Raw genomic sequence first — 72,089 nt, 5'->3', positions numbered from 1 at the left:
ACGCACAGGTGATTGTTTCACGCAATCAATTCTCAACCTGTTGTTTCAGGGTGCGCTGGTTTCAGCACACCCCAACCCCCTCTTGTGTGTTGGCTAGTGAGGCGCGTCCTAGCGAGACCTGACAGAATGGGTTTCATTAAGAGCATACTGGTTGCACGCATACTGGTTCTTATCAGTGTGACGTCGTCTGTTAAGGGGTCTATAATATCACACAAACCATGGCGTCACCCTAGGGCGATACTCCCCCTGGTGGTGTGACTAAGTAACTACTATTACTATCATTTGAACACAAAACACATTATGGATTTGGACTCTCAATGCAAATACATCAAATAAAATAAATAACATCACAATTGTACACTTTTGGGTGTCACATCTGCGCCTTTATTGCAATTTGCAGATAGATTATAGATGGATGGTTCTTTTTTTTTCCATACAGATGGTTCTTTTTTTTCCATACATATGGATGGTTCTTTTTTTCCCAACAACATACTTACAGTACCTATCACAGGTAGCTACACATTAGGCTACACATATTTGTATAGTAGCCCTGTTATTTTTTTCCCCACCAACAAACAACATATCACATAGTTAGCTTGCTGTTTATACATTTGACTATTTCAACAGTCCAGCAGGTTTACATTTTTCCTCTCACTCCCACCGACATCAATGACACAGGTGACTACAGTCGAGTTAAAATTATAAATAAAATTACAACCCAAAAAAAAACATGTGTGCAGCATAGCTCTGGTCCAGCTATGCAGGCTATGCAGCACGCATTTCTGACACCCAGAGAGCTAGGGCATTGCTGACTGGCCAAGGATTCATTCTCAATCAGAGGAATGTTTTCTTTCTAGTTTTTCGCAATGAGAAGTCTGCAATTATGTCATTGTAATTAAGTTTTCTTAACACATCACTCTCTGTCGACATGCGAGTCAGACTATTCAATCGGAGTTGACCCATGTTTGATCTGAATCGGTTTTTGATTAATGCCAATGTTGAAAAAGAACACTCCCCAGATGCATTAGTCACTGGCAAAGTAAGGAATATTCTCAAGGCAATGTCGACATTGGGAAAAGCGTGCGTTATGTTCCTTTTTCTCAACAGCTGTAATTGTTCAAGTGCAGATAAATATTATTTTTTGGTCATTTTTTATGAATTGCTTAAAATGGATAACTTCATGTGGGAAGTCTAACTCCAAGTCTTTTGTGTATTTCTTTTGCAACTCTGTTGCTGAGACCAGAATTTCACTCTCTGGGAGGGATTGCATTTGGCTAAGGAATCCAAAACAGTGGTCAATTTCCTTATATGCTTGATATCGTCTTTCTGACAGTAATCTGTCAATAATTATAGTGAACACATTAACAGAAAATGTTTGTTTTCCTGACATATTTTGTTGACTATCAGGCAGGTCAGATTTGTCTGCTTTCCTCGGGCGCCTCCCAGCTCTCTGGGTGTCAGACCTGTATGTTTTAGAGACATTTGGTGACATACTTTTCGCTATGGTTTGAAACCTGTCATATTGATCACGCTGCAAGGCAACATAATTTCTGAGCGAGGCCACTAAGTCCACAGCAGTAGACAGGTCAAGATCAACTTGTTGCACCATTAAACTGCAGCAGAATAGGACTCCAAAGACCGCTCAGGACAGCAGTCTCTAGACGCGTCATTATTTCAATCAATGTTGTAGCCTCCTTGCGCGTTTGCCAGGTTTGTATACCATCCTCACTAATCCTGTAGAGTGCCTGGATGATGTTGTTATAATTAAGGCATACAGCCTTGACTGCGGACGCATGGGCAGACCACCTTGTGTCTGAGAGAGACTTGAGGGTCTCTATGCGCCTTTTGTCATTTGGCTGAAGATGTTTTAACATAACCGCCCACCGCCATGTGGATCTAGAGAAAAAAATGTACAGGGACTGAATAAAAGAAAAAAAATCTTCTGTCTCCAAGCAACAGTTAACTGAATTCACGCCAACTAAATGTAATGTATGGGCAGAGCAGGGCACCCATTCTGCAAGCGGGTTTATCTCACGTATGTGAGATTGAACTCCTTTATAAGCTCCAGACATGTTACTCGCATTGTCGTGCTGTACAACAATACCCAACCTTTGCAATACTGACATAACAATCCTGTACATCAATACCCAACCTTTGCAATACTGACATAACAGTGTTAAACAGTGTCTCACCTGCATGACCTGTAATTGAAATAAATTCCATGAAACGCTCCTCAATGGCACCTTCAGGGGAGACATATCTCATAATCACAGTTAGCTGGTCTGTGTGTGTGTATTGTCAGGTGTTGAGTCAACACTGATAGAGAAATATTTAGCCAATTTGATGTGGTTAATGATCTCAGATAATACCTTATCTCCCATCAAATTAAGAAACTCTTCACAAATAGTGCTCGATAGGTAAGATGGCTTGCATTACCAAATCGAGCAATATGATCCCTGAGAAAAGGATCAAATTGACTCAATACTTCAAGAAAACCCATGTAGTTGCCATTGTGGACAGAACCAAAAAGTTCATCATGCCCTCTGAAAGCCATGCCACACTCAGATAAAAACTTTACCACAGCAACTACTCTCTTCAAAACATGTTGCCAATATTTGCATTCCTGTGAAAACTGTTCCCTCAGTTCACTGTCAATATGAGCTGTCTCTGCTGTTCTCGTGATCCAAGTTCGCATGCGCTTTCTATGGTCATCAGAGGATTCATGTTGTTCAGCACGGGTTTCGCCATGACTCCAATCACTGAACATTCTTTAGAAAACATTGTGCGGTTTTCTTGTTTCCCCTGAAATAAAAGGCACACAAAACAGAACACTGATCTCTTGGAAGGGGAATAAAGCAACCACTCCCTGGGTACTTTCTCACCATTAGCAAGCTTTTTCGTAAAGAGTGTTCTTGAGAATCTTTTTTGGTGTTTGTATTGTTTTTCCGAAGCATCAAAATTGGCACACTGACTTTGACATGGCACTGGTCCTTTATTTATCCAGTACTCCCTAGCTTCCTCTGTAATATCACCCCAGCATCCCGCATCATCACTGGTGTAGCCATGTTGAGTAGGTGTACCTAAGGATTGGAATATGAATGAATATAAATAGCTGTTGACTGACTGACTGACTGCTAACCAATATGCAGAATGTGCATTGTATAGAACACAATTCTATGGAGCTTTATTGACATGAGAAAACATACGTTTACATTGCCAACACTATAGCACTCACTCGTAGTAGTCTGTGGCACTCCTGAGAGTGGTGGCGGTGGAACTAGATCTTCCCCAGTGGTGCTGCTATATCAGTGTTGTAGGCAGGTTTACCTAATGATTGGAATAGCAATATAATAGCTGTTGACTGACTGACTCTGCACCATTCATCAATATGCTTGTATAGAACACAATTTTATGTAGCTTTATTGACATGAGAAAACATACGTTTACATTTTCAACACTATAGCACTCAATTGTAGTCTGTGGCACTTGTGAGCGTGGTGTGACTGGTGTCGGTGGAACCAGATCTTCCCCAGTGCTGCTATCAGTGTTGTTGACAGGCTTAACTAAGGGTTGGAATACCAATATAATAGCTGTTGACTGACTCCTCAAAAAATATACACACATTATAGCCATTTTTCCAGGTTTAATGGGATAGGACTCACATGATGGGATAGGACTCACACAGTGGCACTCGTGGTGGGCATAATGGCACAATATCTTCCTCAGTGCTGCTATCAGAATTGTAGACAGGTTTACCTAAGGGTTGGAATAGCAATATTAATAGCTGTTGACTGACTCCGTACATAGGCGGCGGGTAATGAAGGCTAGGGTAGGCTAAGCCTTCCCAAATGTTATGCTGGGAAATTCTGGGAATTAATAATAAATCAGTAAAATCAGGCAAAAACATGAATTAAAAAACCTAGCCCTAATCTAACCCTAACCCTAATCCTATAACAGAAATAAAGTAACCAAAAACCCAACAGAAACTAACAGAATCCAACCAGAAACCGCAATTGTTTTCGTGCGCGCCCGATCCCCAGCCTTCCCAAATGTCAAGCTCACCCGCCACCTATGACTCTGTACCAATATGCAGTAAGTACATTGTATAGAACACAATTCTATGTAGCTTTATTGACATGAGAAAACATACGTTTACATTTTCAACACTATAGCACTCACTTGTAGTAGTCTGTGGCACTCGTGAGCGTGGTGTGACTGGTGTCGGTGGAACCAGTTGTGTTGTTGGCAGGCTTACCTAAGGGTTGGAATAGCAATACGATAGCTGTTGACTGACTCCTCAAAAAATATACACACATTTATAGCCATTTTTCCAGGTTTAATGGGTTAGGACTCACATGTTGTTGTCAGTGGCACTCGTGGCGGGCATGATGGCACAATATCTTCCTCAGTGCTGCTATCAGTGTTGTAGGCAGGTTTACCTAAGGATTGGAATAGCAATATAATAGCTGTTGACTGACTGACTCACTCCTCGCCATTCATCAATATGCTTGTATAGAACACAATTCTATGGAGCTTTATTGACATGAGAAAACATACGTTTATATTTTCAACACTAGCACTCACTTGTAGTCTGTGGCACTCGCCATGGGCGTGGTGTGACTGTAACCACATCTTCCCCAGTGCTGCAATCAGTGTGGTAGATTCGATTTGATTGATTGAATACTTTATTTAGAAAGAGATGGAAAAAGCACATGAAAGTACAGTTTAGAATTCAAATTTCTTCTAAAATGGATTGCCCATAAAAGCCAACGGCTTGTTTCAAATGAGATTCCCACATACTCAAATCATGGTGACATTAAAAAACAGACAGATATACACTACTATGCAGAACATCATACAAATACCTTGAAAGTTCAAGGTATGAAAAACAAAAAATATGTACAGTAAACCATTGGTTCTCAAATTGGGGTCCGGGGACTCCTTGGGGAGGTTCCAGGGCGTTCCAGCAAAATGTGTTAATATAGCATCACAATCATTTTGACTACTTTGGCTGTTCAAAAATAGAAGATCTACAAGCTCACAGCGTGACACTTGTGAGCTTGTAGATCTGCTATTTTTGTAAAATCTTTAACATTAGTGAACATTTTAGATTTTTTTTTTAAAGCATGCGTTTTAACACAAATCTTTGCTTCTGGGGGTCCCTGGCACAACATTATTCCGCGGCAAAATATATATCAATTTGGGGGTCCTCAACTTAAGGATTGGAATATGATATCAATATAAAACAGCTGCTGACCCTGACTGACTCGTCAACGTTTTGGTAAAATAATGCATTTGATTTATTTTAAAGAACTCAAATTGACTGAGTTGCGGTGGCCACCACTCATTGTGGTCAAGAGGAGGACTGAAACATGACTGACAGTCATGCAGCTTAAACGTGTTTTTAGCACTTTCTCCATTTACCCATACATACATAAACGTTCAGATTTCAAATATAAAGTGCTAAACCCATGGCCACGGATGTTACAATTTGAATCGGGCGGGTCTAAGTGGGAGGCATGCGTTAATCCGACAGACCTTTTCTCCGACTATGTGGCATCCGCGTGCGGTTAGGGTTAGGGTGCGGGTTTGGTTCGGGTTTACTATTGAAACGTCGGAGCGCTGCGCTGTCGGAGGAATGCGCTGTCGGACTAACGTACTGCACCCGTCTAAGTAACCGTATGTTCCGTATTGTTCAATAAAACACATTTTAATCCGATCGGTGGCCATTCTCTCCGTATTTCCTCCGTGTTTTTAACGCGACCCTATCGGTTGGGAGGTGTATTGCACTCTGGTGATACATTATAACTCTGAGAAAATGGCCACCAATTGGATTAAAATTAGTTTTATTGAACAATACGGAAGATACAGGTATTTATACCCACCTGATTCAAATTGTAACATCCGTGGCCATGGGGCAAGGAGTCTGTACTGAAATCATCTCAACCTCGCCTCTCTTGCTTTATCCCCAAACCTTCTTTTTTTTTTTCTTTTCACGATTTTGTAACTCAGTGTCAATTGCCTAAGCTTGTAATCCTGGGCGCTACTCTCCCTTTGCCAGCCTGGGGAGAGCCCTGAACTGAGCTCATGCTTCCTTCAATGCATTAGGAGTGAGCAAGCCGCTTCTTATCTCTCTTCACCTCCCTTCCACACTCCCCATTGCTGTGGATAGTTGACCCTATGTTCATCTTCACCACCTCTACTCCTTGCATCCTCGCCGCTCCGCTGTCCTCCCTCTCGCACACATATCCTGTCTTACACCTGGTGACTTTCATTCCTCTTCTCTCCAGTTCATACCTCCACCTTTCCAGGCTCTCTTCAACCTGTTTCCTCATCTCACTACATATCACAATGTCATTCGCAAACATCATAGTCCACTCAGCCTCCTGCCTGACTTCATCTGTCAACCTGTCCATTACTAATAATGAAGAAGAAAGAGACGATCCTTGGTGTGAGCCCACCCCCACCTTGAACCCGTCCATCACTCCTACAGCTCCCCGTCCTCATAGATATTCAGCACCATTCTGACATACTTCTCTGCCACTCCTGACTTATTCATGCATTATCACATTTCCTCTCTCGGCACTGTCATATGCTTTCTCTAGGTCCACAAAAACACAGTGTAACTTCTTCTGACCTCCTCTATACTTGGCATGAACCCATATTGCTATTCGTTAAATGTCACATCTCCCCTTACACTATCTTCCACAAATTGACTTGAATTAACGCACGCACGCACGCACGCACGCACGCACGCACGCACGCACGCACGGACACAGACACACACACACACACACACACACACACACACACACACACACACACACACACACTCACTAAGGCTGTCCCCTAAAAGTCGACGCGTCGGGCGAGGAGCGTACAAGTAAGACGCGCGAACGCTGGAAGCGAACGCAGCTCGAAAATATTGTGTATTTACGGACTTTGTGTGTGTGTGTGTGTGTGTGTGTGTGTGTGTGTGTGTGTGTGTTTGTTTGTGTTTGTGTTTTGACTGTAGCTGCACTCTGGCGCACTCTGTTGGCCGCACCCAGGCAGTGCACTGCACACAGACACACACACACACACACACACACACACACACACACACACACACACACACACACACACACACACACACAAGCCGAGCAGACTGTCATAGTAAGCAATTAGAGCTTTAATCAGCCCTAAATATTTGAGCCCGGCTCGACCCAGCCCGACAGAATGTCAAGTCCAGCCCGACCCAAAGCCCAATACAGAATTGACAAATTGGGCCCAGCCCAGCCCGAAACCCGTCATTTTTCTAAACAAGCTTAATTGCTGCATGCAGCCTTTTTTCTCATTAAATCTTGGTAATTTGTCATTCTTAGTCATTCTACACTTTTCCAACTGTCAAAAAAACAGCTTGGAGCAAATAGGGCTATATAAATATTTACAATTAGGTAGAGGTGTGCGTGGATATTCAGTTAAACAGGGCTGCCTCTACTAACCATTTTCAAAATGATATTCGGTTATTCTATGAAATATATTTTTAATTGAGATATTTTCGGGGGGTTTTCATATTGCTGTCATGTCTTAATAAAATTATGCTTTTAACAAGCAAAATAAGCAGTACAAAATAGTTTGAATTACTTTGTTTGATGGGAAAGAGTTGCAATGGAGAAATCACATCCAATATAAAGACCTGGATGTGAAAAAGACAGCTGATTGATTTGACCTACTTTTGCGCTGGTGATGTAATTAATTATTTGGGAGCAGCTGTGTGTATCCAATAGTATAAATATTTTAAATGACTTTCATATACTCTTCCGGATCTGACTAATACAACATGTTGCTTATTGTGAACACAATACGCTACAAATTAATTAATATACACATTTATTTGGATTATTATTATTATTATTTTTTTTTACTTTTTATATAAAACGACTCCGTTGATTCTGCATTAAGCCCGCAACTCTGAGTCGACTCAATAAATCCTGAGTTGGGGACAGCCCTAACACACACACACAAACACACACGCACGCACGCACACATGCATGCATGCACACACGCACGCACACACAGACAGACACGCACTCACACATACCCCTGCATTGTTTGCATAGGCAGTGTGTGAGTTCCTCTGCTATGAAGTCATGTGGTTGTTGTAGAGATTATGATCCCTACAGGCCTCCACTAACATTACACACAGTTTGAGCCCAGCGTCTGACTTCCTAAAGCCTCATTTACACTCCATCCTACAATGGGGTCGTGTGGTGAAAACAGCCGATATACAAGCTCACAACACATTGCATCAGTGATGTGGTGTGAGCTTGTATATCGGCTATTTTCAAAGCACAACACCATTTTACGATGAAGTTAAGTATAAATCGGGCTTCAGGCTGTCAGGGTTTTGTCAGCGTGATAAAGCCAAGAAAACAGAGGGCTGTGGGTTCTGGAGTGACACAAGGGAATAACAACATATAGGAAATAAGATATAATAGGTTTAAATAGTGTTCTCTGTCTTCATAGTGTGACTTATTTATCTCTGGGTGAATATTATCTTTACCTTTGGTGTAATTACCTTAGCTTTGATTGTTGTTATTGTTATTTTATCAATTAGGCAATAAGTAACTAATACTGTAATCTTACTTATGGAGCGTATTTCAAAGCAGCCAGTTGTAAAAAAGAAAGAAACAAAAAGAAGAAGGCAGAGAGAAAAATATTATTGTCTGATCTGATAAATTCGTTTAGTTCTCAGAAAGCTTGCAATTCCCCCCTCTCCTCTCCAAGCTGCAGTGGTTAGTGCCTTAATTGGAGACTAAAAGACGTGTCCCGTATTGAACTGACTAGAAGTTCGGCCGGCTGCGCCGGCCTCACATCTAGCGCCCACGCCCACGTAGCGTCCACGCCCACGTAGCGCCCACGCCCACGTAGAGACCACTTGGCAGCGCCGATCACTGGCGTAGCGCCATGAGGGCTAGTGGGGCCATGGCCCGGTCACTGAAGATTTGCCAGGAAAATGAATTCTGCTCCGACAACAATAGACACAGCCGCCGGCCGCCAGTGACGTTACTGAAGTGATACATTGGCTGGCCCATTCACACCTTTTACAAAGCTAAAGCTGCCTACTCCTGCCTATCAATGGTCCAAGTGTGACCTGTAAAGTAGCCTATCGTAGTCTGTAGGAGACATAAGCATGTCCTAAGAGGAGTCCAAAAGAGAATGGATCCTGGGAGTCATGAATTAAATTACAGAGGTGAGTAAATAACTACATGTGCTCAAGTACTGCACTTTACTGGATATCTATCTATCTATCTATCTATCTATCTATCTATCTATCTATCTATCTATCTATCTATCTGTCTATCTCTCTATCTCTATCTCTATCTATCTCTCTCTCTATATATATATACATATCTAAATGGCGAAATGGCTGGGGGGAAATGGGCAATATATTGTTATTTAATATTGTTATTTTATTATGAGTATTAATAAGTTATGATGATTAATTATATCATATGATTATAATATTTGATTAAGATATATGATCTTATAATAATCATGGGGCATGTATAATCATTATCTAATAATCAAATAATAATACAATGAGTCATCATACATCTTTTCGGTGGCGGGTGTTATACGGAAATGTGTGACCCTGTACAATCTGGTCAAAATGGCGGCCGTTTGTGTGTTGTTGCGCGCGTACACACACACACACACACACACACACACACACACACACACACAAGGAATGTGTGTGGAGATGGCGGCTGTTTTTGTGTGTTTGCACAACAGTGCATGTGGACACACGAATGGTGAGTTGGATGCGTCTTTTAATAATCAGAAGACGCACAGTACTGCACACACACACACACACACACACACACACACACACACACACACACACACACACACACACGCGCGTTGAAGTAATTTCCGTGTGCGCGCGCACACACACACACCTACAAACGGAGACGGCGTGTATTGAAATGGGGGCAGAGGTTCTGAATTGGCATCCAGGGAGTGTGTGCACAGTTTCGCTGCGAGCAAGCCAACGATGCGGGAGATTAGCTATCCACAGACGGACGGACAGGGGGTAAAACATACTCTGGCGCCATGGCTTTCGGCCTGGCGGAGACAATGAAAAAGCTAAAGTAAAGGAAAAGACCATTACTGCAACAAAAGTAGTCAACAAACTATACTATAAAACATTGGGCACATTGTCAAATAATATAAGAAAGAGGCAAACATGTTGAAAATAGCCGATCTGCAAGCTCACAACGCCTCTCAACGTGAGGGTTGTGAGCTTGTAGATCTGCTATTTTCACAATATTGACTTGTGGAACGTTGTCAAACAAAATGGGGGGGTCCCCAGTTCAAATATGATGTAGGGGGGGGGGGGGGGGGGGGGCGGGGGATAGCCACTGCCCTAATCGGACCGAAATTATCTGAAATTACAACATAATGCAGCCTAAATGTGCGTTGCACGGGGCGGTCCTGCCATTACGTTACATACCACAACATACATCATCTACAATGGACTAACGGAGCAGCAATAATAACATTCACCACACGAATATTGTTGACAAAGTGATTGCACAGCCGCTGCAGGTATGACAACCACGTTAGCGTTAGCTACATGGCAACTATCACAGCGCCCTGTCCGTCGTCGCTGCGACTGACTGATGGCTACAGCCATAGATATATGTAAACACTACAGCAAGCTCTCTGCGATGCCATTGTCTGGAAACTGCTCTTAGCGTGACAGGACCAATGAGAGTGAGCGCTTTCGTTGTTGCTAAGATACGGTGCATGGCACACGGCGTCTCTACCCCATAGCTTGTAGATCTCTCACACATGATTGGCGTAGGCTGCGTTGCCAGGTCTGACTTTGTGTCTAAGCAATGGTCGGCTTATTTTTGCGCGCCTTTGGGCTCGTTCGCATAGTGCGCACGGCAGCGCTTGTTTAGCGTACGTCAGCGCGACGTGGCAACGGACGTGGCAACGTGAAAGGGTGGTCACTTGTGGATTTGCAAGGCAACAACACGTAGACGCGCAAGGCGTTGTTAGCTTGTAGATCTGTTGTGTCGTTCTTTGTGCTGTGTGGGGGAGGTGCGCTGTTGGGGCTCGGCAACGAAGGTGCATGATGATTGGCTGGTGAAAAGAAACACCCGGACGTGAATTTTGAGTTGGCGAAGTGATTTGCATAAGTATTGGAGCATAATGCGTTTGATATTAATTGTACATCCTGCAAGTACAGTGATGGGATGCGAAGCAGCTGGTTTGACAGGCATAATATTGAGGAATTTTGGGGGAAAATGTGGAGTTAGTTGGGCCATGTGTCTGCTTGGCCATTGAGCACATACACTCGTGTACACTCCATGACTGCGGCCGTCAATTATGTTAGCAAGATACAGGACACACTTTGTATTTTAAGGTTGGGATTTATTTGAGATATTGTGGTAATTCTGCTGTCCTGCTCCATTCCTGCCCTTCTCTCGTTGCTGTGTGACTGCCTGTGAGCCGTGCCAGTGTAAGATTATTTTATTGTATTGAATTTTTTTTCATTTTCCCAAAAAATTATTAAAAATAAATGAAAAAGTAATCAAAAAAACACGGCCCCCTCGCGTATTAGGAGGGCAGGGTGAGTCACCAGAAGCAAGCAGTAGCGATGTTTTTGATGAATTTAACATGTTAAAAATTGGGGGTGTGTCTGATAAAATGAATATCAAATATCTAAATACTGAATCAAGCAACTTAAAAACGGTCTGGGGGCCTCTCAAAAGCCTGAGTAGACGATAAAATGACCCAAAGTTTTTTTGAAAGTGAAATACCCCTTTAACGTGGGAACAATGGCTTCCATTATAGCATGCTAACTTTCCAGCAATAGAAAGCCTGTAGTTTCTATTAGCTTGGATTCCCCATCGATGATGTCACTGGTAGATGGGTTTCTGAACTGTCCACAGCCCTCCTCTGAGACACAGACTGAGTTGACAAAAATGTTGCCATATTATCATGAGCATTAGGTACAGTGGTTTGTGAAATTAGCACCAGACACACAGACAGATTCACAGACTAATTTCTAGACATACTGTACAGGGCCTGGTCATGAAAATAAGTGTACATACAGTACATTTTAAACTACGACCCATTAACTTTCACCAGACATGTCAAGCTTTTGTGTTTGGAGGTGCTTCTGGTTCATAACGTCATGCACTTAGTGGCATGAGCTATGATTGGTCTACTTTGGAGGTAACATACATACTGTACATACAGTACAGACACATCCAGTTGTATATAGCTTGGCCTACAGCCTCACTTACTACAAATCAGAGCTCACATATTGATTGATTGATTGATTGATTTAATACTTTATCAGTCAAACAAGGTAAACAGCATGGAGGTACAGTAAAACATTTAGGCTAAAAGGATAACACAAAAAACACGTTTTAATAATTCAAATTAAATATTTGTTCTATCACCGTAATTCATTTGTTGGGTAATATAACTAAATATATAGATTCAGGTTACTTTTTAAAATATGTATTTTTCTATAATCTTGCTAACACTTTCGAGCCTGCTTTAGAGTTTCCAGAACCACCTGTAACAACCTGTACTTATTTAGTAACTGTTTTGTCAGTCTTAGTAGCTAATAGCTATGTACATGGAATATAGAACAATAGATATACATTTTAGGAATCCGGTGTTCACTATCATGTTATTTTCCTGCTCCTAGCCATCCTTCACATGGTTGTGTGTAAAGAGGAGGATTCTCCTGAACAGAAGAGGAGCCCCAGTCTGCTCCAGGAGGAACCAGAGCCTCCACACATTAAAGAGGAACAGGAGGTGATACTTCAAAGACCAGTGGAGCCTGATGGATCAATGTTGACATTATTAGCAGTGAAAAGTGATGATGATGAAGACAACTCTTCACACTGCCCTGAAGTTGAAGTCAAGCTTGAATCTGACACCGAAGTCACTGAAGACAGTGATGATTGGGAGGAGGCAAGTGGATGTGTCCACACTGGAGAAAAACCTTTCCAGTGTAAACTGTGTAACAAGAGTTTCAGCCGTTTATATCATCTCAAGATACACCAGCGTGTCCACAACGAGAAAAACCTTTCCACTGTGAACATTGTGACAAGAGTTTCATTGAGTCAGGTTATCTGAAGAGACACCAGCGTGTCCACACTGGAGAAAAACCTTTCCACTGTGAACTTTGCGACAAGAGTTTCATTCAGTCATCTGACCTGAAGACACATCAGCGTATCCACACAGAAGAAAAACCTTTCCACTGTGAACATTGTGATAAAAGGTTCATTCAGTCATCTGGACTGAAGAGACACCAGCGTATCCACACAGGAGAAAAACCTTTCCAGTGTAAATATTGTGACAAGAGTTTCAGACAGTTAAGTGACATGAAGAGACATCAGCGCATCCACTCTGTAGAAAAACCTTTCCTCTGTCAACATTGTGACAAGAGCTTCCGTGAGTCACGCCACCTGAAGACACACCAGCGTATCCACGCTAGAATAAACTCTTGTCACAGTGTTAACAGTGCGAGAAGAGTTTCAGTCAGTTAAGTGCTTTAAAAAGATATCAGTGCATTCACACCAAGGGGGAGGAAAAACACTTTCCTCTATAAATCAGCTCACTGGGAGGATCAACTTAAACAGCTGTATGTTGTCAGGGTGTTGCATAGACGAGCAAAAATATCATGAGGATTTATAATGCTCCTGTCAATATAAGTGACAACATCAGTCCTATGTCTGTGTCGTGTAAGACATGTGAAAATAGCTGATCTACAAGCTCAAAATGCATGGCACTGTGACGTGTTGTGAGCTTGTAGATCTGCTATTTTCAATATTTTTGTATTTTAAATTTGTAATCGGTTTATTTATCAAATTAATGATTAACAATTATTATTTTTATAATCATTTAATTTGATTAGTTGCATTAACTGCTTTACTCCTAGATGCATGTTCTCTTGTTTACAGGTCTGAAAGGTCACATAGTACTCTACTGTTACTGTATATAAACAATGGACAGTACCCGAGACCAACAGCAGGGGGCAGCTATACACCAACATTGCAGTAGTGAAAACAACATGGTGTGTTGACTGACTGTTGTTGACACTTTAAAATACCATAGATTTATATAAAAGTAACATACAAAGAAAACTTAAATGTGTCGTTTGTTTCTAAATAGTGTCGTCATTAAGCAGCAGGAGGACGTTTGTTAGCACCTCAACCACTGAAACACAGCAGGTAAAGATCAACTCATTCATGTTGGGTTTCATTTGTATTTATTGACTCAATATGGAACATAAATCTAATTGCTGTTACTTGCTAGATTATAATTCATGTGATCAGAAAAACACAACAACCAGTACTTAAAGCAATGAGGTGCAAACGTAGCTTGTACATGAGTAGACATGGTTCACATGACGCTCGTCTGTCACTATAGCGTCATGACGGATCTTCAACCTGGTTTTGGCACTTTCTCCATTTACAACCCGTACATCTATATAAACGTTCAGGTTTCAAATATAAAGTTCTTACCTCATGGCCACGGATGTTACAATACTGTACGGGCCCTCAGAAGGGGTGAAATTGCGCGCCACATGAACAATAGGAAAGCAACAACTCCGGTGATTCCCACCCTGTGCGCTAAGGACCACTGATGGGCTGTGAGGATATTGCAAGTGGGCCCTCAAATAATATTTGAATGAGAATATAACATGTAAAAATTGTAATGTTAAAAAAAGAAAAAGTCATGGCATGTTTTTCTTTAAAACCTTACCTTAAAAAATTGTTCGTGATACCAATAAATATGAACTGAAAGTATACTAGGTTAGTTCTATTGATTCATCATTAGCTCATTGACTGCCAGAGTTAAAACATTGTCTGACAAAAAACAGCTGCCCTTGCCATACTGAGGGTATTCACTAACCTTTGAAAAATCATAGAATATTATTCTTCACAACGATCCACCCGTCGATCGCTTTATAAGACGTAGGGGTGTCTCGTAGAATCAGGGAAAGAACATTGTGCCACCGCCAATGAGTTTAAATAAACATGCTCTGAAAATGCACACGGCCCACAAACGCTTTTGAGATTTCCAAGTGGGCCCTGATGCAGAAAAGGTTGAGAACCACTGGACTACTCGACTAACAAAACCTTAGTCAACCATGAGTCCAAACAATGATTTGTTGACTAGGAGGGCTCAGCAGACTCCCCTGTGTGAGTCCTTACGTGCGCTTTAAGAGTTCCACTTTGACCAAAGGTTTTGCCACAAACCGTGCAACTAAAGGGTCTCTCCCCTGTATGCGTCCTCATGTGCGCCTTCAGGTGCGCACTCTGATTAAAGGTCCGGCCACATATTGTACAACGAAAGGGCTTCTCTCCTGTATGAGTCCTCATGTGGCCTTTCAGTGTTCCACTCTGACTAAAGGTTTTACCGCAAACTGCACAGTTAAAGGGTTTTTCCCCCGTATGATTCCTCACATGCGCCTCCAGGTGAGCCGTTTGCGTAAACCTTGTGGAACAAAAGGGACAACTAAAGGGTTTTTCCCCCGTATGGGTCCTCATGTGTTTCCTCAGACGCGCATTGTCGCCGAAGCTTTTGCCACAAACAGTACAAAGAGACGGTTTTAGAGTTATGTGTTTTTTCACAGGAGCAAGGGTATCTGTCTCTCCGTTTCTATTGTTATGTTCACTTTTCTCTGCCGATGTCAACGTCAACCGATGAGCCTCCTCTGGTCTTTGAAGTAGCTCCTCATGCTCCTCTTTAATCTGTGGAGGAACTGGTTTCTCCAGCACCATACTGGGGCACCTCTTCTCTTGCTGTTCAGGGGAAACGTCCTTTTTACACACAGGGAGGTGTGGCCGATCTAGAGGGAGGAGACAGGAGCAAACAACTCAACTCAAAGGTGCCTTCTGATAAGTTAAGAGATCAGTGTTTGGACTACTGTACTGTAACGCAACTACTTTTTGGAGTAAACTAATAACGTAACTAGTTACCTTTTCCCATTCAGTAACGCTGTTATAGTTACTGTGATTTAAATGGGTGCGTTACCTGCGTTATGTGATGCAACTGAACTGATGCCCGCCGCAGAGTCTATCTGTCATCTAATTTACAGGCGATGTACTCTCATCGTAACATGAGCCAAAGCATGTCGGACAGTAGAAAGTGAAAGTGGCAGAGATGAGTGATGATTGATTAACGTAAGGTAAAATGTCAGGGTAAGCCAATCAGAGAGTTGGGCAGGTCTTGCCTTAAGGGGAAAATACACACAAAAACACTTGCAATCACACACACAAACACGGCAACACGCCCACTACCACCACACACAATGGCAAATGCAAGTCTGAGCAGCTGCTTTGCAATTTTGAAATGTAACCATCATTTTGAATTTGTGGAGATAAAGGACGCAAAACATTTTGTGGTCAAATGTAAACTAACATTGAGTAACAGCAATGCTAATCTCAAGCACCTTACAAAAGTACATGGGGCTATAAAACTAGTCACACACACTGTGACTGGCAAGCGACATTTTGAAAACTACAGATTTTAAAAAGTTTAAACCCAAAAAATCACAACTTTTCATCAATTAAAAACAACTCCAACATAAGTATTTCATGAATAAAATCACAACATTTCCATAAATAAATAAATGAATAAAAAGCTTAAGAAGTAGCGCAAATAGCAGATCCACAAGCTCACAACGTGGCGCGAGGTGACTCGTTGTGAGCTTGTAGATCTGCAATTTTCACTAGTGTGGGTCCCGGGCTCTTTTGGGTCTCGAGCTAAAAGGTTTGGGAACCACTGTGCTTAAGTGTACTTGCACTGATGACAGGCTTCCAACATACCACCGGATCCTTTAGGTGCAGACAGCAGGGGCTCACTAGTGTCTTCATCATGGGTGTCGTCCTCTTCATCCTCGTCTGTGCTTTCAACAGATGCATCTACCACATGAAAACACATTTGAGTCATTCCACGAATTCGGTACACTTTGCAGTCCCCTCTGACCTTTTTAAGTGTATTGTATCCATCGGGTCACCAAAATCAAATTTTAAAAGCTTTTTAGAATCAATTGACATGTTCCCTTTACTATTGTGTAAAAATATTATATATTTTATCTTTATATCTGAAATTATCTGCCTTTTCTACAGTAGACACCTCCTAAATTTGGCCATTTTTCATGTCCCCAATGGCCGATAGAGAGATTGGCCTTCAGATATGACTACTAAAAGTGTAGATTAATCCATAACTTATATTATTCACATAAAACCAGCAATGTACTCTATTGGTAGTCATGTTTCGTTTTTTAATAAATAGTTGATTTATCATTAAAATCACGTTATATAGCTCTGTCCCACAGTCACACTCAACCCCGTTACACAAGTCATTCTCCTCTCTGTAAAAAGTATAAACTGACCCTTTAGTGGCATCAACAACATGTGATGGCATTCTACAAGTCTTCTGAGCAAGATGCTGCAGAAAGAGGAACATTTCGAACTTCTTATACAGCTATTTAGGGTCATTTATACTTTCAAAGCGTGGTCGTAAAGCATAACAACTCAACCCCGTTACATGAAATAAAGATAGAAAACTATTATTATTTTAAATTGTCTTTGTCATTTCAGCAATATATGTGATTGACTAATGTCATGCATGCCATGTGGTCTCCTCTTAATCATCACAGGTAGAGTTATGGCCATTTTGAGTAAAAAATCTCAACCCCGTTCCACTCAACCCTGTTATGAATTTCAACCCTGTTACATATATTATTCCATATAAAAATATTAATTTAATGCCTGAGATGGGAAAATATGTTTTTCTGCATGTTAAATATGTCCTTAATGGTGTGGGCTATTCAAAAAAGTAATTCGTTTCCATCGATTTTTCAAAAAAAAAAAAGTGCAAATCGTACCGAATTCGTGGAATGACTCATTTACTGTCGAAACACACATGATCTTAAAGGAGTAGTTCACCCAAAAAATTGACTTATTTTATATCAATTACACACCCAATGAAGCCTTGAATTCAAGATTGTTTTTGTCGCATTCCTAAGCCAATAATTTGATGACCGGTGGAGTCTGAGTCTCCTATTGACCGATGACCCGGTCATCAAATTATTGGCTTAGTGACAAAAAAAAATCTCCATGAATTCAAGTTTGTTGTTTGGGCGACCCACTCCTTTAAGGTGTGTTCCCGCCTAAAGATTAAATATTAAGATTAAATATCTTAAATATAATAAATATATTTTCCCGAAAAAGGTAAACAATTAAGAATTACGAAAATAGAAAAGTCCTTCTACAGTGGTAAACGTCTGGGAAGAATGTATGGAGAATGTCTGAAGAGTGACAACTGACTGTGGAAAGTGGACTGACTAATCAAGGTGCGGGGAATTGGAGAGGTGTGGGGGATTTGCCAAATCAAGCTTAGGCTGGGGTTGCCATCATAGACATATAAAAGGTAGACGCCTCCTCCGACTGTAGGGCATCTGTATCGTGGCCACCATATTAGAGGGGGCACGCTTCCTGACTAGTGGCCAATCAGTCACAGCGCGTCTTTTCCGAGACTTTTCATACAACTAGATTCTGACAAGTCCCGGAAAAGACTGTGATTGTCCAGGAGTCAGGAAGCGTGCCCCCTCTAATATTGCGGTCATGATACAGGTCGCTCTAATGAACTGCAGCGGCCAATGAGGTATCTGGGTTTCTGTATCTATTGGCTCATTTGGGCCACGGCCAGAGCCTTTTCTGGCGGTTCTGGATTTTCAATACTGAAAATGTTTTTTTTTCTTCTTTTTCTCCTGTTTAATAAAGTGCTGGAGAGACAGGGAGACCCCTATTACTGAACAAACACTCTATAGCAATGATTACTATCACAATATAGAGCTATTCAATACTGGTACTGAACAAACACTCTGAAGCAATGGTTACTATCACAATATAGAGCTATTTAACACTGTTTGTTACTGAACAAACATCTATAGCAATGATTACTATCAGTAGAGTTCTTTAACACATGTTTTACCAAAAATCACGAACCCTACCTGAAACATGTTACATGTAGCTCCATCCAAAACTGTACTACTAGATTATTGTTGCAAAACATACAACAATTAAGCCATATTATATACTTAAACTATTAAAGAAATAGCCGATCTACAAGCTTACAACGCGTCGCTATTTTTTAAAGAAAAAAAAAAGTTTGACACAAGATTTGAGTATTTTTACATTGGCACTGTAAGTATATTATGCTAATTTAAAACATTTGAACATTGGGGCACGGTGGGGCACGGTGGCGCAGTCGGTAGGTAGCGCTGTCGCCTCACAGCTAGAAGGTCCTGGGTTTGATTCCCGCCGGGGACGCTGTGGGCACTGGGGGCGTGTGCTCTCCTCCGCGTCATCAGTGCCCATACCCTAGGTGGAGTTGGTGAAAGGGCCTTTCTGTGTTGAGTTTGCATGTTCTCCCCGTGTCCCCTAGGGTTGGTACCCTCACAAAAACATGCTGTAATCCTGGTCTCTATACTGCCTCCCCCTGGTCAGCCGGGGCACCTGATGGAGGGGAAAGGAACTGGTTGGAATAACGTGTTCCTTCCACGCACTATGTTTAATCAGGGAAACTCTCCCCGTCAGATGACAAGAAGCGGCTTGCTAGCTCTCATGCATTGAAGGAGGCATGAGCTCGGCTCTAAGCTCTCCCTAGGCTGGCAGAGGGAGTGTAGCGCCCAGGATTACTTAGATAATTGGCACTCGGTGAAAAAAAAAAACATTTGAAAACGAGCCTTTTACTTAATTATATGGTGGCACTGCTGTTTTTTAATTAAATAAATCAGCGTTCTTCTTCCACCACTGCAAATCAGTGGTGGAAAGTAAATGTTGTTTTTTTTTTTTACTTTACTGGAGTATTTTCAATTTTCAGTACTTTTACTTCTACTCCACTACATCGCAGAGGCAAATACTGTACTTTGTACTCCACTACAATTATTTGAAAACTTTAGTTACTTTGTAATTTTTTATTATTATTTACAAAACATGCTTTATCGTATGTACTGCTACGAGCTTGTAGATCTGTTATTTTCAAAAGACTCTTATACATTTTGAAAACTTCTGAAATGGGACATTCTGCATAATGAGTACTTTTACTTTTGGTACTTTAAGTATACCTTGTGGTGCCAATACTTTTGTGCTTTTACTCAAGTAAATTGTTGAATACCAGACTTTTACTTGTAAACAGAGCATTTCTGCATTACAGTATTGATTTATACTCAAGCAATACATTTGAGTACTTTTTGAGTACTACCTGAACCTGTAGCCCTCATCATCAGCTGTTGTTGGATGTCAGACATTGTTGTTGTTTAGCAGCTTAGGTGCCATCTAACAACTCAACCTATATTTGTAATTACAAAACAATAGGGTTAGCGGCTAGCTGGCTAGCCCACACATACAAACACGCTCCATTATATAATTAGCATTATAATTAAAACCATTAAAAAATAAAATAACAATACATTTGAGTCCTACAGCTCTCTGCTCTGCTACAAGAATAAACAGGGAGCCTCTTTCTTTGGTGTTTCGACCAGGTGGGCGTGGTTTTTGAGGCATAGATTTTGTGAGGTTAGGGTTTGGTTTAGGCACGTAACCACGCCCACCTGGGCGAACCACCAAAGAAAGAGGGAGTCCCATAAACAACACACTGCAGGCGCACACATTTGACGTCACTAGCAGACGCGACGCCTCTCTGCGCATAGGTTATTTTTTTTCCTTGAATGTCAACATTGAGGAATTAATAGGAATTTATCATTATTAGGCAGTACAGTAGTGGCAAAGTACTCAAATGTTTTACGTAAGTCAAAGTATCAATACTGCAATGTAGAAATACTCTGTTCCAAGTAAAAGTCAGAAATTCAGAATTAGCTTGAGTAAACGTACACCATTATTGGTATCAACATGTACTTAAAGTACCAAAGTAGAAAGTACTCAGTATGTAGAATATCCCATTTCACAAGTTTTCAAATGTATAAAATGTAGACAAACCTTTTGAAAATAGCAGATCTACAAGCTCACAATGTGACGCATCGCGACGCATTGTGAGCTTATAGATCCGCTATTTTCAAATGGCCAAAATGTATAGGGAATGGGCATAGGGAGGAGTCTGGGCGGAGCCTAGCTACCAGTGACGTATTGCGGCAGCCATCTTACTTAGCTTATATCAACAACAGTTACTCACAACGTGTCCTGAACGCACAGTCTGTGTAAAGTCTACAACACATTAAAGGATAGAAGATGGACCGGGCAATGCGTGACAGAGATATACCATACAGAGAGAAGCTGAACGTGGATGCAAAGGCACGCTACCTTGAAAAAACGACCGAACTGGGTGGATTCGATCCATATGAACACACAGAGTGGGACACACTGACGGTGACGGAGGATTATGATCAGCTACCACCACTGACAGAAGTCAGCATTTACCAGTATCTCGTTTGTGGAATGAGCTTTTGCACCCTTGAAGATTTTAACAACCGCAGATCGATGGACTGTCATAATCGTTTTACAGTGGGCTGGGTTGGTCATCTCCAAATGTACATAGTAAACACTGAGTACATCGTCGTCCGAACAGAGGTGAGTCAAACGTCGAAAACGTTTTTGCTAATGTCAGTCACTTAACCATGTGTTTAAAAAAAATACTTGTATTACATACTATCATTAAGTGTGCACTCCTGACAAAACACAACGGTCCAGCCAAACATACTGTACTGTTGTTTATGTAGGCTAGCTACATGTAGTGAGCCATGGGTTGCTATTTTGAGTCTTGTGTTTTAGCGATTTTTTTGGAGTGATGCTTAATTCAATGTTGTTTTTGTTGTAGGTTTTGCACTCTCAAAAGGATCTCTCTAGGCAAAAAGATAAGCTCATGCCATGGGTCAGCATCACCATCGGAAGTGGCCAAATTGGTGCTGCACACTGCGACTGCATGGCTGGATTAGGAGAGTCTTGCTCCCATGTTGCTGCCCTCCTGTTCAAGATTGCACATTTGGTGAAAATAACCAACAGGTATGTGTGTTTTTGATTCTTATCTTCATAGATGCATTGTACTCCCACGGCAACTGAACTATGATCTATCTGTAGATTACAAATTTAAGTTATTTTAGTTGCTATTTTTGATAAATGAAAATGAGAAATGAAATAGCAAAAATAGCTTCATAAACATACATTAACCACTTGAGCCCACAATGCATCGCATGTAGATCTGCTATTTTCAAACGATTTTTATACATTTGAAAACATGTGAAATGGGACATTCTGCATATTGAGTGCTTTCTACTTTTGGTACTTCAGCATCAAAGGGAGACAATGCTTACTTCGCTCCTCGTCAGCTCCACATCCCACCTGCATTGACTGACAAAGAGTGCCCTGCCCAACTGCCCATCTAACTGAGTACCAGTCACATGAAATTCACCATCTCAAAGGAAGACGATGCTCACTTCGCTCCTCGTCAGCTCCACATCCCAACTGCATTGACTGACAAAGAGTGCCCTGCCCAACTGAAGGGCTGAAGTGGGTTATGTATCTGTTGTAATGATAATCAAACTCTTCAAAGTAACTAGTAACTAAAGTTTTCAAATAATTGTAGTGGAGTAAAGGTATAATATTTGCCTCTGAGATATAGTGGAGTAGAAGTAAAAGTACTGCAAATTGGAAATACTCCAGTAAAGTAAAAATACCTCAACATTGCACCTAAGTACAGTACTTGAGTAACTGTACTTTAGTTACTTTACAACACCATTGTTATGAGGCTACTAATTGCAAGTGAAAAGTCACTAACAGTCACCTTTATGATTTGCGTCATTTGGGGTTTCTAGCAATTGCTACCCCATCGTGTTCATCTTTAACCACTTATTCAGTTTTTCTATATCGATATTTTATCATTCATGTTATGATTTGAATTTTGTGTGTGTCTTAGGAAACAGCTAAATGCTTATACAAGGCACAAATTTACCCTATGCTCAGAAAGGCGTTGTTATGGTCACTATTCTCATAAACAGAGCCACACAAGTGGCAAAATCTTTCTTTTCTTTTTTATTGCAAAGAATAATGGATCTAAGCTCTTAGTGCTTGAGTACATCCCAGCCCTCTCCATCCACATTGAAGATTTTTAAATAGGATTTAAGTGGGTTTTCTTTTTTTCTTTTTTTGCCACCTGGTATCATTTCATTAAAAAAAATCCCCTGAAGCCTTTTACTTATTTTACACTTTGTCTATTTGACCTACAAGCTCACAACGTGTTGACGCATTGTGAGTTTATTTTTAGTACATCGTAAATAAATGGTAAATGGTGCATTTATATAGCGCTTCCATCCGAAGCGCTTTACATTGATTGTGCCATTAACCCATTCACACACACATTCATTCACCAATGGCGGAGGAAACCATGCAAGGCACCAACCTGCTCATCGGGAGCAATTAGGGGTTCAGCGTCTTGCTCAAGGACACTTCGACACTAACTCTAGGGGAGCGCCCCAGCCCGGGAACTGGGAACCTTGCGGTTTTCCAGTTCACTCTACCCGGCCACTCTACCCCTGAGCCACTGCCGCCCCATAAAAGTAAACTAAAACAAACTAAATCTGTGTTGCAGCACCGAAGTCTGACGTCCTTTACAACTACCTGGGTCACGTTTTTTCCCCCCAATCCGAATTCCCATAGCAGGGGCGGACGCACTGTAGACACAGTAAGGCCCGTGCCTTACCTTGAATACACTGTGCCTTCCCTCCGCCAGACAGCTTTTTTGTATTTAAAATGAATATCGCCCCCTATACTTAAGGCCGACAAACAGCTTAATACACATCCATTATCTCTCTACGTCCTGCGTGTCTGGAGGATGTTCTGAGCCAATGTGTATTCTCAGAATCCCATTTCACACTCGAGTGTGAAATGTGTCTGTGTCCCTCATTCACAGAACCCTTTTTCTACGTCATGACATAAGCACACAATATAAACACCACACACACAATGTCATGGCCTCGTTCTCTTGATTCATTTTTGATTCTTGAGACAGCAGAGGCAGCAATGGCACCGGCCTAAGAAAAAAAAGTTTGTCCATAGCAAACTCATAGACGCGAGGACGCCTAAACGCTACACGGCCGCCACCGCCTAAACCGCATTCAGGACGAGCTGCTTGAGGCTGCAGCATCAGTCCTGCTTGGTAAAATAAAGGCTGAACTCAGTGGACAATATTTTGCAATAGGCCTACTCGCGGATGAGTATAAAGACTTTCCAAAGGGGAACTAGTTGCAGTTTGTATTCGTCCGATTCATGGATGGAGGACTCATCAAAGAGCAGGCAGTAGGATTTATTGACACCGCGGATTTGACTGCACGGGGCATCACAAAAAAGATTGAACCCCTCGAGTTGGATCAAAAACTCTGTGTTGTGCTTTGCTGCTATACTGTGATGGAGAATCTGTCATGTCGGGGTACAAGGGAGGTGTGCAAGAGCTCCTAAAATAAACCTTTCCGAGCGCAGTTTATGTACACTGCAATTCTCACTGGCTAAATTTATTGCTTTCCACTGTAGCCAAAGCAACCCTGGATATTAGCAATACATTACCAGCTTTGTTTTTGTGTTCCCCCCCCCTTTTCTCTCTCATGTACATTATAAATGTAAAAACCCATTTTTATAGATTAGCTTTTAATCCCCACTCCTAGTCAATTATACTAGTTGCGACCGTAGGTCGCACTTACTATAGAAACCTGCTCCAGGTGTCCGTCCGTCACGTCACTCCGTCACACACGTCCGTCACACTTTTGGCCTGCTCATATCTCCGCACCCGTTGCCCCGATCCATGCCAGATTTTGCACACACACTCCTTACCTGCCAAACTACACCCTCCAAGGACCCCCGGAGCTCCAGGGACCCCCAGCGGCCTCGGGGACCCCCAAGTGTAGAAAATGAGCACATGTGGACAAATTACCAAATGACCACCCCAACGGGGCTGCTCACGGGGCATTCCCGGGGACCACCCACTCCTGGTGCTCCAGAACGGATGCAAAAGTGGTGGCGCCCCCAGTGGAGGACCCCCTGCCACTGCAGCTCACATATCGCACTTACTATAGAAACCTGCTCCAGGTGTCCGTCCGTCACGTCACTCCGTCACACACGTCCGTCACACTTTTGGCCTGCTCATATCTCCGCACCCGTTGCCCCGATCCATGCCAGATTTTGCACACACACTCCTTACCTGCCAAACTACACCCTCCAAGGACCCCCGGAGCTCCAGGGACCCCCAGCGGCCTCGGGGACCCCCAAGTGTAGAAAATGAGCACATGTGGACAAATTACCAAATGACCACCCCAACGGGGCTGCTCACGGGGCATTCCCGGGGACCACCCACTCCTGGTGCTCCAGAACGGATGCAAAAGTGGTGGCGCCCCCAGTGGAGGACCCCCTGCCACTGCAGCTCACATAAAATGCCATGTGACCTACGGTCGCTTATCTCCCGATTAGGGAGTCTTACTGGTCTATCTCCGCTCTGGTTTTTGCACCAGTATGAAAGAGGTTTGTACCTGTGCATTCCTGCATTGTTTTTAATCTTTTTTTGTTACTGTTTTCTTTTCTTGTTTTCTTTCTGAAGCACTTTGTAACCCATTTTTGAGAGGTGCTATATAAATAAAGTTGTATTATTATTATATCTGACTGGCGCAGTGATATGCTTGTGGTTCAAGAAAGAACAAAATAAAAGTATTTGAGTCATTGGTTAATCATTTACCAATCATCTACCAACTATTGTAGGCTGTCTAAGCTAAAACATAAATATGTAGGTCGCCTACATATTTCGGTAATTTCTGGTTATTTGAAGAGGTTATTCAACTCTCTCCAGATGTCTTTTTTTCCGATGGGGGTCCCTGAGGACCCTGGAGTCACAAGGTCTTGCACATCGCTAGCTAGTATTAACATGTTATTCATTACACAACCAAACACATTATCTCTCTCTCTCTCTCCTTCACTTTAATTGGAATAGGGCTTAATTGGTTAATATCTTTGTTTGGGCCCCAGTTTATTTCCTTCCTAGAAATGTAGTGGAGTCAAAAGTGCAAAATTACTATTTGAAAGTCATCAGCTTGGAAAAAGCCAAACAAAACACATGCTCCAAAATGTACTTAAGTACAGAAGGGCTACCCAAGTAAATGTACTTAGTTAATGTCCACTACTACTTAACACCACACCAGTGCCAGTTGAATTAATACAGAAAGACCATTAATACAGAAAGACCCATTTGAGCAGAGAATGTTTCACTGTTCATGCAGTACCACTTGACAGCCAGTAGGTGTCCTACCCGACCAACATGATCTAAACGTCTCACTAGAAGAGTAGGGAGGCCACCTTAGTTATATCAACATACATCAGTCACCAGAAGCAAGGACGTGTGTTTTCAATGAGTCTAACATTCATTAGGACAATATCAGTAACCAGAAGCAGGGACATATGTGTTTTCAATGATTCGAACGTTCATTAAAAGGACCATATCAGTCACCAGAAGCAGAGACATTTATGTTTTCAATAAATCGTTTGAAATTACAGTGGGTTTATGTAAGCATAAATGAATATCAAATATCTAAATATCTAAATATTAAATAACTTAAAAACTGCCTGGGGTGCACACAAAAGCCCAGTAGGAATCATCTTTCGCCGGGGCTCAGGTGTGATTTATCAAAGGGTCATATCCTGCCAATCGTAGCGTAAGAATAGACGTGTGTTGATAAATCTAGCGGTTGCAACCTATTGTCATTTCAATAGCCATTAAGACCGGGAACGCATCTGTGTAATCACTTTAACCATTATTTTACACTTTGGCTATTACAAAATAGCAGATATACAAGCTCATAGCGCGGCACCGAGTACCGCACTATGAGCTTGTAGATCTGTTATTTTTTTTAAAATCATGAACATTTGTGCAAATCTTTGAATATATTATAATTTTTTAAAGCTAACTTTTTTTTAACTCAAATCTTCGCTTCTGGGGGTCCCTGGAACTAAATATTTTGAGATGGGGGTGCTAACCCTTGACATGATAAAGTTTGAGAACAACTGAAATGACAGCAACATATTTTTTTTCAAAAAACTGTTAGGATTTAGAAGACAAAGCAAAGATTTGAGTTACAAATGTTTGCTTTAAAACATATATATATATATTCAAAGATTTGCACACTTTTTCAAAACAAAATTGCAGATCTACAAGCTCATGAGCTTGTATATCTGCTATTTTTTAATAGTCCAAAGACATCTAAACATGACACAGATGCGTTCCCAGTCTTAATGGATTAAATAGCCTAGAAACGCCCTGGTTTTACGACGAAGAACCAGAATACGACCCAAAAAAGTATGGAAAGCCAATGAGAGCAACTTCTCCGACATGCAAAGTTTTCCCCGCTTCTCCGCGTCCTCTCACACACACGCACGTACTTGCATACAAACCCGACTGTGTGTGCATTTTGGCACACGGTGGAAACTGCAATCCTACAGTGTTTTCCAGTGGGATTACCATGTATTCTGTGATTATATAATCTTTGTCAAATAGTACATGAGTGACATACCAACAGTGGTGTAAAGTAACCAAGTACATGTACTCAAGTACTGTACTTAAGTACAATTTTGAGGTATTTTTTTTACTGGAGTATTTCCAATTTTCAGTACTTTTACTTCTACTCCACTACATCTCAGAGGCAAATATTGTACTTTCACTCCAATAGAATTATTTGAAAACTTTAGTTACTAGTTACTTTGTAGATTTGGATTATTATTACAAAACCACTTCAGGCCTAAATACATTTCGGCCATTTGAAAATAGACGATCTACAAGCTCACAATGCGTTGTGATGGGAAGCATTATTACATTATAAAACATATATTAACCACTTTAGCCGTATTTTATACCTAGGCTATTTGAAAATAGCAGATCTACAAGTTCACAACGTGTCGCATGCAATGTCTTGTGAGCTTGTAGATCTGCTATTTTCAAACATTTTAGTACTTTTACTTTTGGTACTTTAAGTACATTTAGATATTAATACTTTTGGTACTTTTACTCAAGTACATTTTTAATTCTGGCCTTTTACTTGTAACAGAGTACTTTTACTTAAGTAAAACATTTGAGTACTTTTTTTCCACCACTGCCCACCATCCGGCTGAGGTCCCGTGGCCCAAACACATGAAGATCACCTGCGCTGGGAACAGGTACTGGTCTGGTCTCTATCCTTAACAAAGCATCAAAAGTAGCAGAACTGCAAGATCGAAATCTGGCGCGAAACGCCATGTTTTGAGCTTGTAGATCTGTCACTTCTGAATTTGAATCCTGAAAAGTAACAGTTTTGGTCACGTGAGGTTTCCACCCGACAGACGATATATGGCAACATAATTATTTATGATTACTTTTTTCAGAAAACGTAGGTAGGATTTAGAAGGCGTTTTAGGTTTAAATGGGTTAAATAGGTGAATGAAGAACCTAACTTATAACATTGCAAATATATCAAATCGTTTTCATCGCTTGATTTGAATTGCTTGTCATTATGTCACTTGGAAATATTTAGGTGTGTCAATATATGCCTTTACTCATTTATTTCACAGGGATTATTTATTAGTGTGTTAGATATACATTTTTGGAGTCAGATCTGTCAGATTTTCAGAATATGCTACACCGCAAGTCTAAGCTGTCAAACAATGGCGTACACGTCCTTCAGACCTGACGTGAGATTTGAGCGGGCCGTACGCTCAAGTCAAAGTGGCGATGGAATGATAAATACCTAAATAATGATAAATAAGTTAGTGATCTCTGCAACGCTCGTTTTTCAGCCTGAACACGTTTGATAAACGAGGGCGCTTGTAGGTGCTTGTAGATTTGCTATTTTCTCTATTTGAACATTTCAGAATTTTTCTTTTTTACATGACATTTTCTAAACAAGAGGTTTGGGCCGCTACAAGGCCCTCACATCTAGAGTTTGTCTATTTCGCCCTTCTGTTGTCTGTTGTTGAATATATATATATATATATATATATATATATATATATATATATATATATATATATATATATATATACGTATACCTTTTTAACTTAAATCTTTGCTTCTGGGGGTCCCTAGAACCAAATATTTTCAGATGGGGGTCCACGGGGGGGTCCTTGACATGAAAAAGTCTAAGAACCACTGACAAATAGCAACATAAGTTTTTTTTAAAGAAAACCTTTTAGGATTTAGAAGACATTAGTAGAATCCCCAGAAGCAATAAGATTAAATCTTCGCTTTACAAAATATATCAAAGATGTGCACACATTTTCATAATTTTTCAAAAATAGCCGCGCTATGAGCTTGTATATCTGCTATTTTTGAATAGCCAAAGGAATCCAAAAATGACACACAGATGCGTTCCCTGTCTTAAAGGGTTAAAGTCCACATGAGCATAAATCCAATCTGTGAAGAAAAGATGAAAAGATGTGCAAACAAAAACAAAACAAAAAAGTGAATTTACTCAACACCATGACGATAGTGCTGTCAACATGTCTACAGTATGTGAAACTATCTATGAAATCTATGAAAAAAAGCTTAATCTGCAACACAATTTTATACAAAAGTGGAGGTCCCTGCTTCATCTCTTTCTCAGCTGAGGGGTCCTTATGGCCGGAAAAACATTGAAGACCGCTGCCCTAGATGCAACAGGGGTTAGTTCAGTAACAATGTTAAATAGCTCTATAATCTGATAGTAATCATTGCTACAGGGGACTCTACCGTCAACTCCTGCTCTTTAGTACACAAAAAATACATTTCCATGTTGGGACACCAATTTCATTCAATCAGAAGACAAGAGCTCATATGGGTTACAGGATAAACAAGCGAAATAAGCACACACTTGGAACTCTTAACACTATAACAGTGAAGGTAATAAATGGGTTCTCTCCTGATCGGATGAAATTGGCAACCCACCTAACGCCACAACGAGGCGTTGTGAGCTTGTAGTTTGGCTGTTTTCAAAATAATTATCTGTGGAACAGAGTCCATTCATTCCAACTAAATGTAATGCCTACAATTCCAAGTGTGTGTCAGGTTGGGGGGTCCCCAGTTCAAATATGATTATTTTGGGGGGTTGCGGCATGAAAAGTTTTCAAGGGGTCCTTGAGGGGAGGGCATGAGAGCTCAGTTGAACCACTCTGACCCTATACATCGGCTCTTTGAAAACAGAAGTACAAGCTTGCAAATCAGCTATTGTCTAAAAAATAAATCCTGCAAAAATGTTGGAATATTTTTTACAATACACATCTTGTATGGGGGTCCTGGGACAAACAAATATTTTCAGATGAGGGTCGCCCAAAATAGCTGTTCTACAAGCCCACGGCTATTTTCGTGGTAGAGTTCTTGTCGCTGCATACAGGCCATGTAGGAAAAAAAGCTGCATTTAGCTGCTGATGATGCAAAACTGATGAGAAGGGAATGACATTTTGATGAGGACTGTTGCTGTCCACCTAAATAACCCTTTCCCAGCTAGAAAAAAAAGAATATGAAGTGTCGCTAGAATACAAATAAAATATGTGCTTTGTACTGTCAGCCGCTGTCTGCCATGTGTTTCTATGGCATGGGTCTTAAACAGGGGGTCCAGGACCCCTAGGGAGTCCTCAGAATTACTACATTGACACTTGAACACTTGGTGTAGAGGGGGAAAAAGAGCGGTCCAAGTACAGAGGTTCTAAGCCAAAGGTCAAGTTTGCAAACTAGTGAGGGTTTAAGAGATTAAATGTCTGAAAAGGCACACATTAATTTACACAACACTGATGATAGTGCTGTCAAACAAGTCTATGAAGCCATCTATGAAAAGGTTTAATCTACAACACAACTTTATACAATATGTAGTGGGGGGGGTCCTTGCTTCATCTCTCTCAGCTAAGGGGTCCTTAAACATTGAAGACCCCTGTTCTATTGTAAAGAATTTCAGCCTATCTTCATACAATAGGCTCTATGCACAGCAGCCATATTGGGAAGAAATTGGGCCGCTTCCTCTCTTGCTTCATAGGTGTTACCAATTATGCTAATTAAGGCTCTGTTACATTCATGTCAAACAGAGTCAGGGTGCTGATATTGTGCATGTTGGCTCACTGGAAACACTCAGCTACACCAATGACTCTCAAAGTGTGGTCCAGGCCAGGGACCCTCATGGTTCCTTGAGGGGGTTCCAAATGGCCCTTATGGGTGTGTAAATCTCAAGAGTTATGGGGGTCCTTGCAATTCAAACGTTTGAGAACCACTGTGCTACACTAAATGGAAGAGACTTCACTAGTTTAATTGGTAAGACGTGTGAAGGACGTAAGGAAGAGGCCCAATTTCTTTCCAATATGGCTGCTGTGCATAGATCCTATTCAAACGTATGCAAAGAAAACAACACCACCGACACACCAGCTGGCAAATATTCTGACAGGAACATTTTAAAGGGCAAGACCACTTTGGTAGAGGTTTGGGTTGTGTAGTTACCTTGACATGATGTAACTCCAAAGGTGGGCAAGAAATAAAAAATAATTGCTCCATTGATTAGAAATTGATAATTCAAAATATGCTCCTCATTGACTTACATTGTATCGTATGGTAAAACTGCTCTCAAAGTCGCTCTTTTAGCACAAAAATAGACGCAAACAAAGTTGATTCAGACAATATAGAACATCACCAAACCCAGTACTGTTTTTTTTTAAAATAAAAATGTCAACTTCCTGTTGATTTTGTCATTTTTAATAAGTAGAAAACCCGGACTGGATCGGCGGATCCGGATCTTCAAATAGTAAAATCAACAGGAAGTTGACATTTTTATTAAAAAAAAAAACAGTACTGGGTTTGGTGATGCTCTATATTGTCTGAATCAGATATGTTTGGGTTCATTTATGTGCTAATAGAGTGACTTTGAGAGCTGTTTTACCGTACAATGTAAGTCAATGAGGAGCATATTTTGAATTATCAATTTCTAATCAATGGAGCAATTATTTTTTATTTCTTGCCCACCTTTGGAGTTACATCATGGCAAGGTAACTACACAACCCAAACCTCTACCAAAGTGGTTCTACCCTTTAACAAAATGAAATATTGAGAATTAATTCAAGATCATCTGAAATCACATGTTCAATGTCGCACCATAGGAGCAGAGACAAACTAGAAAAACTATATATTTTAAGGTGAATGCCGCATCTGTGTAACTATCTCAAATAAACAAAACGTTATTTTATGATATAATCTTTAAGTGTTTTACATTTGACAATAGCAATTCCACATACAATGTGTCTTTGACAACACTATTAACACATCGGGTGCCAGAGGTTTATAAAAATATTATACGTTCAGTGCCTGCATTTCTTCGATCCACTTACGTTGATACGTTTCGTGCTGTAGAAGCCCCGACGCGGAAGTGCATGTAAACAAGCATGCGTGCGAGACGGCGGAGGGTCCCGACTCACGCCTGGAACAATAATATTTCTAACGCGATCCTCCATTGCAGAGTGATCGCCGATCGAAAACGGCTCGCTTCCACAACATTAAAAATAAATGGAGATATTAGCTTTTAGTCAAGGAGTTAACATTGGAAAGGCCGACCGGAAGGATTTTTTACATGGATCCACATCCAGCCTCTCCTTCTCAGAAACTCCTTGGATGATCCCAAAGTTTCGTTAGAGCGCCCCACGTGATCCGGACCGTTTACGGCACTCCTCGTTTGGATTATGAAAAACGGTCCGGACCGTTTATGGCACTCAATGTGTTAAAACCTTTTTTGTATTCATTTCCGATTGTCTGCCCCAGGACTCACGACAATGGCGTATTTATTAATGCAATTTAAACGTTAATAAATACCATTTCTGACAACATAATTGTTGCTTTCCAAAATATTCCGGGCCGCTAGGACCCAGTAGCCTTTCGTTTTGGATCGGTACTTCTGTGGTTTTGTTATGAACAGAATGGGAATTGTATAGTTCTAACAGACAATGTAATGGCATGGAGCTACTAAATGTATCACCAAAAAGACTAAAATAAAAGTTACACGGTATGACTTCATATCAGTTACTTGGATTTATCAAGTACTGTTTCTAAGCCAGTGGTTCTCAAACTTTTTCGTGTCAAGGACCCCCCAAATTAATGTATTTGGCTCCGGAGCCCCATCTAAAAAAAAATCATGACAGGGACCCCCATGCAACATTTGTGTTAAAATGTTTCAATAATGATCCACATGTTTAGGGCTGTCACAATTACAAAATTTAAGTTGACGATTAATTGTCATACAAATAATAGCAATTAACAATTTAATTGTGTTTTTGGCATTGAACATTGGAACATATTAATACAAATTACATTTGTTTGCCTTTTAGGCTTCATAATAAAAAATTGTACAGGGCAGATATGACAACTTAAATAATTGTATACTTAAAGTAAATAAAAAATGTAAAAATGGCAGAAATAGCTGATCTTAAGCTTGTAGATCTGCCATTTCTGCTTTGTTATATTTGAAAATATTTGAACATGTTTCAACATGGACACGATTATGACCATTATGTAAAATAATTGTGATTAGACTTTTATGAAATAATTGTGACAGGCCTAAAGCTTGCAACGCATCATGATAGATCAGCAATTTTCAAATAGCCGATTTATATAGGGGTTAAATTGGATAACAGATTTTGATGCTATATTAAAGGGATATTTCAATTTCAAACATTCATTTCGTGCATTTTAACGTCTACTCTGGCTTTTGTGAGCACCCCAGAAGTTGCTTGGTTCAGTATTTAGATATTTGATATTAATTGTATCAGACACACCCCCTTCCTATGCAAACCCATTGTAACTTCACAATCCATTTTAACCATTATGGATTCATCAAAAACACCCTTCCTTCGTTCTGGTGACTGATATTGTCCTTCTAATGTGAGAGGGGGCTGTATTTTTCAATTGCATTTTTCATTTTTTTTTTTATAAAATAAAATATACCCCATCACAATTGCAATGAATCCATCATGGTTAAGATGGAGTTTGCCGTTACAATGGGTTTGTATAGGAAGGGGGCGTGTCAGATACATTTCATATCAAATTAATACTGAATCAAGCAACTTAGAAACTGCCTGAGGACTCTCAAAAGCCAGAGTAGACGTTAAAATGACCCCAAACATGTTTGAAAGTGAAATATCCCTTTGACTTAATTTTGCTGAGGACCCCCTGGAACCCCCTCATGAGATATCGGACACATGGTGACGAGCCAATCAAGCGTCATCAAATCCCTTAGTGGACTGACGCCTGATTTATACGTGGCTGTGCATTGTGTCACTCACCAAAATTATCCGATATACAAGCTCACAACTCGTTTGTGAGCTTGTATATCGGATATGTTCAGGCTGCACTCAAATATGAGGGAGCGTGTCCACAGAAAGCATTCTTTTGAGCGACGGAGCGATTTGGATACCATGTATGCAGAGCGCTATACGTGGACTGAGCCGATTTCGTCGACTAAAACTATCTTCGACTATCTTTTTTCCCCAGACGAAAACGAAAAAAAAACTACCCTATGAGGACTAAAACTATTAATATACTGACAATTTTGTAAACAAATAAAACTGACAAAAATGTTAGTGAGGGACTAGTGGAGAAGAGATCCAGTAGAACTAAGACAGGTCGTTTTATGCTTGGCTGCGTGCGGGTGTCACACTCTGAAAATAGCCGATCTACATGTTACTACTTGTTGTGAGATCGGCTATTTTCAGTGGCCGATCTACAAATCAGGCATTACGACGCCATCAATGCCCACCAAAATTATTTTTTTTTTCTAACCCTAACCCTAACAAAATGACTAAAATAATATTTAGTCAACTAAAACTAAAACATTTCAGATGACTAAAATTACTGAAACGAAATGGAATTTTATTTAAAAGACTACGATTAAAACTAAATTGAAATTTGCTGCATGGCACTGAGCCACTGTCTAGGGATGGGACCATAATTGTTATTGTATATCGCAATAAATCTTATCCAGTGTATGTCCTACGTCATACACTGGGACCAATCCACTTTTGCCGGGCTGCATATCCGGTCTGGACCTAACCCGAGTTGGCTCTGTAATTGGACCGCTTTTTTTCTCTCTACACCAAATGTCTTTGCCCAAAATAGCCGATCTACATGCTCACGATGTGCCACGTTCGACACGTTGTGAGCTTGTAGATTGGCATTTTTTTGGGCCAATGACACCCCCAGAATATGGATAGTGGGGTTCAAGTGGTTAACAGAAAATAAATGTAAGCATATTTTGGTCGATATCAACCCTTCTCTAAAAAATACTTTGATGAGTGACGCTCCTCTCCAAAAGGTGGTTCTACTTGAGGTGTCAGGGAACTAAAACCAAAAATAAATGAATAAACAAATAAACTCTTTACCACTGTTAATTTTGACAGCAAATTTGTATTCAGTTTTAGTCGTACAGGCCCTATTCTAGGCACCGCCTTACCCATTATCCCTAAACTTCTTTGCCATTTTTTACTATTTTGAAAAACATTTTCAAATAGTTCAAAAAGCCAATCTACAAGCTCACAACGTGTCGATGTAGATCTGCTAGTTGAACTATTTGAAAATGTTTTTCAAAATAGTAAAAAATGGCCAAGAAGTTTAGGGATAATGGGTAAGGCGGCGCCCAGAATAGGGCCCTATATAGTCTTTTGAATAAAATTCCATTTAGTTTTAGGCATAATAGTCATCTGAAATGTTTTCATTTTAGTATAGTTTTAGTTGACTAAATAACATAAGATTTTAGTTAACTAGCTAGGTGGCGGTGACGCACTGCCAGATAGACCAGTCACGCATGCGTAGAACAACTTCCTATCACAGCTGTTTGTTTGGTTGCCATGGCATGATAGTAATGCCTGATTTATACTCAACTGTGTGCCAAAAATAGCCGATCTACAGGCTCACAACTCTGTCTTCTCTCTGTTCCCCAGTTTGTAGATTGTAGGTTATTTCAGGGCGTGACACCCACGTGCAACGAAACTTGTCTTGGTCCTACTGGATCTCTTCTCCATATTAGTCTACTTTTTATTTGTTGACAAAATTGTCAGTATATTTAGTCATAGTTTTAGTCATTATAGCTTAGTTTTTATCTACTTTTTGTTCAGTTTTCGTCAGTGAAAAAAGGTAGTCGACGAACATTTAGTGTCATAGTTTTAATCGACGAAATTAACACCGACAAAAAGGCGCTGGCAGATAAAATAAAATGGTTCTGTGGACATGCATGGCCCCTAAAAGGCATAACTTTGCTTGCTAAAAAGTGTTGTGCCTGACTAAAGGGATAGTATGTAACTTTCCATCCATCACCATACTATACCAGCAGTTATCTGCCGTCTCGCTGTATTTTGGCGTTTTCACTGTTTGTTTTGGTAGACGGGGATGTATATGGGCTACCAAAACAAACGGTGAAAACACCAAAATACAGCGAGAGGGCAGTGTGTTTCTACAGGTAAACACCACCACACTGACTAATGACTGCTGGTACAGAGGGAAATGATGGGTAAAACAAACAACATTGTTTTGTTTTGTAAACACAGGGCAAAGATGCATACTATGTATATATCAGGCAAAACACGTTTTTAGACAACTAAAAAGTGCAGGCCACACGATGTCCTCAAAATAATGACATGCGAAGATGAGCGTGAAGGTTCACATCTGTTGAACTAAATTCCATACAAAAGAGTCATGGGGATAATATTTTCTTTTTATCATCACAAGCACAAATGTATTAAAGTCTAATGGTTATAGATTTAAACCATACAGGTGCTCCTGTCCCCTCTACATAAAAGGAAAACAAAAACATGAAAATGTACATAAAGAAAATGATTTGTTACTAACTGAAACAGTTGAATTAGACAAGATGAGATCGCCTGAGTAATTTGGTATATCTATGCATACAGGTTTAGTCCTTTGCCATCGCTTGTGAGAATACCCACATATGGTCAGAGGGCACTATTTAACCATATGTGAGTATTCTCACTCATGATTCAAATTAGTGTGGTTACGTTCATAACCTAACATTCTCTGTAATCTCTTGTGAGAATACTCACATATGGGTAAACCGCACATGCTGTGGCCATATGTGAGTAGTATCGCTCATGATGCAAAGAACCAGGGTTACTTCCATAACCTTAAGTTCTTTAGCCCAGTGCCATCTGCCCAGGCATCTGTACATCTGTTCCTTTACAGTGTGTGCTATAGTCACAGTTCAATGCAGCCTGTACATGCACGGGACTTCTAATTTATAAAACTTACAGTACTGAAATGATCAGAATATGTACATATGAAAAAAACAAACAAAACAATTATTCACATTAAGAAAATGTATTTACATGAATATAAATCGCTGCAAGAATAAAAGTATAATCGGAGATTGTTAAAAAATATACAATACTAACTTGTTTGTGATTTGTTCACCTCAGTGAATGCTATGTCCGTCCATTGAAAAGTGTTCAAAACAACTTATTCCAGTCTCTAGTCGCCTCCATGAGGTGGCGCTGGCCGTGGCCGATCCAATCTTCCTGTCTATTGAACAGCCGGCCACAGAACCAGCACTCAAACACAGTCGGCTGAGCACAGCTCGATAAACCCTTCACCACTTCATACTTCCTCCTCTGTTTTTTGCGTAACTTCAGTTTCAGGAGGAAACGCTCGCGGACAAAACTCTTAACCGGGCGAGGATTTGAGGCGACAGCATGGGACAAAGAATCTTCGGTTGAGGTCTTTGTCGCTGGAACTGTGACATGGTTAAGTTCGGAGAGCGCTTGGATTGTTTTCCGGGAAAGGGATACTTTTGTAACGGCACCTCTATGCCTGTTCACCGATTTCATGATACCCGCCACTTCAGGAATGTCGGCGTCGGGATGATTGAGCACCACCACTGGTTGGTACCTGCGAGGGTACTTGACCTGCTGCGAGGAACTGAACGGCGACAACCTTAGCGTCCTTTCAGTGTCTTTGGCTACCGGCTGCCACAGCACGGCAGTGTCTTTTTCAGGCAAAGTTTTGTTTGCAAGTTTCCTAACCTTATTCGCAGGCACAGGGAGCTCGTCAAATAACTGCTTCCTGCGTCGTTTCCTTTGGCTTGGCGGCCGAATAGGCCTGGGAGCTAGGTGAGGTTTGTCTCCCTCACGCCGTTTTACCTCAACTTGTATCTTAGATTGGGGGGCTAAAATACAGGATAGCTTGACAGGTTTTTGGCCAACATTGTGTATGGGGATAAATTTCTTCACTCCAGAGGAATCCGAGTTTGATTTGTTTGAAGCCACCAAAAAGCACTTAGGTGGTCTTGTTGACAGGAACACAGGCTGACCACGTGAGTTGGGAGCGCCGCTCGTAAGAAGCCCACTGGTAGGTGTCACTAGCTTAAAAACAACTTTGTTTCCAGTATTTTCACCGCTATGGCTAGATGGATTTCCCGCCTTAGCCGGGGAGATGTACCTAACTAGGAAAGCTTGACGGCCAGTGGATTTGTCTGTAGACTGCACAGGCATGGCCAGAACTGGTCGAGAGCCAAAAGGCGCCGGGGAGGTTGCCAGTTTTAGGCCAGCATTACTGGGGGACTGAATGATTGGGAACGGGCTCTGGACCAGGTAGCAAGTTGGCTGTGTCTTAACAGTCTTGTCTGCAGGAGAGCTATGCACTGTATTTGACAACAGAACACGACCTGAGAAGCCAGTGCTGTTGACCAGGTAATGACTTGCTGTGGTGCTCATACCGGGCTGAACTGCAGTCAGAACTGTTGGCCCCTTTTCACTTGTACCAGCCATTGGCGTTGACACATCTGTCTTGCCAATATTTACAGCCATACCAGCTGGGTTACTTGGCTTGTCAGCTCCTGTCGTCGCACAAGATGTGTTAATTTGAGAGCCGATAGTTTTGGTTAGCAGTTTGAAACCTGGATTTCCCTTGAGCTGCAATGGCACAGCATATTGATTATCTCCGGTCTGCAGGAACACTTGTTGCTTCCCCTGTGGCATTTGAAGAATTCTAAGTGTTGTCTTTGTCGGTGTTGCCTTTGTTGGCCTTACACAGTCCGTGCCAACAGTCGAAGATCCTGCTCTGTCTTTGTTAAGTTGGTGAATAATGATAGCATCTGAATGTTCTTCCACAACACGCCCCAAGGAAGATGAACATCCCTTGGTCTCTGGACTGCCTTTGCTCTCTGGAGTACCTTTTCTTTCTGGAAGACTACCCTTTCTTTCTGGACTGCATATTCTTTCTGGACTGCCTTTTCTCTCTGGACTACCTTTCCTCTCGTCTGTACTACCTTCACTTTCTGGTTGCTTTTTAGTCACTGGTATGGTCTCCTCCTCAATCTTAATAATATTGAAGTCTTGCAGTATTGACTCAGGATGCTCATTCTCTGGGAGATCATCTTCAACAGCAACAGTAACAGTGTCGTCTCCAGGAGTGTGTTCCTCTGTGACTTCTGTTGGCTGTGGACTCTCTGCCAGTGTCAAGCTCCACTGTGGGAGTTCATCTGTTGAAAGTTCAGATGGATTATCAAAATGCTCAGTTTCGCAAGGAGACATGCTCAAGGTTTCCTTGGAATAATTATGAAAGCTAAATACTTCTTGGTTTGGTGAATTTTGCATATTGGTGTCTGCACACGTGGAATCGTCTCTGTGGCCACTTGAAGTTGCTGGGGATGAATCTGTTAGATTACGCAGCTTATTTGTATTCTGAGCAGCTTTACAGAGATTGTCCTCAACCCCAACATGTTTTATATCATTCACAACACTATCACCCTTTTCTGAAGAGTGCTCATCACTTGCTGTGGCGCTAGCGGTAGTGTTTTCTTTATGTCCATCAATAAGGACGTCAAGTGCATCTGTGGTGGCACTTTGGCCTACATTCCCACAGTTCTCATCGTTTTGTGGTGGGGCTGGTTTAGGGAGGTCCAAATCCTTCACCAATTCTGAGCGTAGCGACTCAGCATTGGTAAGATCACAACGAAAATCTGCATTTACAGTCGTGGACGTTGATTTACCATCGAGCTTGGTACTCACAGAGCTACTTCGTAGATTATGGTGGCTTTTCTCAGCCTTGTGAACAGACTCTGTTCCAATGGGCGATACCGTATCAGTATAAACGTCAGCAGTTGTTGATGTTTTTGATGTCCCATCGCTTGCAAGTTTGGCATTTACTGCAACATCAACTTCATGCATAATAGAGGTTTCCTCATCTTCTACCTTTACTTTCACTGCCATAATATCATGTTGATCAGTCCCTGAGGAATATGTATGTACACTAGAGCCACTCCATTGAGAACCAGGCAAACAAGGGGATGTTGGACAGTCACTACTTGTGTGCCCATTATTTGCAGAGTCATTACTTTCATCTGATGGTCCATCTGATTCTGAAGAGCCCAAGTCTTCCCCTTTAGAGTGAGTGGATGTTTCTAATTTAGCTGATGGTATTACTCTGAGAACTAAATGTTTTTTGCCGTCAACCATCTTGAAACCCATTACTTTAGTTGTACAGTTAGGCGGGAGAGAGATTTTATTTTTGACCATGAGAACCGTCAATCCATTAGGCAGGTTGGGACTTGCAGGGTCCGACCCCACACTGTTTTCATGTTCCTGTGACGGTGTGGATGGTTCTGGTAGAGAGGCAGATCGATGAGAGTTTTTGCCCCAATTCATGTTGTCGTTTGTCACTACAATCCTATCATCCATGGGCTCAGACTCATCTAAGGAGCTCTCTAAATGGAACTGCCTGTTTTTGGTCTGTAAGGCCTCAGAAAGAGAGTCCTGTAAGGACATCCTTTGAGAATCTTTTGACTCTCCCAGAGATGTGTTTTTCTTCAGCAAAAGTTTTAATCCCGCAGATGAATTTACCGGGAGTTTGTCCTCTACAGCTCTCCATACAGTTTTCCTGTCCGACTCCTCGCCGTGGACATTCAACATGTGTTTTGTAAGGTAATCACTCTTTAATGTGCCGTAGTCGCACTTGTGACACGTGAAGGGGAAGCTACCAGAGTGAACTCGCAGGTGCCTCTGGTGCTCCTCTTGGTTCAAGCTAACGTGTCTGCATTTAACACACTTAAGGCGGCCCTCATTGTGATGATGTATGTGCTGGACAAAAGTGCCTGCGTCTAGAGTTGTAAAGTCACATTTCTCACAGAGGAACTGCCCGTTCCGACTGTGACTCATGATGTAGTGCCGGGTGAGCAAAAGCAGCGAGTACTGAACATCATTGTTGCAGATCTCACACGTAACGTAAGTGTTCCTGTGTTCGATCCGGTGCCGTTGAAGGGCAGGGAACTCATTGGTGACGAATCCGCAGAGGTCACATGGATATGTAGGAAGTATGCCCTTGTGCGTCCTTCGGAAATGTTTAAGTAGGTCGTTGGGGCTATATGTGGGACCATCATTACAAACCGAGCAGCCAAAACTAAGAATTTTCCCAGAGAATACAGCTCCCTGTTGGATTTTACAGGGAGATTTCTTGATTGCTTTCCTATCCGTCTTGCTGGGACTCACGTACTCTTGGATGGAACAGTGTTCAGGGTCATAGAGCAGTAAACCGTTGGAGTGCTCCGCAACCTCTTTGAAATGTTTGTAAACAAAGTCTTTGATCTCCTCTTTCTCATCCTCTGTATTCCGGATGGTTCCGTTCTGGAGGTCACTGGACGTTGCAAAGTCTTCTTCCATAGCTTAAACTCTGCTAACACCTGTAAAATAAAAAAAAGTATGGATTAATACAGAGGGAGAGAGGAGGAAGCTTTAATCCCCCCGTGTTCCTAATGGCTGGGCTTTAAACAGAAATAACTCTAGTTCCCAGCATGCTAAAGGCTTCAACATTGGTAGGTGGTCTAACAGGAAGGGCTGTAATTGCTGAAGCCCCGCCCACCTCCCGAATGCAAAGTCACACAGGTATGACAGTTAGTGGAGCACATTGTTGAAACGATCTTTCACTTGGTGATACAAGCACCAAATTTGGCACACAAGTGCTTCAGAACCTACTCTCTCAGAAAAGTACGAGATCCACTTGAAAAAACAATATGGCCGCCATTTTTCAAGATGGCCGCCATTCGAAGTGGTTTTAAATGGTGTTTGAACTATATTTTGATTGAATAATCCTATTTTGATGGTCTATACATCCAAATATATGTTTTTGAGTATGTGAAATCCAATTCTGCATTTACAAATTTTTTATTATTGGATATTATGATGATACAAATGCTGTGCTGTGCTGTGCTGTGCTGTACTGTCCTGTGCTGTGCTGTACTGTACGGCACTGTAGGCACTGTACGGCACTGTATTATACTGTACTGTGCTGTGCTGTACTGTACGGCACTGTAGGCACTGTACGGCACTGTATTATACTGTACTGCACTGTACGGCACTGTACTGTGCTTTACTGGACTGGACTGGACTGTATTATACTGGACTGTACTGTATTGGACTGTAGTACTGTACTGGACTGTACTGTATTATGCTGGACTGGACTGGACTGCACTTTGGTCATATGGAACCAAACCGTAGCAGTTTGGTTCTTCTTTTAGTCCTCACATTTGCAGACACACAACTGTGTACACTTAAGCATGAAGTGGTAGCATTTGCATCGTCCTCGGGATTCAGTCTTTTAGACACATTTTGTCAACTGCTCACAAGTCTGAACAATAGGTGGAGGGATTGTCCAGACCTCTCCATCTTTTTGCCAGCCACAGTTGGCAGGGCTTTCAGTTTGCATTTTGCACACTGTTGCCTGACATGCAGTTTTCTTGCCTTTACCATGAAAAGCTGACACAACTGTCTTTCCACTGGCGTGGAAGGACAGCATGCCACTGGATTTCTCTGGGCCAACAATTACTACCATATCATGAATTGGCAATCACCTAATGGACTGACCCTGGCCAAATTATACCCACATAATTTCTAAGCCTGCACTGACTGCAACAACAAGAATATCTGTGTTGCATGCCTCAATCAACACAGACTTCATTTGTTGCTTGGCTGCATGGAGAGCATGTGTGAAGATGCTGGAGTCAGCTTCTTCGTGGTTGCAAGGACTTAAGCCTTCAAGGCTGATGAGTTTGTTTGTCTCTCGCGCTGGCACATCCTGTCAATTCAGGTGCGGCAATCTAACTACAATACTACAACAAACTAAACTTGTAGTTGAGATATATACAGGGGCTTATTAGCATTTGGGACATTAACGTATACTACAGTACAAACTACAATGAGTACACCACTACAGCAGTTAGTAAACTACACCTACAGCTAGTACACTACAAGCCGACACTGAACCCCATGCTGAGTCTCACAGCAGTGATGTCACCAGTGTGCCCGGGTTGTGCTTTGACATCACTCTTATAAAAAATGACAAACCAATAGAGCTTGACCACAGCATTTCAATGAATGATCATGGATGTTTCCCTTCAACTTAATGCAATATCTGTGATCAGACAGCTTCCGAAAATGCTCATTTTGAGTCACGTAATAACCGCCATCTTGAAAACTGGCGGCCATATTGGAATTCAATTGACACTATTGAGTTCTTCCAGTCAGAATACATTCATTTTGCTGTTTGGATCATTAATACATTTGTGTTCATTCAAGTTTTACTTCAAAAAACATTTATTTTGCATTTGATGAGGCGGCCATCTTGAAAACTGGCGGCCATCTTGGATTGTCAGCTGGATCTCGTACTTTTCTTAGATAGTACATCCTGGACATCATTTGTGCCAATTTTGGTGCTTGTATCACCAAGTGAAAGATTCTGATGGAATATTGACTTAATGTGCTACACTAAGTGGACCTTGGTGCTGCAAGTGCATCACTGCTCGCCAGCAGTGTTATAGCAGTGTTTAAAGGCAGACTAGGCAGCTTTTCAGATCTGTGTGTGTACACACACTCCCCCCTCCCCTCTCTGACAGGTATCAAAGTGATTTCTGTCTTTGATGCATTAATTGATTAGAGAGAGGAGTAACGACTTTGACACTTCTATGGCCCAATCAATCAACTCAGTGCACAACCCCTTTGAAGTTCAAAGGGATCAATAAGGGCTCCGGCCGAGCCCCCCTCTCCCCCCAAAGACTTTCAGTCCCTGCAAGGGATGAATGTCAATATAAACAGTGGAATGTCAACATAAACCGTGGAACAAAACCAAAATACAGCTAGTCTTTCTGCAGGAAAACACACCAGCATAATTATATAGTGGCTGACAGAGGGAAAAAAAGCAAAATAAATATATATGTATATGTGACGGTTTTTGACTGGGAGACAGTCATCTCATTTTCCACCAGAGCAGAAATGAGAAGATGAAAAGATGAAAAACATTTTTTCATCTAAAATATTCTAAACCCACTATAGCAATCTGGTAATATCAGGCTACATATCACTTAAATGTCAGAGCTTACATAGTTTCACCTACATAGTCAATCTATATACCATTTTAAAAGGTACAGGCCTTGCGATTAAAATGATGCAAACCATTCCAAGATAGCATCAAAACTGACGCTAAAATCAGCGTAACACAAAATATTTTCACAGTTTCATGAAAATAGCAGATCTACAAGCAACGAGTCACACGTCATGTTTTTAACATGACTGCCCTGTTTAAATGAATGAATAAATACTAATAACCAAGGTTAATGTAGCAACATTTTTCATGTAAGGTATTATGCCAGTAGCAACTAAGTCACTTTGTGAGCTTCACTTTTATAAAGGCTCAATGTGAATTAATAGCAGCATTTTTATTTAGTTTTGCCATTTCTTTTAAAGGGACTGGTGGGTCAAACTGCACAAGCAACATGTCAATTTGTAGCTATGATTCCCTGCTGCTTTCATATGGCATGAAAAAACTAAAAAAAAAAATGGCTAGATGACTTATCGTTTATCGTGGGGGGGTCACATATTTTTTTTAATTTAGGCTCAAAGTTAGCTAGTCTGCTTTTAACATACATAAAATGTGTGTGTGTGTGTGTGTGTGTGTGTGTGTGTGTGTGTGTGTGTGTGTGTGTGTGTGTGTGTGTGTGTGTGTGTGTGTGTGTGTGTGTGTGTGTGTATATAAATATATATATGTATGTATGTATGTATGTATGTATGTATGTATGTATGTATGTATGTATGTATGTATATATATATATATATATATATATATATATATATATATATATATATATACATACATACATACATACATACATACATACATACATACATACATACATACATACATACATATATATAATTTATCGTGAAATCGTCCTCCATCATAAACTGGATGGATATGACTTGGCTTTGTAATAGGACCGTTTTTTTTTGTCCGTCTACACAAAATCTCGTAAAAATAATATCAATGCATTGTGAGCTTGTAGAGCGGCTCTTTGGCTAATGTGCCCCCAGCATCCATATTATGGGGGAAACAAGTGGTTAACACAATTTTGAGTTAACCACCAAGAGTTTCCACCATATTTTTAATCATCGCAATATCGCGTAATTATTTTGGCCACAATAATCTTGACATGAAGTTTTAATATCCGTCCCATCCCTACTCTCAATAGCTCTGGGGTCTGTGTAGTTGTGTTACAGAACGGCATACTGACTCAATTGACTTTGCGCTTACCTGGTCATTTCAGCATTTTAAATCAAGTTACCAGTGTTCATTTTGACAGCAAATTTTCGTTTTAGTTTTAGTCAGTCTTTTAAATAAAATTCCATTTAGTGATCTGAAATGTTTTAGTTAGTCTAGTTTTACTTGACTAAATATTATAATATTTAAGTCAACCTAATCTGCAGATGATTTAGTCGACTAAAATGTATTTTGGTGGGCCATGATGACGTCATAATACCTGATTTATTTAATAGTCGATCTACAAGCTCAGTGAGCTTGGGAATTTTTGGAGCGTGACACCCACACACAACCAAACAAAGAATTAGTTCTATTGAATCTCTTGTCCACTAGTCCCTCCCTAACATTTTAGTCTAGTTTTTACTTAGTTTATTTAGTTATTTTTTTTAGATGTCAACATAGGAGCAACCAACACTGATCAGGATTATCATTTGTCGAAGACAAAACAAAATACCCCCCAAAAAACATAGATTTACTTTCAACTAGGTTACCCTAGGTCAGTGTTTCTCAAATGGGGGTCTGTGTAACCCTAGGGGCACGCAGAGGTACAACATGGGTGAGAGAAAAAAAAAAATATATGTTTACTGTTATGTTTAATGATGGCAAACTTGACTGCCACAAACTGTCATAAATAGATTACAGTATTTCAAATGTCCTGATTTATTTTGAAAATATTCACACCAAAACTGGATTTACTGAAAAGTAATGTTTAATTAACATTAATTCATTTACATTTACCTTCATTGTACACTTATTTCACTTTATCAAACACACATATTGGCCTCCTGGTGGCGCTATAACAGGCCGATGTGAAGAATGTGGGGCAGAGGTTCTGCTCTGGCATCCAGGGAGTGTGCGTGCACAGTTTCATGTCGATTGGGCCAACGTTGCCGGAGATTAGCTGTTAACAGACGGAAGGACGGACACACGGACGGACGGACAGGGGGCAAAACATAGTCTTGGCCACGCCTTCAGCCTGGCAGAGACGATGAGAAGAGGATGGGTCCTAAAATGCTTCCTTGGGGTATCCCGTACTCTGTCTCAACTGGATCTGATACAAGATCAGACAGAGACCTGTTTTTCAGCTAGGTCATTGTCGACCCCATAGTCATCGTTAACCCTTTCAGCCTCTTGTTTTCTGTATTGTCGTAATGGTACAGGCGTTGTGCCTGTCAGAGAAACAGCCTTTCCAAGGTTTGTTGAGGTGGAAACCCAGAACATATTGCTGTGTCAGGGGAGCTGCCTGGGACACAAAGCAGCCTCTCCTGGTCAGGTACTGTACAAAAGGAAGGCTTCAGCCAAGTAGGAAGTCAGTTCACCCATAGCCACAGCAGCAGCAACAGTAGCATCACCAGCAGCAGCAGCAAGCAGCTGAACAACTCCCACACAAAGATGACTTCCGGCATGAACATGATGAGCAAGATTATCTTCTACGAGCAGAAGAACTTCCAGGGCCGCTCCTACGAGTGTATGAGCGACTGCTCTGACATGTCCTCCTACCTTAACAGGTGCCACTCCTGCAGGGTGGAGAGGGGCTGCTTCATGGTGTACGACCGCACCAACTGCATGGGAAACCAGTACTTCATGAGGAGGGGCGAGTACTCCGACTACATGAGCATGATGGGCATGAGGGACTCTATCAGGTCCTGCCGCATGATCCCCATGTACCGGGGCAACTACAGGATGAGTATGAGAGGGAGAACTTTGGTGGACAGATGCACGAGATGATGGACGATTGCGAGAACATCATGGACCGCTACCAGATGAACAACTGCATGTCCTGCAACGTGATGGACGGCCACTGGTTGATGTACGAGCAGGCCAACTACAGAGGCAGGATGCTGTACATGAGGCCCGGCGAGTACAGGAGCTTCATGAACATGGGCTACGACAGCGGCATGAGGTTCATGAGCATGAAGCGTATCATGGATTCCTGCTACTAGTTTAAATATCAGGAGATGAACTGATCTTAACTCTTTCAATGACAGAAATGGAAGATTTTTTTTTTACTATGTTTTTTTGTCCGATACATGTTATTTTCAAAGGCGGACAATAAATGTCAACGAGGTCGCGATGACCTCGTTGACATTTGTGAAACCACACATCATATTAGGTGTTTGCTTTGATGTGTCGCTAATCACTCACGAACATACCAGGGGCAGTTGACTTTTTTCATAGAAGCCCATGTTGTCCATAGTGGAGACCCCTTCCACTGGCATAATGGAGTACTGTTTAACAACGAAAATTGCCTATTTTAGCAGCTCCTAAGTTCTTTTTTTCCACTAATCCTCATTATGCAGTGTCCTGACACTCAAACATGCACTGAAAGTCGCTTATGAGCTGCCGTTCATGCAGAACGACATGGAGCTGGTTGCTTGTTTCTCTCACATAATCTGGCAACACCGACGACTACCTTCCATGTCGTTTTGCATGAACGGCAGCTCATAAGGGACATTCAGTGCATGTTTGAGTGTCAGGACACTGCATAATGAGGATTAGTGGAAACAAAACTAACTTTGGAGCTGCTAAAATAGGCGATTTTCGTTGTTACACAGTACTCCATTAGGCCAGTGGAAGGGGTCTCCACAATGAACAGGGACTTCTATGAAAAAAGTCAACTGCCCTGGTATGTTCGTGAGTGATTAGCGACACATCAAAGCAAACACCTAATATGACTGGATCTCTCCTTTAAACTGCAGGGCTCCATGCTGTGTTGTTCAACACATACACAGCTTAACGTCGGGAAAGTTGCATGACTCACTCGCCCAGGTGGTGTCAATAATACTAATCAACGTAATCGTAACAAAATTCAGAATCATAGTGCTGCCTGTTTCGGATTCTGCACGTTAAAGTATATTCATTCATTTGTTTGTCTATTTATTAACTGCTACTGTTAGTCTTACCCTGCGGTACATGAAAACTCCTGTTACAGTCATGGATCAACTTCAACCGAGTGTTTGCACTTTCTCCATTTACGGTCCGTAGATCTATATAAACGTTCAAATTTCAAATATAAAGTGCTTACCCTATGGCCACGGATGTTACAATTATGCACGGGACTCGTATATTCTGTATTGTTCAATAAAAGGCATTTTAATCCGATCGGTGGCCATTTTCTCATAGAGTTATAATGTATCAGAGTGCAATACACCTACCGATAGGGTCGCGCAGTTGAAAGCATTTGGAGAAAATGGCCACCAATCAGATTAAAATGCTTTCTATTGAACAATACGGATGATACGGGTACTTTTGAGAGCCCGTACATAAAATGTAACATCCGTGGCCATGGGATAAGCACTTTATATTTGGAATATGAACGTTTCTATAGATATACGGAGAAAGTGCAAAAAACACCGGGTTGAAGTTCTGGGAGTCACGTTTGACCAAGACATGTCCTTTCAGTCCCACATAAAACAAATTTCAAGAAATGCCTTTTTTCACCTGCGTAATATTGCAAAAGTTAGGCACATTCTGTCCCAAAATGATGCAGAAAAACTTGTCCACGCATTTGTTACTTCTAGGCTGGACTATTGCAACGCTTTACTATCAGGCTGCCCAAGTAAGTCCCTAAATAGCCTGCAGCTTGTCCAAAATGCCGCTGCGCGCATACTGACAGGAACCAGAAGAAGAGATCATATCACTCCTTCATTGGCCTCTTTGCACTGGCTCCCGGTTAAATACAGAATCGAGTTTAAAGTTCTCCTCCTCACATACAAGGCTCTCAATGGACAGGCACCAGTATATCTCAAAGAACTCATCGAGCCCTATAAACCAACCAGAACACCACTGCGCCCACAGTATGAAAAAATGCTTACGGCTCCAGGAAACCCCCAAAAAGTTAGAACAGGAGGCAGAGCATTTAAGTTTCAGGCACCTCAGCTGTGGAACCTTCTCCCAGTCTCAGTCCGCGAAGCAGACACACTCTGTATATTTAAGAAGACTAGACTAAAAACCTTTCTCTATGATAAAGCCTATAGCCGAAGTGTACAGACTCAGTCACCCTATAGTTATCCTCTCTCCCCTCCCCTGCCCCCCCCCCCCTTCTCCTCTCGTCCTCTCTCTTCTCGTCCTCCCTTTGGTTGTGTGGGTTTGTGTCCCAATGGTACAATCGTACAATCGTAATTAACCCTGTACGGATTCACGCTCTAGTAAGGCCTGCCACTAATTCTACAACCGGGGACCCGCTCCCCGGAGTTTCTTTTATTTCCCACGTCGCAGGTCCATGGACTGTCACTACGGACCCCCAGCTGCGGCTCAAGACTGTGACTGCGGACCGGGCCTCTCCATGGAGCACGACCGTGGATTTCTACTACACTGCACTATACCACTATACTATATATACTGTATATTATCTTAACATTCTTATATTATACCATTATATACTACATACACATTATTGCTGTACTATATTATACTATCATATATATCTTACACTATTATATGTGCTACTATTGTTACTGTTACTACCTGCACTGTATCTCTTTCTGTCTCTCCTCTGTCTCTGTATCTCTTTCTGTCTCTCCCTCTCTCTCTCTCTCTCTCCTCTTTCCCCCGACACGGTCGAGGCAGAAGGCCGCCGCCCTAGAACCTAGGGTCTGCCTGACGTTTCTTCAAGTTAAGAGGGAGTTTTTCGTTGCCACTGTCGCAAACATTGCTTGTTCAGGGTGGGATTGTCGGGTCTCTTCTCTACATGTAAAGTGTCTTGAGACAACTTGTTGTGATTTGACACTTTAATACAATTGAATTGAATTGAAAAGTTCATCCATGACGGTCAAGACAGACGACCGTTGTGTATCCATGGCTATTACTCCCTCTAACATTTCCTGTGTTTTTAGCTTATTGAAATAATGTCATGCACATTTTTCCAGTGCATAGCCTACTGCAGGCCTTGTTGACTAGATTTAGAAGAGATTTTGAAGCTCTTGCTGCTGAAATGATTTTAAGGGGAAAAGATGTCATTTAACATGCAAGTCAATAGGTGAGAAGCAGAGCTTGCCAGGCCTGGGTGTGACTACCTCGCACCACCAGTCACAGAGGGGAGTGGGTGGGGCTTAGCGAAGGGTCCATTGGGCGCTGTATTTATGATTTGAGGCATTTTGTTCAAAACAAGCCACTCCTGCAAGCTTTAGTTGCCAATCTTAGCCAATCAGGATGGATTATGAAAAATCGGACGGATCTGTGTTGATCACATGACTATAGAGGTAAAGTGTACCGATTTGCGTGATGTTTGGACAAAATATGTACAGTAGGTGTAATATCAAGAAATGTGTTTGGCAAAAATCTGCTTCCTGGTGGTGCTATAAAAGGCCGATGTGAAAAATAAGGGCAGAGGTTTTTCCTAGGCCTCTAGGATCTGTTATAGCACCACCATAAGGCAGATTTCAAAAATGCAGGGTGGCATTTCTTCCTTGGCCTAGTGGCAATGTGCCTGCAAAGTTTTACGGCAATCACAAGCTGTGTTTATGATTAGAGGCATTTTGTTAAAAATGTACCAATCCTGCAAACTTTCGAAGTTAATCTTAGCCAATAAGGATAGAATATGAACAATTTGAAAGACCCGTTTGGTTTATTAACTATAGAGATACTGTGTACCGATTTGTGTGATGTTTGTGTGAAGAAGAAGAGGAACTCTCTCCCTCAATGCAATGCCTTATAGTTCTGTGTTGGCCCTGCTCTGTGTGATTATGTCCATCTGTGTCTGATGTGTTTCTGTTTGTCTGGTAGATTATTTATTTTATCACATTTATGCTGCTGTAACGCCTCAATTTCCCTTTGGGGATTTAGAAAGTATATCTCATATCATCTTAACTATTGAGTTAACTACTGCCAGAGTGATAGTGTACTATTGTCACCCCACTGCCAGCGAAAAAGAGCGATTTTACTGTACCTCATGGAATATTCTCCGAGACTTCTGTCCTCAGAGACATCGCCTCATCACACGCACGGGTTGTCGTAGTAGAGGGGAAAAAAATTATCTGCACGGGGCAATCCGTTGCACAGCTGTGGCCGTTTGAAATCAGCTTGTTTTTGCTGTAAAGCAAGAGGAACGGAGATATAGGCATTTTTCCACAGGAATTAACTCAATGCCTGCCAGAGTTTTTTCAGAATAGTCTGTAGCCTCTGCCAGGGTTTTGCCATGATTTTGGTACCTGTTCGCGTAGCCACAGATTTTTTTCCTCCAGTATGATTGATCCCCAGATGGTTTCTAATCACAGATGAGATTCAGGTGTGGTTTCACAAATGTCAACGAGGTCATTTTGACCTCGTTAACATGTGTTGTTTGATGTTTGAATATAGCTCAAAACCAGTAGTTTTAAACCAAAAAACAATGTAAATTGTTTGTCCATTTGAATTTTAACATTGAAGTGAATGGAGCAGCAAATCTTTGAACTTTTTTAGCTCCTAATCTGTTCGAAATTCGAAAAGGGTTGAAATTATAAAAAAATTCAAAAAAAATAAAAAAATAACAATGATTTTTTTTTTTCCCTTTTTTTCAAAGACGTATATATACGTCATTGGCAGGCAACAGCTGATGATTCAAAGACGTATATATACGTCATTGGCAGGTAATCAGTTAAACAAGCCGTTTTTTTTTACTTCCGGGTCTGACGTCATCTGGCAGTGAAAGCATTATTCATACGGTTGACAACAGCGCCATCTGGAAGAGAACCACTGAAAACATAAAATCTTGTCTTTCTTGTCGACATAATCTGACGAGAAGTGTCGTCGGTGGCAGGCAAAGAGGTAACAAAAACAACGTATACAGTATATACATTAGTTCCACTGAGCCAAGGTGGAACACAATCGATTGATCACTAAAATAAACTTGCTCTGAAAATGCAGAGCCTTTCGGGTGCCGTGTTAAGTGGGCCGCGGATGCCTTCAAGACTGTTCAAGTGGGCCCTGATCCAGAAAAAGGTTGAGCATCAATTCAATCCAAACCCACTTACCAAAGTGTGGGCATCAACACAGCATGTTGCCTCTGAAGAACTGGTGCGTTCAGGAGACTGGATGTGGAACCCTGAAGGGATTGGAGAGCACATTAGGAGTGGGGATTTTGTAACACGTCTTCTACGGGGTGTGTACACATTTGGTTCCCAAAGGGTCCTAAAATGTAGTTTGGGGGTCCCCAGATGATTAGCTTAATGTGCAACATTGTTTTCTCACTCAACAGTAAACAAACCCAACATACAGTATGTATGTGTATACAGGGTATCTGCACATAGTTACAATTGAATAACTTTTAACACATTGAGTGCCATAAAGATGTAGGGGGGGAGATTTATTTATTTATTTATTTTCCACGCGGGGCGCTCTAACGCAACTTTGGAATGATTCACGGAGTCTCTAAAAAAAGCGGGGGGGGGGGGGGGGTTCCACGATCCGGTGCGGATCACATGCGCGCGATTTTTATTAATAATTAATTAAACTACTATAAAACAACAGTAACAACAACACACTCTACCAGCCTCCAGTGGTGGAAAATAGCAGATCTACAAGCTCACAATGCCTTGCGCTTGTAGATCTGCTATTTTCACATGGTTACTGTAATGTTTTATAATAATAATCGAAATCTACAAAGTAACTAGTAACTAAAGTTTTCAAATAATTGTAGTGGAGTAAAAAGTACAATATTTGCCTCTGAGATGTAATGGAGTTACTGGAGTAGAAGTATAAGTATTAGAAATACTCGAGAGTCAAGTGCAAATACCTCAAAATTGTACTTAAGTACAGTTATTGAGTACATGTACTTAACTCTCTCAGTGCCACGCCCCGAGATATCCCGAGTTTTTCCCGAGTACCCTCGCTGCCAGAACGATTAATCCCGAGTTTTTACTTTTTACTGTGGTCGCGCTATTCTGTTTATTTTTCATGATCACTTTCACTTCGTGACTCCTTCAGACTCACTGGGTCCCGGTTTCATGACGAAGATTCCGTTTCCGGTTCTCATTTTTTTTCCGCGGTCATTTTCGGCCAGAATAGGGAAAGTCACGGTTTTTCACACGGTATACAAAACGAACGGAGAGCTCCACTTCTATTCTCTTTGGTCTGGGTGACGATCAGTCATCGTAGTCGTGTATAACGTCGTATTTTAGCCCGATCACAGATTGTCGAAAACGTCACTTCCGTTTTAAAACCGGATGTGATGTAGGCCTGTTTGGGAGGGGGCGAGCGAGTCAGCGAGGTAATCAATGTGTCGATTTGCTGCTCTCTACTGGTAGAACTCGTAGGTGTTTAAAACTGCAGAAGAGAAGCTATTTGAAAATTAAATTACAAAATAGCAAAAAAACGAAAATTGCTGGCACTGGGGGAGTACTTTATGAAAATACTCTGGCACTGAGAGAGTTAGACGTATGCCAAAATCCATTTGAAAAAAATGCTTTTTACTGTTCTCATGTCAAATATTGATATGCGATTAAAATGTGATTAATTGCGATTAATTAATTACAAAGCCTCTAATTAATTAGATTATCTTTTTTATCAAGTCCGAGCCCTAATAAATACATATATTAGCCTACTTTCTATCTATGATATTAGCATTAAGACCCTTTTTAACCCTCAATGGTTCCTTTCTGGAAAAGGAGGTTATTGTAAAAAGATTTATAGGTTCCGACATGTTTGTTTACAATGAAGAGTGTGCCTGGACGCGGAAGTGACGTCGAACTACAAAAAAACGTCAGACTTAAAAAACGAATGGATGTGGTCCAGCAACAAACAATCGTACTTGACTGTTTAACTGCCAGAGTAATAGTGTAATAGTGTCACGCCACTGCCAGCGAAAACGAGCGAGTTTACCACCCTTTGGAAAATCATGGAATATTTTCCGCGAACGCTGTGCTCATGGTGATCGCCTCATTACACGCACAGAGGTCTCGTAGAATAAGTGGAAAAAATGTATCTGGTCACGGTAATCTGTTGCATAGCTGTGGCCAGTTGAATGAGGCTTGTTTTTGCCAAAAAAATATAGAAACAGAGATAAAGCCATTTTCCCACAACGAATAAACAGGAAAGTAAGCAAGCTTTTTTTTTCCTATGATGTCAATTCCGGGTCTGTCGCTATCTGGCAGTGAAAGCGTCATTCATAGGGTAGCGAACATCACCATCTGGTGGCAAACCACCAAAAACAAAAAACCTCGTCATTCTCGTCAATGGCAGGCTGCCACTTAACTCTTAGACTGCAAGTTTTTTTTAGAGCAGTCTGTAGCCTCTGCCAGGGTTTTGAACGATTGTGTTACCTTTTCAAGTAGCCACAGAATATTTTTGTCCTGTATGATTGATCCCCTGATGGTTGCTAATCACTGACGAGATCCAGGTGTGGTTTCACAAATGTCAACCAGGTCATTGTAACGGGGTGCTCCTTCCATTCCGACATCTCACCACTCCGACTAGTGGCTTCCGCGTGCGGTTAAGGTTAGGGTTAGGGTTAGGTATAGGGTTAGTCAACGTCGGAAAGCGACATGTCGTAAAGGAGAAATGCACCCCATTGTGACCTCGTTGACATGTGTTGTTTGATGTTTGAAAATAGCTCAAAACCAGTAGTTTTAAACCAAAAAACAATGTGAATTGTTTGTCCGTTTATTTTTTAACATTGAAGTGAATGGAGCAGCAAATCTTTGGAAATTCATATCTCCCAATTCGTTGTGAATAACGAAAACATTTCAAAACTGAAAAATTAGAATCTTTTTAGAAATGTTTTTTTTTTTTTACGTTTATAAACGTCTTTGGCAGGCAAACAGTTATTGTGTTAAGCAGAATCTGACGAGAAATCTCGTCGGTGCCAGGCAAGGACTTAACCTAAACATAACTAAAAAAAACGTAATACTTCCCATTTTTCTCCGGATAAGGTCTTTTTTGTTAGATTAGATTGGGTCCTTCCGCACATCGTCGGTTAACATCATTCATCTGACCACAGATAAGTTGAAAAATCACGTGATCCGGTCATGTGATCACAAAAAACACGTTATTACAAAACACTAAAGCCGCATAAGGTCAAGGGGTCCGCCACTCTCTGCTCGGATCACCGAAAGTTTGATCCGAGGGAGCACATTCTGACTCTAGACTAGGCTGTCTCTGATCAGTGAGTAGGCGGGGCATGCGTGTGCACGTCACATGCTCGCGTTCGTATGTGCACAACTTTTCCTGACCCTAAACCTAAAGTACACACAGATCTAACGGTGAGAAGTGAGGCAAGACAAGCGTGTTCCCGTCAAATGCTCGCGCTCGTGCTCGTATGTGCGTGCGCGCGCGACGACCTGTTCCACACCACACAGGCAGGACAAAGGGTAAGCGATCCACGTGCCCGTTACCCCTCGCAACAGCTGTGCTGTGATGATCGCGTCGCCATCATTGTTATTTTGAAAACAAATAAATAAAAACTCACGACGATCCAGATCTTGCAACCCACGAGCGTCACCGTGGGTCTGTGGATGGAGTTTTATTTCTTCATGATATGGATAGATCCATGTGCCATGCGGATTGCAGCGGACTTAATGAAGGTAGGCTATTGTCTCTGTGTGTGTGTGTGTGTGTGTGTGCGCGCGTCACTGTTGCAGGGAGCCGACGCACGCGCGCACACACACACACAGTGAGTGTCTTCCGTGTGGGAGTGGCGATCTGCAAGCTCACAACCTCTGGGCTTGTGGATCGGCTATTTCCCTACTAGGCTTGAAATGCTATGTGGTGTGTGGACTATCAGTCAATTTAGTTAGTTAGGCGGTACAAATAGTAAATAACACTTTGTTTTTTGGGCTTGTTTTCATAGACCTGGTTGCTTATTTCTCTCTCACAACCTGGCATTCTTTGGAATTTGCAGTCTCACGTGACCGCTAGAGCATAGGGTCTCAACCTATGGGTTGGGACCTCAACGCCTCGTTGTGAGCTTGTAGATAGATTTACTTTATTGTCCTTGCGGAAATTCATTTTGTCATCAGGATACAAAAAAGAATCACAAAACATAGACAGATCACACAATACATTGACAGTGCTACACATCTCACACATTTGCACACATTTCAAGATTTTTCAAAAATAGCAGATATGCAAGCTCATAGCGCAGCACTCGGTGCCGCGCTATGAGCTTGTAGATCTGCTATTTTTGAATAGTCCTAAAATGGTTAAAGTGGTTACACAGATGCGTTCCCGGTCTGAATGGGTTAATATGAGCGTCAAAACAATATTTGAAATATGTTTTTATTAACACATGCAACTTGCGATGGACATTGTCCATCCGTGAGTAAAATGTTTCTAAACTATTTCTAAAATGTAGAAAATATCTGAGGTATTATAGAGGGCAATTATTATGTATTAAGATATAAGGCTTATTAGCCTGGGATCCATTTAAAGAAAAATACCATGATTTTTTATCTAAATGTCTCGCCAATTATGTGGGGATCCACTTGCAATACCCTCACGGCAGTGTTGCCATGTCTGCTTATTATAAGTGACTTTGGGCTTTTTTTTCAGTAAAGTCGCTTGTAAATATTGGTGGTTGCGTTTTTTTAGCTTGTTTCTAAAGTGTAGTTGCTTATTTGGGCTTGCTTCCTTTATTATTATTATTTTTTTATTTATCTATTTTTTGCAAGGGAGCCCCGCACCAGATTTGTGTTAAAATATTCCACATTTTATTTCAAGATTTTCTAGATTTTTTAGTAAATATCTACAAGCTCAAAACGTGTCACATTGGGGCGAGTTGTGAGCTTGTGAATCGTATATAGGTTTAAAGTGCTCATGTGGCCTATAGTCGCTTCTTTTGGACTTGTTTTCCTAGACCTGGTTGCTAGTTTCTCTCACAAAACCATCGGGGCGCGGTACCCGCAAGTTCCAATGCAAATCTTGCGGGTGAGGGCAGTATTTAAATACCTGCGGTTGGGAACAGGCGGTTAAAATAAATAAAATAAACCAGATATAGAGGACCTGGAGCATGTGTGGTCAAGATTTAATTTAGCAAGTATGAAATGTCTACATGCAGAGAAGAACGTAAGTTCGTGTTACAGAGTCCCTCTCTCTCTCTCGTGTTCATTCTCATGTTTTCAGTGACAGCTATGTTTGTATAGCTTTTCTAAGATGATTTCAACTCAGATGTTGTTCACGAATATGTAGCCTTTCGTAGATGTATTTTATCGATTCAGACATTTGCATATCTATGTACGTAAAAGTCAGACTCGATAAAATACATCTATAAGTCTTGATCCAAGGCTAACAAAGATGCATGCTGTGCGCAGCTCGTCGCGGTGATATGTCTGTCGCAATATAAACACAAACTCTCTCTCTCTCTCTGTGTGCAACTCCTTACAAATAAACAGCCCCTCTCTTGCGCACACCCGCTAACTATCTCATTCTGTTTTGTGGAATGTTTTTGGATCCCAATGGAAATATTGCAGGCTTATACAGGACTGGACAGTAATATTGCGGTACTATGCGGGACTAAATGGCTTTTTTTTTTTTGTGCGGGCGGGAGCTGCGGTCTGAAATGAACTACGGGCAGCCTGAAATGAAATAATTACGGGCACGGTCAGAAATTCAACAGGAGCGGGCAGGAGCGGCATTAAGAAAACAGTCCTGTGCAAGGCTCTAGTAGGATGTGTTGCTATTATTTGACAGGTTGTGTTTATGCATCAGCGTTTCCCCTAGGATGAAGTTGTAACTGTGGCGCCGGGATACCTTCTCACGTTGATGAGTCCATTGCATGCATCTTTGTTAGCCTTGGAACAAGACTTATAGATGTATTTCATCGAGTCTGACTTTTACGTACATAGATATGCAAATGTCTGAATCGATAAAATACATCTACGAAAGGCTACATCATCGTGAACAACATCTGAGTTGAAATCATCTTAGAAAAGCTATACAAGCATAGCTGTCAAAGAAAACAAAACAAAACACATTCCAGCGAGCCGACGGTGCCTTGGAGCCTGCGTTACTGTGACCTATAGAAGGCTGTTACCCTAGGGGGAGTTGTTTCACAGGAGAGCATGAGAACACGGCCCAATTCATATTTCGTCGCACGACAGTGTCGCGCACCTACAAGCTCACAACGGAACGCATAGAAAACTCAAGCTGCCTGTGGCAGTCAAAAACAAGGCTTAGTGTGCCGCCACTGTTAAATGCATAAAGGGGAAACACTAGGGTTTGTATAAATTCCTCAGCCCAAGTCTGCTCCCAATCGCTCTGGTCTGAATGAATGAACCACACTGTCTTTAGCTACAATGTCGGAGAGTTGGTACGAGCTGGTTCAGAGAGTAAAAACATCTAGGTGTGCTGAGGTGACCAGGAGAACGCTTTCAGAACTGCGCACTGATGCCATTTGGTAGTTATCACCTAACGCAAATGGACAAAAGTTCGGTTCAGCAAAACTATTGAAAAGGAACTCACAAATGGTATCAGTCTGGAGTCCTGATTGGCTGCACGGTGTCAGGTGTCATCCCAGATGATGAGGCGGGGGGGGTCAAGATGTTTCAGCAACCACACTAACAATGTACATGGATGGAGCCGCCACTGCTAATATCTGCAAGACAACACATAAAGACATGTCCATTAATTTACATCAGCAAAGACAACACATAAAGACCATCTATTTATACATTTGCCGAGTGCTTGTACTTCCTTGGTGCTATCCCATCCTTGGTGTTCTGTTATCACTGTCCTCTTTCCATTGTAGCTATGTTCTACCACACCCACATGTCACATTTTCAGACAACATGTCGCCACAACTTCCATCATGCATGTAGGCTTTTGTTTCGTCTGAGACCTTTGTTTCGTGTATGAGACCCTGCTGCGTCTTATTTTTTTCAATACTTATTTATTGGAATTTTTTGTAACATGATAAACACATCAGAGTATAAACAACTATAAAATATAAAACAAGAAAAGACAATGACAGATAATTTGGTATGAATTCAAATAAAATACACAACATAAAACACCTGCTGCGTCTTTTACCGTGATCGGTGGGTCGATTGCTGTGAGGAAAAATATCCTATGATTTTTCAAAGGCGAGTAAAAAAACTAAAAAAAAATCGCTGGCATTGTGGCAACTAGACAATGTGTTTTAATGGCAAAAAAAAATCTAAATACAGCCAGAGTGATGTGTCTTTCTGCAGGAAAACACACAACCATAATTATATAGTGGCTGACAGAGGGAAACAAATGCAAAATAAATATATATATGTATATTTTTTTAAGGCTCAAAGTTACCTAGTTTGCCTTTAATAATCACAATAAAATAATAATCCTAAAAACCCAAATGAAAAATAAAGCGATACGATTGTGGATCGATTTTTCTTCCAAATCTTATCCCACGTTTTTGTAACCCCTATTTTTCACCCAGTGCCAATGCCTAAGCTTGTAATCCTGGGCGCTACTCTCCCTCTGCCAGCCAGGGGAGAGCCCCGAACTAAGCTAATGCTTCCTTCAACACGTGAGGAGTTAATAGATCGCTTCTTATCACCCGACAGGGGGGGAGTTTCCCCGGTAGGGGGAAACTCCTAGGCGTGTGGAAAGAACACGTTATTCCAACCAGTTCTTTTCCTCTCCATCAGGCACCCCGGCTGACCAGCGGGAGGCAGTATAGAGACCAGGATTACTGCATGTTTTACACAGGGAGAACATGCAAACTCCACACAGAAAGGCCTGTGATGTGATATTGTTTCCATATTGCCCACACCTATGAATAGTTATATCAGCATGCCCATATGGGCAATTGGGCACATACTGATGACATCAGGGATCTTCATATATGGGAATAAAAGGGACAAGGACTGACAAATATAGAGATCTCCATATATGTCCATAAAAGGGACAAGGACTGACAGACACACAGATCTCTCTATATAATATAGGCATATCAGTCTCATCGGCGGTAGCACCTAGGTGTCGAACTCTAGACAAACATCTAGTTCATTTACATCTGCAAAGACAACATATAAAGACATGTCCATTCATTTACATCGCAAGACAACACAAAGACATGTCCATTAATTTACATCTTCAAGACAACACAAAAAGACATGTCCATTGATTCATGTTCATCTTCAAGACAACACATAAAGACATGTCCATTAATTTACATCTGCAAAACAACACATAAAGACATGTCCATCCATTCATATATAACTGTATGACAACACATAAATACATGTCCATTCATTTACATCTGCAAAACAACACAAACTCATGTACATGTATTTACATCTGCAAGATAACTATGGCTGTCACAATTACAAAATGTAATGTCGCCTCCCGGGTTGCCAGATCATGTGCGCATATCCCCCCACGGATGCGTCGACCGGGTATGGTCTAGTACAAATAATTGCGACTAGAGGTTTGGGCCGCTTCGCGTAAACTTTGTTTTTTTTTACAACCAAGGTTTATGTTTTAGCTTTTAATTAAAGTAAATAAAAGATGTGTTAAAAAAAAACATTTACTGCTTTCTATAGTTTTAGCAATTTTCGTAATCTTTTTTACAGTGGGCGGGGGCATTCGGGCAGGTGGCTAAATGTCTTTTTTTACACAATAAAAAGGGTCCCGTGGTCTTTGATGGCCAGATGTGAGTTATTGGATTGGGGGTAGAAGACCTACTGTAAATAATAATAAAGAAATCGACGGGTTATTGTGTAAAAAAATACATATAGTCACCTGCCCAAATGCCCCCGTCCACTGTAAAAAAGATCGAAAAAATTGCTAAAGCTATAGAAAGCAGTAAATGAAAAAAGTGGAACACTCATCTTTTATTTACTTTAATTACAAGCTAAAATATAAACCTTGGTTGTAAAAAAACAAAGTTGTCCTTTAACTGTCCAATATGTACGTACATTGAAGGTGGGGAAAGAAGCCTAGGCATTAGCCAGAGCACTGATCAATAGTCTGTGGCAAGTTTGGAGGCAAGTGGAGTGCTCGACTCGTGTGCTGGCCAACCCGGGACGTACACCACAGCGTGGCCATTTCAATTAAAGTAGTAGGATTAACGAAAAAAATGTATCTGTTAACCTTTTAGGCTTCATATTAAAACATTGCAAAGGGCAGACATGACAAATAACTGAAATATACAAAGACATTACTGACTGACACTAGAAAGTAGTTAAAAAAGAAGAGTGGAAATAATAATTGTGATTAGACATGTAATAATGGTGACAGGCCTAAAGACAACACATGAAGATATGTTCTTTCATTTACAATCACTTATATCTAAAGACAAGCCATGAAATTACCAGATCTAAAAGCTCACAATGTGTCAGTGTGACGCATTGTGAGCTTGTATATCTGCTATTTTCTGGGTGCATTTCGCCTTTCCGACATGTCGCCTTTCCGACATGTCGCCTTTCCGACATTAACGTTACGAACCCTATACCTAACCCTAACCCTAACCGCACGCGGACGCAACTAGTCGGAGTGGCGAGATGTCGGAATGGAAGGAACCCCCCCTATTTTCTATACTTTCTATTTAAAAAGTGGATAATAACGTATATTATCCCTTCCTAGAAATGTACTCGGGTCAAAATGACAATATTTGTAAATGTAGTGGAGAGATAGTCATAAGTATCCAAAAAACGCGGCCCGAACGTCTAGCGTGACGCGTCGTTCACTTTGCAGTGCCACCTTACAGGCACCTCACAGTGTGAGAGAGAGTTTTGTGCTCTCCTAAATCCACGGCAGGCTTTGAAAGTACCCACTTCAGAAAGAGGTGACGTGCATCACCTCTCCAATGACCAAAACCCACTTTGTGATTACTCAGACCTGGTATGGCAGACCTGTGGGGAGTGTGCAGTGGTGTACAATGTGAAAAGATAGTTGAAATCGCAGGAGATGAAGTTAGCAGTTTATTTGTGTAAAGGGTCGTCGGCGTGGGTTGTGTTGAGGATGGAAGCCGTCGAACTGGTGCATCCTACCTATTTATAGGTAGGATGTGATGTCATGCTGTCGTGAGATTACGTCACACTGGCGTGTCTCATCGTGATGTCACGACCGTGATGTCATATGACGTCACACTGGCCACATACAACGTACGTACATACTGACAACCGACATGGCGCAGGATTCAAATTGTATATATATACTAGAAGTTCGGGCCGCTACGCGGCCCGAACGTCTAGCGTGACGCGTCGTTCACTTTGCAGTGCCACCTTACAGGCACCTCACAGTGTGAGAGAGAGTTTTGTGCTCTCCTAAATCCATGGCAGGCTTTGAAAGTACCCACTTCAGAAAGAGGTGACGTGCATCACCTCTCCAATGACCAAAACCCACTATGGAAGCCGTCGAACTGGTGCGATCTGACGGCATCCTAGAATTTATAGGTAGGATGTGATGTCATGCGTGATGTCATGCTGTCGTGAGATTACGTCACACTGGCGTTGTGTCCATATTCGGAGTGGTGCAACGTACATACAACTTGTGTCCATATTTCGGGACGACCGTCTCATCGTGATGTCAGATTACGTCACACTGGCGTGATGTCAGATTACGTCACACTGGCGTGATGTCAGATTACGTCACACTGGCCACACACAACGTTCGTACATACTGACAACCGACATGGCGCAGGATTCAAATTGTATATATAGATAGAAGTACAGATACTAAAAAATCACACCTGTGTGAAGGTAGCGGCGCCTTTTTTTCTAATTCTATATTCATGACATCATAGTGATGTCATGAATAGTAACATAGTGATGTCATGAATAGTGACCAATCAGAACGTTGACGGACCTGACCAATCAGAACGTTGACGGACCTGACCAATCAGAACCTTGGCGAGCCTGACCAATCAGAACGTTGACGGACCTGACCAATCAGAACGTTGACGCAAAAGCCAGGTATAGAGGGCTAATATCTGCTCTATACCTAAAGGTATAGAGTGGCTAGCGCCGCTAAAAATAAATGTTTGTATGTTTAACATGCTCACGTTTAGCCTGACACTCGGACTGAATTTTCATTTTGTTCACTCCATTATTCAGTCTGAAAGCGCTTCCCATTGCAGCCGTTTTCTGAGATGGGTGTTGCCAAAGTGGGAGGCTTTGGCGATTGGTTCACGTGGGGAACGTTTGTGATCACGTGATCAGGATGGCCAATCAATGCCAGGCTAGCACTGGTCCGCTAGCTTGCTATCATGCTATCACGCTAACCAGAAACAGTAAAAGCATGTTGGTCGATATTTCTACAACCCGTTGCATTCAAAGCACAAAGTTGTTGTGGTTTTCAAGCCTTATTCATTCCTGAGATTCTATTCACAATAGTTTGAATAGCCCGATATGAAAGAATTGAAACAGTTGGGGTGTGGCTAATCGTTTTTTTTCTTTAACAGTTTTTTTCTGTTGTTGTCGTAAACATACAAATCTGAGCGAATTTCTTTTGTCAAAGAAATACATAACCGTAAGAATAAAAATACAAAATGTATATGTTATTGAAACAATGATCTTATGTATAATTCACAAATGTTTTAAAATAATAGTAATACTAATAAAGACAAAAAAAGAGGGAAAAAAGAAAAGGAAAAGAGGGAAGGGGGGAAAGAAAGGGGAACCCTGCTGTCTCGCCTAGTGCCCCATCCACTTAGGTCTCCTCATCAATCGACACCCGCAAAATCGTCAAGGAAGGGGGTCCAAATCTCCTTGCTTTTTTAACAGACCCTTTAAGTGTGTATTTGATTTCCTCTAGTTTCAAGAAATACATCTCCTCACGAGCAGAGATGTAAAGGCTATGATTACATGTTTTGCCTGAACCGGTCTCTGGTGTAAAGCTAAGTAGTGCACAAAAAAAGTAATCATTGGGAATGATTCCTTTTTTAAGCATCTTTGAGCAAGCGATAAATATATACCAGAACTTGGTGAGATTAGGACAGGACCAGAACACCGGCTTCGAATGCTATGAATGCATTGAATGGGAGATTATCACGTTTTATCAGACCATTGAATGGGCGAGTAGGCGACGACTAGCGATACACGGACCTACCCGCGATTTGTCAGACCATTCATTGGGCGTAATCAGGAGCTACTGACCTACTTTGGAGGCGGAGCAGTCCCCACAACAATATTTACGATTCTGTGCCTATCGGTACATAACTCCAACGGCGCTGAGTAGGCTCAGGCGAACGTCGCACCACTCAGGACGGCAACTCGGTCGCTTTAGCTCCCTCGGTGGTCCTTCGCGGGGCTCCAGTTCGCCTGAGACTGCGCTTCCGTCATGGTCGAACGGTATGGACTATCAAAATTCTGTTTTATTGTGTTATGTTTATTGCATGGGCCCAGAGATCATGTGTACCGATTTTTGTGTAATTTGGATAAAATATGTGGGAGGAGGAGCTAAAAGTGTGTTTTGAAGAACATTCAAAATGGCGGAAAATCTATCCAGGCGCAAATGGGCGTGGCCTATATGGGGGGAGTCATGACCCAAGGAATCCATGGGTAAAGATTTTTTTCATTCTACGACCTACGGTTCAAAAGTTATAGGCCAAAAGGTAAAGTGGGCTGTTATAGCGCCACCATGTGGCCGACTGGTGTAATTATTTTATTAATAATTTCGCACTGAATTATGAACCTCCCCTCCAAGTCTTGTAACTCTAGCCTTTATGGTTTCTGAGAAAAAAATACTTGAATTTGAGTTTTTTCATTTTCCCATTAAAGTGGATGGGGACATTTAATGCACTAATAAATCAATATCAATCAAACTATACAACCTATCTCTTAGCAAAGTACAAGCCCTGGATTCCCGATGAAGTCAGTGATTTTGACATATGACACGAGTGTTGGAAAAAAAAACTGTGGGAGAAATAGCGCAATGAAATAAAGTTTATCTAGAAAAAAGAATAAATAAATAAGGATTATCTATTACTATAGTCTATAACTATAATTATTATTTATCCTGTGTAAACCCTGCAGTGGCAAAGAAATGGCTAGCATTAACATTAAACAGTAGAATATAAATGGTAAACCATAAACCAGCTGTAAACCCTCATAGAGAAACTGAGAGTTAAAGTAATACACCACAAGTCAGAATAAAAATAAAACCAAGATATTTAAAAAATAAAAGGGAAACATGATGTGCCTGGGCTGAGTTATTAGACCACATTGGATTAATGTAGTTAAACATATCAAAACAGAAGGTTGGCACGCATCTAATAGAAAGTAAAACAAATGTGCATTTGTGCAAATATAAAGATTTTAAATAAAAAGGGACAAAATACACAAACTAGGTGTGCGTAGGTAGATCAAAAGATAATAAAGCCACAGTCCACCTGAATTGTGCACACCGATACACACAAAAGGATGCTTAAAAGGATGCTTTAAAGGTGCACCAGGCAGCCTGTGGTCATTGTCCATACCTTCTAATAAACCAAAAGCAACAGACCTAGAAACAGTGTACTCAAGTCCAATAATGAATACAATATGATGGTCCAGACTGTTACAAGACTTAAGAGAAAATGAAATTAATCAAATAATAGCGTCCGGGGAGGAAACGGCCGCGGGGGCCAGGGGGCCGTGTCACAATGTCTTTCAGCACAAAATCAACGCGTCTGACCAATATGGCCATGTACACCGGAGCCCCGCTGGCATCTGCCTCACCCAAGGCCCCACGTGTAAGAGCGGCGTCTTTGTCAGCCACCTGCTGCATCTCGGATTCTTGGTTATTTGTATTTTCAACAAATGGTTTGTCCCTGTACCGATTCTTCCTAACCATCCCAAGCACTTGCCTGATCACACAAGACAATTAAAGTAGATATATGTCACTTTTTAAGGGTTTGAGAACAGGGTTTCAACAGAGCTCTCTCTGGTTGCTGCCTACTCCACCATTAACCAACCGGAGGTCCCATGGCTAATCGTCTTCACAACTTCTTTAAAACCATAGCCACCACACTGGTTAAAATATGGCCTCTCATTCTGGGCTTTATGGTGTAAAGCACATCCAAGCATTCTACGGAAACCTAGGTGTATGTAAAGACAATTTTAAACTCACCATGCCGGTGACAATTGATGATGGGCTTAAAGTGCACTGCAACCAAACAAGGCCACTGTATGGCGACGACAATATCCCCTCCAGATTTTTCAGAGATGCAGCCACCTCTATAGACCATATTCACACGGCGGCCGTGTTGGCATTTTGTATTGAAAAAACGGGGTGGCATTTCATGAACTTAATAGCAAAATGGCCGCCGTGTGAATATGGTCTTATCATTGCCCACATAACAAATCTCTCCATCAGTCAGTGTCGCCTCCCACAAGATTTCAAACTTGCGAGAGTAACCCCTCTGTACAAAAAAGGAAGCAAATTAGACCCCGGCAACTACCGCCATGTTTCCATCCTATGTTCCATCTCGAAGGTTATAGGTTAGTATACGATCAGATCGAAAAGTATCTTGCAGAAAGAAATGTATACAAATTCCATTCTGGCTTCAGAACATCTCATTCAACCGACACCTGCCAGTTTTGAAAACCTTGAAGACCCCTGCGTTAAGGAATCGGACATTTAAGAGGGAACCATTAGGGAACCAGAATCATTCAAATCCTAAAGGACCCCAGGCCTACAGACATACAAAATTAAGGGTCAATAATATGACCATAAACCCTAACACTAAACGTATACTACTATAGAAGACGTTCGAGCTTTGTCACGGACACAAATCTGAAATTCAAAATATGTTGTGTCACCCCCATACTAGATTTGTGTCGTTCAAATACTATTCTCAAATAGTCAAATGTACTGTATATAGGGGTTAAGTTGGTTAAACTGATTTTGATGCAATATTAACTCATTTTAGCTGGGGACCCCCTGGAGCCTCTTCAAGGAGCTCTGGGGGTCTCCAGACCCCACTTTAAGAACCATTATTATACAAGTGGTCTCCTAATGTGACATAGTGTCTATGGCAATGTAATACACAGTCATGACTGTTTGCGTTGCATTAACTGTGTGTGTGTGTGTGTGTGTGTGTGTGTGTGTGTGTGTGTGTGTGTGTGTGTGTGTGTGTGCCGCCATGTTGGAAATAAAAATGTCTGCCAGGATTTCATGACTAACCTGCAGCAGCCAGTGTCACTCAATCAATATGAGGGGCTTGCTTCTGTCCTCATTATGGTCCGTTTAAGAATATTTACATGGATTACAGCAAAAATAAGCGCTCACAACTGAAAAGATTTCTTAGGTCGAGCCCTAATCTGTGACTTGTGAAAGCCCCCCCCCCGCCCCGCCACACACACACACACACACACACACACACACACACACACACACACACACACACACACACACACACACACACACACACACACACACACACACACACACACACACACACACACAATGAGCACAATGAGCACAATATGTATACAATGATAATGATTCGGTAGCGATACAGACAACCAAGTTGAAGAAATTGTTATGGCCCTTTGGTTTTATGAAATATCCAAGATCATTGAGGTTTTCTGGAAGATTGAACATGTATTATTATTGCTAGTTTGACCACTACAAATCATATTACAATAACTAATAAGGCTATCTACAAGCTTACAACGCGTTGTGGACAGCCTGCTTCCATAGAAATCCAAATGACTGAATTAAGTTGTGGCGACTGAGAACTTTAATCCATGTATTCAGACTAAAATTTAGGCTGAATACATGGATTAAAGTTCTCAGTCGCCACAACTTATTTCAGTTCATAAAGGCCACCTTTTTGTTTCATTAGTGACATTTAATGTCACTAATGACATGGCAATGGCAATCATAGTTGTGGCCAGTGTAATGTGGCTTGTTTTTCCCAAAGAACAACAGGAACGGAGATAAAGCCATTTTCCCACAACCAATAAACAGGAAGTAAACAAGTACTTGTTTTAAATCACGTCAATTCCGGGTCTGTCATCATCTGGCTGTGAAAGCATTATTCATAGGGTGGCGAACAGCGCCATCTGGTGGAAAACCACTGAAAACACAAAACTCGTCAACCTCGTCAGCGCCTTAGCAGAATCTCACGAGGTACCTTGTCAATGGCAGGCAAAGAGTTAATTATCTCTGGGACCCCAATCTACACTAGTGATACGTTTGGACCTTACAGGTCCATTTGGTTCCATTCGTACACTCTCAGAGTTACACACCTGTTGAGAGTCCATTTGGTAGCGAGGAAACGTAACTATCAGCGGTCAGTAGCAAGTAACCTCATAATGTACAACATGAATTAATGTCATCAACACATGACATATTAGTAACAGTACAAAATGGACGTTATATTCATTATTAACATTAAGGGAGTGTTAATGATGTGGACATAAGTGAATTACATGGTAAAGCGTCCTATATTCAGGTGACAGATTCTTAATTTTATTTTTAACAATTTCCCAGGGACTAGATATAACAATGATAATAATAATAAGGGTAATAATAATAATAATATTAATAAACTGGTTTGTTTAAAAATGCACATATTTTATACACACATAAATATATTTATATATAATTATACATATTATAAACATACAGTATATACCCCAATCATTACCCGTAGTGGCATGATGTGCGGCGGGACGCCACGTTTCGTGGATAAATGTAGCTCACATCTGTGAGCTTGTAGATCGGTTATTTTCAAACATTTTAATACTTTTACTTTTGGTAAGTATGTTTTGATGCAAATACTTTTGTACTTTCACTCAAGTTCAATATAAACACAGGCCTTTTTCTCGTATTAACAGAGTATGTTTATATTGTGGTATTGCTATTTCAACTTATTAGTAAAATATCTGAGTACTTCTTCCACCACTGGTGACAACCAATTAAAACAACCCAGCACACACACACACACACACACACACACACACACACACACACACACACACCTCAAATGGCCGAAATGTATAGGGCTGAAGTGGTTAATGTATGTTTGTGATAAATCAAAATCTAGTAACTAAGTTTTCAAATAATTGTACATTATTGTACTATGTAGTGGGGTAGAAGTAAACGTACTGAAAACTGGAAATACTCCAGTAAGTAAAACATTTAACTAAGAAAAAATAAACTCAAAATTGTACTTAAGTACAATACTTGAGTATATGTACTTAAGTTACTTTACACCACTGGTTTACATGACAACAAATTAAAACAACCCAACGCACACACAAACATGCACGCGCGCGCGCACACACACACGCGCGCGCGCACGCACACACAACACACACCCATTCCAAAAGCTGGCCGACGCGACGCTATAGAACGACTCAAACGTCACCGCTCACTTCCATGTGGAGCTCAAAGCTCTATGTGTATAACATGTACAAGAGTGTAACAGCTTGAGTGTGAAAGGTTTATAACGTATTTATTTTACCTTGGTTTATCTTCTCTCTCACTTTCGCAGGTCAGCTCCGGCGGCCATGACACTTTTCACCATCCGGGGGCTGCGCGCTCAGGGTTGCCAGGTTCCGCGAGAGAAACAAGCAACCAGGTCGATGGAAAAAAAAACAAGCCCAAAAGAAGGTGGAAAAAGTACTCAAATGTTTTACTTAAGTAAAAGCATCAATACTGCAATGTAGAAGTACTCTGTTACAAGTAAAAGTCCGGAATTCAAAATGTTACTTGAGTAAAAGTACAAAACATCAAAATATACTTAAAGTACCAAAAGTAAAAGTACTGAAAATAGCAGATCTACAAGCTCACAACGTGTCACGTTGCGAAGCGTTGTGAGCTTGTAGATCGGCTATTTTCAAATAGCCTAGGTATAAAATAGGCTAAAGTGGTTAATGTATGTTTCAATGTATGTTTCATTACATCTTTTATATCTGAAAAGTAACTAGTAACTATAGCGTCGCGTAGTGGAGTAAAAGTACAATATTTGCCTTTATATCTGAAAATATCAGATTTAAATTATTGTAATAATAATTTAAATCTGCAAATTAAATTGTTAATATTTACATTTATATCTGAAAAGTAACTAGTAACTATAGCGTCGCGTAGTGGAGTAAAAGTACAATATTTGCCTCTGTGATGTAGTGCAGTAGAAGTAAAAGTATTGGAAGTTGGAAATACTCCAAGTAAAGTGCAAATACCTCAAAATTGTACTTAAGTACAGTACTTAAGTAAATGTACTTAGTTACTTTCCACCACTGCACATGAACATTTTAAACCCATACTTCGGCCATTTGAAAATAGCAGATTCACAAGCAGATTGTATATCTGCTGTTTTCAAAAAAGATCTTGAAATAAAATGTGAGATATTTGGAAGATTTTTTAAACATTCTAACACAAATCTCGTACGGGGGTCCCTGGTACAAAACCTTTTCAGATTGGGGGGTCCATGACATGAAAATATTTGAGAACCAACCACTGGTTTAGATAATACATAAAAACATTGGACGCAAGCCCAAATAAGCAACTACCAATATATATATATATATATATATATATATATATATTATGAGTACTTTTAAACCTATATTTTTACCTTTATTTTATAGGTTTTTTAAAACCTTTTTAACTATTTGTTCCTAATAAAGTTGTTTTTATCTTCTTTCTGTAGAGCACCTAGAAAAGCGCTCTATAAATCGTATATATTATTATTATAATGCATCGGCTATTTGAATATACGATTGGCGGTTTTAAAAAAATACATTCTTGAAACAAAGTTAAACATTTTGAATATTTTTGTTATATTATAACATTATAGCTAGACAAATCTGGTACGGGGTCCCTACTCCCTGGCACAACATATGTTCTGATGGGGGGGGTGTCCGTGGACAAATAGAATACATATTAGGGGGTGACATGAAAAAGTTTGAGAACCACTGGTTTAAACAACATTAGGAAATAAGCCACATTTAAGAGACAAGCCCAAAAAACCACAACCTTCAAACTACCAATATTTGCAAGCAACTTTACAGAAAAAGAAGCCCAAAGTCGCTTATAATGAGCAGACATGGCAACACTGCTCGAGACTGCTCCAGTTGAGATCCAGAGCCTGAAAAAGAGCAGATCTATCAACCCTCGGGACGCTATCGAAGATAGGAGGCGATAGCTTGGAGATTTGGTCTACACTGGCTCTCGCGATGTTCCTCCGTGACGGCTCTCGCGAGATTCCAAAGCACAGTCGCTGTGGATGAGATGAGATCGGGGGAAGTGGGGTTCTCACATGCGACAGTGCCGCGCGCCCATTAAAAAAACAGATCTACAGGCTATCGCCGTTCTGGCGGAGCACCACGCTGATAGCTTGTAGATCTGTTATCTTTTCGGGTCGAGCGAAAACTCTCGCGAGACGTTGGGGTTGGGGTGGGGGGTGAGGGGGGGCTCTGAATAATGAGCAATGGCGTCTCTTTCCTCATTGCCACTTCCTACCACTCAATACATGTGTTACAATAGTTTACTTTGATTGTTTCCATGTTTTAACATGTTATTGTTGTGTTTAGACTCAAATAAGTCTTTACCCCCCCCTCCCTCCACCCGTGTGCTTCATGTATGTGACAGTAACACAATAACAATGTTATGTAATAATCATGTCATAG

The 72,089-nt window shown here is 41.1% G+C and overlaps 2 protein-coding genes and 1 pseudogene across 5 annotated transcripts; 1 reads left to right on the top strand and 2 right to left on the bottom strand.

The window, feature by feature from the left end:
* Positions 1-14,604: 14,604 nt before the first annotated feature.
* On the bottom strand, positions 14,605-20,534 carry LOC311060436 (uncharacterized protein). Its single transcript, XM_084078615.1, has 4 exons — positions 20,507-20,534; positions 20,299-20,385; positions 16,854-16,949; positions 14,605-15,874 (listed from the first exon to the last, which is right to left on the bottom strand). Exons 2-4 carry the CDS (start codon positions 20,342-20,344, stop codon positions 15,198-15,200), a joined length of 819 nt encoding a protein of 272 aa, XP_083934741.1. The 5' UTR covers positions 20,345-20,385; positions 20,507-20,534; the 3' UTR covers positions 14,605-15,197.
* A 15,134-nt stretch (positions 20,535-35,668) lies between these two features.
* Positions 35,669-69,981, bottom strand: LOC311059729 (zinc finger protein 518A). 3 transcript variants are annotated; one of them, XM_084077762.1, is made up of 5 exons: positions 69,923-69,981; positions 59,005-59,137; positions 52,584-52,654; positions 51,521-51,663; positions 35,669-41,728 (listed from the first exon to the last, which is right to left on the bottom strand). In XM_084077762.1, the coding sequence occupies exon 5, from the start codon at positions 41,706-41,708 to the stop codon at positions 37,503-37,505; it is 4,206 nt and encodes a 1,401-aa protein (XP_083933888.1). In that variant the 5' UTR covers positions 41,709-41,728; positions 51,521-51,663; positions 52,584-52,654; positions 59,005-59,137; positions 69,923-69,981; the 3' UTR covers positions 35,669-37,502. The 3 variants fall into 3 exon arrangements, with proteins under 3 accessions (XP_083933888.1, XP_083933889.1, XP_083933890.1); XM_084077763.1 differs by lacking the exon at positions 51,521-51,663; XM_084077764.1 differs by lacking the exons at positions 51,521-51,663; positions 52,584-52,654.
* Positions 47,026-47,576, top strand: LOC311059440 (gamma-crystallin M3-like; annotated as a pseudogene). Its single transcript has one exon. The product of its transcript is annotated as a gamma-crystallin M3-like (transcript).
* Positions 69,982-72,089: the final 2,108 nt, after the last annotated feature.

Source organism: Gymnoscopelus microlampas (genome assembly GCF_963454915.1).
Source record: "Gymnoscopelus microlampas genome assembly, chromosome: 14".
NCBI lineage: Eukaryota > Metazoa > Chordata > Actinopteri > Myctophiformes > Myctophidae > Gymnoscopelus > Gymnoscopelus microlampas.
The sequence above is the reverse complement of the archived record's forward strand: the minus strand, read 5'-3'. Positions and strand labels throughout refer to the sequence as shown.

Excerpts from the sequence above, each read along its gene's own strand:
- LOC311059729 (XM_084077762.1), bottom strand. The coding sequence starts at position 41,708 with ATGGAAGAAGACTTTGCAACGTCCAGTGACCTCCAGAACGGAACCATC.
- LOC311060436 (XM_084078615.1), bottom strand. The coding sequence starts at position 20,344 with ATGTCTGACATCCAACAACAGCTGATGATGAGGGCTACAGGTTCAG. Across the intron at positions 16,950-20,298 it reads GATGAGGGCTACAGGTTCAG|ATGCATCTGTTGAAAGCACA; the intron begins GTAGTACTCAAA and ends TTCATGTGGTAG. Across the intron at positions 15,875-16,853 it reads TGCACCTAAAGGATCCGGTG|ATCGGCCACACCTCCCTGTG; the intron begins GTATGTTGGAAG and ends TCCTCCCTCTAG.